This window comes from Coregonus lavaretus, assembly GCF_964263955.1.
Source record: "Coregonus lavaretus genome assembly, chromosome: 28".
NCBI classification, from domain to species: Eukaryota; Metazoa; Chordata; class Actinopteri; order Salmoniformes; family Salmonidae; genus Coregonus; species Coregonus lavaretus.
The window spans coordinates 15,987,255-16,057,908 of NC_140015.1; the positions used below are offsets into that span (position 1 = coordinate 15,987,255).

Sequence of the window (70,654 nt, forward strand, 5' to 3'; positions counted from 1 at the left end):
AGTTAGATGCCCAGGCAGGAGAGGAGCAACGGCAACACGGAGGAGGCCGGTCGAGGAGGAAGCCCGAGAAGCAGCCCCAAGAAAAAAAAATTGGGGGGGGCGGGGGCACACGGGGTGGTTGGCGGAGCGTAGGGTTAGAGCAGAGCCAACTCCCCGTACTCACGCGAAGAGGCGTATGACTGGGCAAGCTCTGTGTTATGCGGAGCTACGTACTGTGTCGCCAGTGCGCCGGCACAGTCCTGTACATCCTGTGCTTGCACCACGCACGTGCCGTGCGAAGATGGGCATCCAGCCAGGATGGGGAGTGCCGGCTCAACGCTCCTGGTCTCCAGTACGCCTCCTCGGTCCCGCATATCCTGCGCCAGTTCTACGAACTGTATCGCCAGTGCGCGTGCACAGCCCAGTGCGTCCTGTGCTGATGCCTCACACATACTGTGCGGAAGTAGGCATCCAGCCAGGACGGGTTGTGCCAGCTCTCCGCTCCAGACCTCCAGTCCGCCTCCACAGCCCGGCCCGGCCTGTTCCTGCTCTTCGCACCAAGCCAGTGGTGCGCGTCGCCAGCCCGGCCCGGCCTGTTCCTGCTCCTCGCACCAAGCCAGTGGTGCGCGTCGCCAGCCCGGCCCGGCCTGTTCCTGCTCCTCGCACCAAGCCAGTGGTGCGCGTCGCCAGCCCGGCCCGGCCTGTTCCTGCTCCTCGCACCAAGTCAGTGGTGCACGTCGCCAGCCCGGCCCGGCCTGTTCCTGCTCCTCGCACCAAGACAGTGGTGCGCGTCGCCAGTCCGGCCCGGCCTGTTCCTGCTCCTCGCACCAAGCCAGTGGTGCGCGGAGCGTAGGTGGTGGCGGAGCGTAGGGTTAGAGCAGAGCCAACTTCCCGTACTCACGCGAAGAGGCGTATGACTGGGCAAGCTCTGTGTTATGCGGAGCTACGTACGCCAGTCCGGCCCGGCCTGTTCCTGCTCCTCGCATCAATCCAGTGGTGTGTGTTCCTAGTCCGGTCCAGCCCGTGCCTGCTCCTCGCACCAGACCAGTGGTGCGTTTGTCCAGTCCGGCACGGCCCGTGCCCGTTTCACCGGTGCCTGGTCCGGCACCGGTCAGCTGCTCCACTCCGGAGTCAGAGCAGTCCGCTCCACCGGTGCCTGGTCCAGCTCCGGTCAGCTGCTCCACTCCGGAGCCAGAGCAGTCCGCTCCACCGGTGCCTGATCCAGCTCCGGTCAGCGGCTCCAGTCCAGACCATGACGTCAGCCCCTCTCCAGGTTCAGGGTCTCCCACACCAGGGTCCAGACAGGACCTGGCGTATCGTGGGAGGAAGGAGAGGGGAAGCAGCGTGCCGAGGTCCAGACCAGACCAGGGGCGCAACAGGGAGGCGGCGAGTGAGAGGTCGTCACGCCCCGAGCCGGATCCGCCTCCGAGGGGGAATGCCCACCCGGCCCCTACCCTGTTATGTTTATGTTGTGCGGTCGGAGTCCGCACCTTTGGGGGGGGGGTACTGTCACGCCCTGATTCAGGGGACTCTTATATGTTGAGTCAGGGTGTGTATATTCTTTGTTGTGTATGTTCTATGTTGTATATTCTAGTATGTGTGGATCTATGTTGGCCGGTGTGGTTCCCAATCAGAGGCAGCTGTCGCTCGTTGTCTCTGATTGGGGACCATACTTAGGCAGCCTATTGGCACTGTCTAGTTGTGGGATCTTGTTCCTGGTAAGGTTAGTTGTGTATTCTACCTTAGGACTTCACGTTTCGTTTCCTTTGTTGTTTTGTCATGTGTTATTAAGTTTAATAAACATATACGTATATCACGCTGCGCCTTGGTCTGACCCGTCATTAAACGAACGTGACAGATCATGTCTTTGTCAGTGGGCAAACTTACAAAATCAGCAGGGGATCAAATACTTTTTTCCCTCACTGTAACTACAATCTAAATACATAGTTTAAGTTTTACTCGACAAAGCTTAAACTATGTATATAAGCCATATAAGCCAAGCTTACCTCCCGCCAGAGAGAGACACAACCTCACCCGACGACGACAAACAGCAAGACAAAAACTACTATTCACCTTCACTATAGTGTGTACTGTTGTTGACTGAAACATACTCAGTAAAGTTTTCCCCAACACCTTTGCCTGTCATGACTGTCTACAACGCAAAGCATATTGACAATGACAAACCTGTGACTTCCAGGATTGTGAGCTGTGAGTGTCAGGCTTGGCAGAGACGAGGAAGACTTTGAATGATGTGCACTGGCAGTAGGACAGGAGGAAGAGCGAGATGGAGGTGTGTAGGGGAACAGAGGGCTGCTCGTTTTGGGAGGATAATTCCAGGTAGAGGCACTCTGGTTGCTGCTCCTGATGTGGGTCTGTCTGCGTCATTGATGGGAGGTGTTGAATGGAGTTGAAGGATGGGACTAATAACAACTAACAACAAAATAATAACAAGATAACTAATAATGTAAGCATACTGTGTCCATAATAAGTATATAGGTTCTATGTTGGGAACTTTTGGGAAAGAGCACAGTTAGAAAGATATGGCATATAGAAGCATGAAAATGATCGGAGAGGTTGAGAGTAGAAGAAGTTCAGGAGAAGAAAAAATATATATATATATATATATATAATTATTGTAAAATCGACTGTGTCCATAAATGTAGATAGTAACTATTAGCTGGAAGTAGAGGCCTAAGCATTGTTGTTCACTAGTTTACCCCAAGTAGGGAAAGGGTGGCGGGGTTGGAAAGTAATAAAGGGGAATATATATATATAAAAAACATGGGGGATTGGAAGTGATGCAGACAATTACAGTGGGGAAAAAAAGTATTTAGTCAGCCACCAATTGTGCAAGTTCTCCCACTTAAAAAGATGAGAGAGGCCTGTAATTTTCATCATGCTGCACCAGGCTGGGAAGACTGAATCTGCAATAGGTAAGCAGCTTGGTTTGAAGAAATCAACTGTGGGAGCAATTATTAGGAAATGGAAGACATACAAGACCACTGATAATCTCCCTCGATCTGGGGCTCCACGCAAGATCTCACCCCGTGGGGTCAAAATGATCACAAGAACGGTGAGCAAAAATCCCAGAACCACACGGGGGGACCTAGTGAATGACCTGCAGAGAGCTGGGACCAAAGTAACAAAGCCTACCATCAGTAACCCACTACGCCGCCAGGGACTCAAATCCTGCAGTGCCAGACGTGTCCCCCTGCTTAAGCCAGTACATGTCCAGACCCGTCTGAAGTTTGTTAGAGTGCATTTGGATGATCCAGAAGAGGATTGGGAGAATGTCATATGGTCAGATGAAACCAAAATAGAACTTTTTGGTAAAAACTCAACTCGTCGTGTTTGGAGGACAAAGAATGCTGAGTTGCATCCAAAGAACACCATACCTACTGTGAAGCATGGGGGTGAAAACATCATGCTTTGGGGCTGTTTTTCTGCAAAGGGACCAGCATTTCAAGGTCCTGGAGTGGCCTAGCCAGTCTCCAGATCTCAACCTCATAGAAAATCTTTGGAGGGAGTTGAAAGTATGTGTTGCCCAGCGACAGCCCCAAAACATCACTGCTCTAGAGGAGATCTGCATGGAGGAATGGGCCAAAATACCAGCAACAGTGTGTGAAAACCTTGTGAAGACTTACAGAAAACGTTTGACCTGTGTCATTGCCAACAAAGGGTATATAACAAAGTATTGAGAAACTTTTGTTACTGACCAAATACTTATTTTCCACCATAATTAGCAAATAAATTCATTAAAAATCCTACAATGTGATTTTCTGGATTTTTTTTTCTCATTTTGTCTGTCATAGTTGACGTGTACCTATGATGAACATTACAGGCCTCTCTCATATTTTTAAGTTTGAGAACTTGCACAATTGGTGGCTGACTAAATACTTACAATCTATCTGCAATATTAAGCTGCTCTACCCCCCCCCCCCCCCCAAAAAAAAAAAAAAAAACAAGTACTGAGTAAAGGGTCTGAATACTTATGTAAATGTGATATTTCTGTTTTTTATTTTTAACAAATTAGCAAAAATGTCTAAAAACATGTTTTTGCTTTCAAATCCAGGCTCTGTCGTAGCCGTCCGCGACCAGGAGACCCATGTGGCAGCGCACAATTGGCCCAGCGTCGTCCAGGGTAGGGGAGGGAATGGCCGGCAGGGATGTAGCTCAGTTGGTAGAGCATGGCGTTTGCAATGCCAGGGTTGTGTGTTCAGTTCCCACGGGGGGGCAGTATGAAAAATAAAAAAATGATGTATGCATTCACTAACTGTAAGTCGATCTGGATAAGAGCATCTGCTAAATGACTAAAATGTAAATGTAAATGTAGATAAGGGAAAAAAACTATTGAATACATTTTTGAATAAGGCTGTAACCTAACAAAATGTGGAAAAAGTAAAGGGGTCTAAATACTTTCCGAAGGCACTGTAAGTGTTTACTCCATACAGTATGCTCTTGTGGAGGCCCTTGACATTGCAACCGCAACACACCACTTTAGTGGGGAGCTCTCATTGGCTAGTGTCTCTGCTTGGTACTCCATCTTGTGCCACTCTCTGTATTGATTGCCACTTTCTTCTTGCTCTGGGCTGCAGACACATTGATCCAATCGCAGGCCAGGTCTGAGCTCCATTAATCCCTCCCCACCAGGGCTCTTTCACCCTCCCTGGGCCCCAGCATGAGATGACACTGTCAGGCACGTCACAGGGAGCATCTGGGGTGTCTGGAGCACTGACTGCATCCTGTCTTTCTTCCTAAGAGGAAGGCCCCTGTAGTGGATTCACCTGCACAACAGGGGCTAGAATCAGGAACAGGACCGGCTCTATAAAGGAGCTTGCTTTCATTTAAGCAGCATCCATAATCCATTTGAACACATGGTACCTGCCAGTCATTTCCTTTCGGGTTTGTAAGTGATCTTTATTATTGTTACTATATGAGTTTGTGTCATTTTATAGTATTGTAAGGTTAACACGTTAATGACGGTTCCCAAGTCGTTCTTGAACATTGACATGGGTGAAATATAACAGGACGAAATGGATTGGAATGGAAATAGAAGCAGCATGCCAGGTCATGGTGGCTGCCCTCTGCCCTTTAACCTGCAGTGTTAGGGAGTAGGGAGGGACACACACATCTGGACTTCAAGCGTATGACTCATACTTCCTGTATGTGAATGCTAACCGGCTGGAAATGACCACCTATTCATCTGTTATCACTCTTCAGTGTTCTTTCATCCCTGTTGTCCCTTTAGAAGTCTCCTCTGGGTGGGTGATATTTCTCTTTGCTGTTATTTGTTCTGGCACACAGAGACCAGATTGATATATGTTCTCCTAGACAAAATTGTGAAGGAGACAGGGTTGAATGCAACCACCCCCCATTTCTAATGTTTACATTTAATCTATTTTAATTGAAATCCGAAATAAAATATTGATTATTTTCCCTTACGTCAATATTAGTCAGCAACAGCTACGGTCAGGTCTACAAAAATGAAAACAGTAGATAAGATTGTAGTAATGTCATGTTTGTGCTTTGAGTGTAGTGTTCTAGTGGAAATAATGACATGAAAAATGATAGCAATAACAAGAATGTGCTAAATGTCAGAAATACACAGTTTAAAACTGGGAAAAGTGACAAAGATAAACATCGATGTCCCAGGGGCATCAGCATGTTTGTTTTAGTCATTTTTATCCAGTGACACAACATGTTATGAAAAACAACTCCTGGCTCGTTTTCTCATGGAGCTTTTCATTCTCTCACTCAAAAGTCACAAATACTCAATGTTTTTGGCCCAAGAAAGACACAAGTAGTCCTTCAGTTCAGTGAGACTTTAGAAGTTAAAGTTAGAATTTCAATACATGCATGTAGTTAGCCTATTTCATGATTTGGTTGAATATTTTACTTACTTTTGTAGACTTTTAGGACAGCGGTTGGTTTGGTCAAAAGGTTGTATTGTTCTCTGTGTTGTTTTGGTGATTAAAGTTGCTTGACTCATTGTATTTAGTTCTAATGAGGCTAGTGTTGAAAGAGCAGAGCACTGAGAGCAGAGTGACCCAGAGAGGGTTAACAGTGGCTGGTCTGTCTGTGTTCCCTCCTCCTCCTGACGCTTACTGGCTGAGCCCAGCCAGAGCATGAGTGAGCGCACACTAGCTCCGCTGAGACCAACACAAAGACAGGCAGACAGAGATTGGAGAGACTGGAGAGCGAGGGAAGGACTGTACGTACCAGACTGTGTGAAACAGTTCTCATATCATACGCTCCTAGCTGGGTGTTTTCCCTCATTACCAAACCCTCATGCTGGTCCTTGTTCCTCACTGCCCTGATCACTCCATGGGACTCCAGACCCGGCCGCTAAGTGACCCGGCTCTCTCCTCCTCTATGGCGTGCCTCGACGTGGAGACCCCCGCCATCTGCAGGGGTAAATTTAAATCAGGTGCCCCTGTCTCTATCGGTCTTTCCTTTTCTCTCTCCTCATTCTTTCTCTCTCTTTCTATCACTTACCTTTTCACTCCCTCTCTTTCTTCCTCTCTCTCGCTCTGTCGCTCCTCTTCACTCTCTCGCTGACTGCTAGGTAGCATCACTACGTTGTTGGCATGAAGCCCAGTATCAACATAAATCAGTATCCATTTTGGTTTCCTCTACGGTTGTCTCCAGAAATGTTGTGTGTTTAGGACTTTTAAACTTTATTCTCACTAGAAGGCAAATAGTTGTTATAGTTGTCAGTAAAATAATGGAGTTACTGTAAAATGTGTATGGCTTTATGGGTTTAGGTTTGCTTTTCAGTCAACTTGATTACCTTGAATGAAATATACAGCTACTTATAGGCCTATTGAACATGACCAACGGCAGTGATGTCAGAGTAATCTGTACTGATTAATTGATGACAACACCTTGACGATGAGCTGGGACAGAGATATAGAGCCCCACCAGGAAATGATAGGGCATTACAGAACAAATAGCCATTACATTATGTCCAGTGTCAGTTTGAGACTAGATTAACAGCATCACAATAGTGTAAAGAGTTGTTGTTCTCTATTAGAAATAAACAAAGTCAAAACAAGGGAGGAGATGAGGCCAGAATGAGGGAGGGGACTGGGGAGGTATAGCTTATCATATTATTAGGATCCTTAAACCCCGGACTGTGTGTTCACTTCTTATGATGAGTCCAGTGTTACCCTCAGGCTATCAGCTAAGCATGATGTCACCATTTAGTTAGTACCTTATCCTGAACGATAGCATTCTACTGTACAGTATGTTGGCTCAGAGGTATAGTCCACAGTGAAATTCTAAACCTGGAAATGCTGTAGCTCCACATTCCGTTTGTGATCTGCATACCTTTACAGGGCAACTCCTGATAGTATAACGTGTTTCAAAGAACAACTTGGTTTGTAAAGAAAAGGTGATATGACTCTTTAATGTAAGTCATATTAAAAAGGTATTGTGTCCCCTCAAGTCATAGATGTAGAATCATGTTTGGATGAGTTGGATGGATCTGTTTTGAATTTATTGCCGATGTTTTATTCCTTATCTTTGAAAATACATTAAACAACAAACTGACTCATCAAGTAAATTAGCATTTGCAAGGTCATGGAGCACAGCTGAGCTGCAAGGAGAATACTGTATATTTCCAGTGGTAATGGCAACATAGCTTATATCAGTGTCAGACTGTTTCTATAACAGTGTAGCCATAACAAAACAGATTCTCTTTTATATGTATGCACAGTGTTTCTAGGAAAAAAGTAAGACCAGGAGATCTAACGGTAGACTTTGTCCAGAGATGAGTTTTGTTGAGACGAACATGGGCAGGGGATTAGAGATAGAATCAGGAGACAGGGATTTAGTAAAGCCTATGTACACTCTGAGGTTTGTGAAGTACCTCTGTTTATACTGTGCTGGAGAGCAGGGGAGTGCAGCAGACTTGCATCACAGAGGTTAGCCAGGGTTCACTGAGAACAGCACTGTTGACATCAGTCAAACAAATGTAAGGAGCACCTCAGGCATGGGCTGTACAGCCACGTTGATGTCAAGAATAACAACTTGAGATGGCACTATTGTTCTCATAAATCGTCAGTTGCCCTTTAGCATTCTTTTCCAGTCGAGTCAGAGTGGATAATATGAATATTGAAACCGACCAATGGTAATTCTCTCCAATCTTGAATGATCTTTCTGGGGCCGTGTCGGCACCCCCTTGGTGTGCAGGTTGACGTGTATTGTCATGAGTCAGCACTGAGCGATTTCCTCTTAGATAGGTGAGCTGCAAAATCAAGAATTTGTAAAAATTAATGAAGACAAACATTAGCTTTTTGGTCTTAATTTAAGGTTAGGGTTAGGCATTAGGGTTAGCAGTGTGGTTAAAGTTAGGATTAAAATCAGATTTTATTTACTTTGTGGCTGTTCCAGCTAGTGACCACTGCAGAGCTTCCTCCAGAACAAGATCCATGACAAAAAACGCTAACCTGACCCTGTTGTGAACGTGTAATGGGAACCATGTATAGGCAGCAGGAGCAGGCACACAGTGTTCTGAGCCCTGGAGGCGCAGTGGGCTTGTAAAGTTTTGGGGGGCTCTGAGAATGGACTCAATTGCTCCCCCGCCTCGGGTCCCTGGGACACTCTGTGCTCCTCTGTCCACCAGTGGGAGCGGGTCCCCCCCTCTGTACAATGCTTTGGGTTCCAGTCCCGGGCCCCACCCCCACGCCACCTCCAGACTCCATGGTTCCCAGGCCTTGTTCTCACAGCTGCCCAGTTTATTTTAGCTGGAGTGAGTCATGTTGGCCTGGTCAGACGCAGTGACTGTCCCAGGGGACTAGAACAGAGCAGACCTGGGTGTGTGTGTAGTATGTAGTGTGTAGTATGTAGTGTGTACAGTCGTGGTCAAAAGTTTAGAGAATGACACAAGTATTAATTTTCACAAAGTCTGCTGCCTCAGTTTTTATGATGGCAATTTGCATATACTCCAGAACGTTATGAAGAGTGATCAGATGAATTGCAATTAATTGAAAAGTCCCTCTTTGCCATGAAAATGAACTTAATCCCAAAAACACATTTCCACTGCATTTCAGCCTTGCCACAAAAGGACCAGCTGACATCATGTCAGTGATTCTCTCGTTAACACAGGTGAGAGTGTTGACGAGGACAAGGCTGGAGATCACTCTGTCATGTTGATTGAGTTAGAATAACAGACTGGAAGCTTTAAAAGGAGGGTGGTGCTTGAAATCATTGTTCTTCCTCTGTTAACCATGGTTACCTGCAAGGAAACACGTGCCGTCATCATTGCTTTGCACAAAAAGGGCTTCACAGGCAAGGATATTGCCGCTAGTAAGATTGCACCTAAATCAACAATTTATCGGATCATCAAGAACTTCAAGGAGAGAGGTTCAATTGTTGTGAAGGCTTCAGGGCGCCCAAGAAAGTACAGCAAGTGCCAGGACCGTCTCCTAAAGTTGATTCAGCTGCGGGATCGGGGCACCACCAGTGCAGAGCTTGCTCAGGAATGGCAGCAGGCAGGTGTGAGTGCATCTGCACGCACAGTGAGGCGAAGACTTTTGGAGGGTGGCCTGGTGTCAAGAAGGGCAGCGAGGAAGCCACTTCTTTCCAGAAAAAACATCAGGGACAGACTGATATTCTGCAAAAGGTACAGGGATTGGACTGCTGAGGACTGGAGTAAAGTCATTTTCTCTGATGAATCCCCTTTCCGATTGTTTGGGGCATCCAGAAAATGCTTGTCCGGAGAAGACAAGGTGAGCGCTACCATCAGTCCTGTGTCATGCCAACAGTAAAGCAACCTGAGACCATTCATGTGTGGGGTTGCTTCTCAGCCAAGGGAGTGGGCTCACTCACAATTTTGCCTAAGAACACAGCCATGAATAAAGAATGGTACCAACACATCCTCCAAGAGCAACTTCTCCCAACCATCCAAGAACAGTTTGGTGACGAACAATGCCTTTTCCAGCATGATGGAGCACCTTGCCATAAGGCAAAAGTGATAACTAAGTGGCTCGGGGAACAAAACATCGACATTTTGGGTCCGTGGCCAGGAAACTCCCCAGACCTTAATCCCATTAAGAACTTGTGGTCAATCCTCAAGAGGCAGGTGGACAAACAAAAACCCACAAAATCTGACAAACTCCAAGCATTGATTATGCAAGAATGGGCTGCCATCAGTCAGGATGTGGCCCAGAAGTTAATTGAAAGCATGCCAGGGCGGATTGCAGAGGTCTTGAATAAGAAGGGTCAACACTGCAAATATTGACTCTTTGCATAAACTTAATGTAATTGTCAATAAAAGCCTTTGACACTTATGGAATGCTTGTAATTATACTTCAGCATACCATAGTAACATCTGACAAAAATATCTCATAACACTGAAGCAGCGAACTTTGTGAAGACCAATACTTGTGTCATTCTCAAACCTTTTGACCACGACTGTAGTGTGTGTGTGTTTAGTGTGTGTGACTGTGCGTAGACCATCTGGCCAGAGCCAATGAGCAGTCTACTCCAGCAGCGTCCGACCTCATTATGAACACAGTGCCTTGGTGACGATAAGGTCCCCACGTTCCTCACAGCGCCGCGTCGTTTGTCACCATCAATCGTCACCTTCCTCTTCAAATATTTTTCCTGATGAGCACTGTTATTCCACTGAAATAACACGTCCACGCTCGCCTGTTTATACATGTTTAAACTTGGCCCGCACTGCAGTTTATTATGATGGTAAAATAATATTGAGTGCCATCCAAGGATTTGGAGCCTCCTGCATAAGACTCAACATTTTTCACTTCTTCTGCACCGAGTCCTTCTTGTCTTTTTAAGTTCCAGCGGCTTAATGGATCAGTGCTTACCCCTCCAAAACAAGACTACGCATCTCACTTTTTATGGAGCGGCACTTACAAACGAGACAGAGTTCGCTCAGCCCTGGGATGACATCATCTCCAACTCGGAGGTGACTCGGATATATGAACATTGCACTGTAATTAGTCTTCAGGGTTTGTTATTTCTACAGTGGTACTCGAGAAAGACTCATCCCTTGCCTGTGTCTATCTATGATTGTATTTCAAGTTGAACATCTATTTAAAGTTACCTCTGCATTTGCATCCCAGTCCGTCCTCAGTATTTCATTGTCTTCACTTTATTTGAAGAGAGCTTGTATATTAATATGTAAAGCCCATGTAATCTCTCTAAAGTAAACTCACAGTGTCAAGAAGAGTGTTATTGCCAGTAGTCTGGTAGGTTAACCATGCAGGAAGTCTATAGGATGTCTCTAGAGGATGTCTTATGTGGAGGAACAGGACTTCCTGTTTTGTTCTGGCTGGGCTGTGACGTGGTGTGTCAACACAAATTCGTGACTGGTCAATTTTTTCATGTCCACTACACGATTTTCTTCTTCATAACGAATCGTGTCCAGTACACGATGTTCTTCATAAGGAATTTCAATTTGTTAGCTAGGTTAGCTCGGTGGTTAACGTTAGCTAGGCTAGGGGTTAAGGTTAGGAGTTAAGGTTAGGGTTAGCTAACATGCTAGCTTAAGTAGTTAAAAGTAGTAAGTATTTACAAAGTCGCTAATTCGCTAAAATGTAAAAGTTGTCCATCATGTGATTCAAACACGCAATGTTTGGGTTGCTAGACCTTCGCGTTATATACACCCACCCATCCTCCCACGACCAACCTCCCTCCTATCGTTTCTGTCTTAAGTAACCTACTGCCTTTATCTGTGGGTTGGGTGTGTAGTAGAACTGGGCATACAAAAATCCATATTGCGATAAATTGGCAGAATTCTGTAACATGAATGTGCACCAGTCACAGGTGCACATTCATATTATAAAATTCTGCCAATTTATCGCAATATGGTGCAGCACCACATATATATATTTTTTTATCCTTTAAACTACTACTACTAGTTTGATGGTTGTAGCCATCAGTTGTTCCATTAACAATCACCCATATCAGCAAACTTATTTCATTTCAAACTTCAGATTTCTCTAGTATAGGCTACTTATCGTAATAAACTATATCAGCAAAATCCCTGCGATAAGTGATTGGTATTGATAATTTTCGGTTCATCGTCCCAGCTCTAGTGTGTAAATGGAAGGTTGTCGTAACCTGGTCCCAGGTATGTTTATGCTGTCTTGCTAACTCCTATGGTCATTGGCGTGGCGGCACAAACAGATCTGGGACCAGGCTAGTTGTGCATAGGTTGACCTCTAACCTATCTCTGCTTCTCTCCCACAGTCCTCCAGCGACGCCTGCAGCAGAGACGCACCCGTGAGCAGCTAGTGGAGCAGGGCATCATGCCACGTGAGTAAAGCCACTGGGCATTGGGCACCGCCACTCTCAAACCACGAAGGATTTAATATACTGTAACTCACTTCTACCAGAGTTAAGGTTAATGGTCTGGCATGTTGGAAAATTATAACTGCACCCACACCACAGTAATTAAAGTGGGTCTTGGTTCCAGAATGCTCTCAGAAAATGTGATATATTTATTACCTCAATGAATACCATACATTGAACTACATGTTGTCTGATTTGATACTATTATGACAACCATACAGGAGTGGAATTCTGCCACCACTGATGTCTTGACCACCCTCCACCACAAACCTCGTCATGATGTTTGTAGAATAAATAAATACTCGGAATGGCCCAAGGTCTTAACCCACAGTGAGGCATATATCGGTGGCCAGTGGCATACCAGAAACCAAAAGGCATACTGAAAACTTCCACACCCGGCTCTCAAAGTCAGCAAAGTGGAGCAGAATCATTCCTCTTGCTGCCCTTACTGGATCAGTCTCTCTGGGAGTGGGTTGTATGTAATAAAAGAGAGCAGACTAGAGCAGACACACTGATAAGAAAGCAGACAGCAGACAGAGAGAGGGAGAACAGTGGTGGGTGTAGCTAAGTGATTTGTGGCTAGAGCTGCAGGAGCCCCAGACCAGATCCCTCTCAGTGCTGGGAGTGTGCACTGTCTTTTCTTGTCCAGCCCTAAGAGGCCTCCTCCATGTGGACTCTAAGCTCTTCTTATTAGGTTCCATAGTCAGCGCTGTATGAGTCAGCGACTGGGCCTGCACTGGAGGTCAGTAACCATCACTGTGGCCCTAGCACAGGCCGCACAGGAACCTCCCAGCCAGCGACACTGGGTGAATCGCTCTGGTTCTCCCACACAGAGGACTTATAATAGGTATGCAGGCCAGGGCTTGGGTGACGCTCAGGAATGCTTAGCTCTGCTCCTCTGAGTTTAACGCACACCCTTTGACTGAGAAGAACCCCTGATCAGTGTGTGTTCAGACCTCAGTGTGTATGTGCTGAGAGCAAACAGTGCTTGTGTTAGCTAGAGGTGACTAATGGGTGTAGCCGTGCCGTGCCAACAGCAGGATAAGTGTGTCTGATGAGATCAAAGTCTCAGCCTGACTGTCTCACTAGTTGGATGAGTGGAACATTCAGAGACATCCTGTCCTACTCCCGTCAGCTATTGTGTAGTATCAAGGCTATCCTCTCTTCCAAAGAAATATCACACATTATTGTCTCTCCCTTATTGTCATCAGCTTGTCATCAACTTTCAGGATGACGAGTTGACGTTTTACCCATTAGAAGTTATGAGTAGTTACAGTGAGCTCCAAAAGTATTGGGACAGTGACACATGTGTAGTTGTTTTGGCTCTGTACTACAGCACTTTGGATTTGAAATCAAACAATGACTATTAAAGTGCAGACTGTCAGCTTTAATTTGAGGGGGTTTTCATCCATATCGGGTGAACCCTTTAGGAATTACAGTACATTTTGTACATAGTCCTCTGTAGCTCAATTGGTAGAGCATGGCGCTTGTAACGCCAGGGTAGTGGGTTCGATCCCCGGGACCACCCATACCTAAAAATGTATGCACACATGACTGTAAGTCGCTTTGGATAAAAGCTTCTGCTAAATGGCATATTATTATTATTATTATTTTAGGGGACCAAAGGTATTGGGACAAATTCACTTATATGTGTATTAAAGTAGTCAAAAGTTTAGTATTTGGTCCCATATTCCTAGCACGCAATGACTACATCAAGCTTGTGACTCTACGAACGTGTTGGATGCATTTGCTATTTGTTTTGGTTGTGGGTTGTGTTTCAGATTATTTTGTGCCCAATAGAAATGAATGGTAAATATTGAATTGTTTCATTTTGCAGTCACTTTTATTGTAAATAAGAATATAATATGTTTCTAAATACTTCTACATTAATGTGGATGCTACCATGATTATGGATCATCCTGAATGAATCATGAATAATGATGAGTGAAAAAGTTAGAGGCATATGACCCCCCCACCCCACCCCCACCCCCCAAATGCTAACCTCCCCTGTTATTGTAATGGTGAGAAGTTAGCATATTTTGGGGGTATGATATTTGTGCGTCTGTAACTTTCTCACTCATCATTACCCACGATTCATTCAGGATTATCCGTAATCATGGTAGCATCCACATGAATGTAGAAGTGTTTAGAAACATATTATATTCTTATTTACTAATAATTTCTATTGGGCACAAAATAATCTGAAACACAACCAAAACAAACAGCAAATGCATCCAACAAGTTTGTAGAGTCACAAGCTTGCTGTTATCATTGCGTGCTAGGAATATGGGACCAAATACTAAACTTTTGACTACTTTAATACACATAAGTGAATTTGTCCCAATACGTTTGGTCCCCTAAAATCAGGGGACTATGTACAAAAACTGCAGTAATTTCTAAACGGTTCACCCGATATGGATGAAAATACCCTCAAATGAAAGCTGACAGTCTGAACTTTAACCTCATAGTCATTGTATCATTTCATACAGAGCCAAAACATTGTCACTGTCCCAATACTTTTGGAGCTCACTGTATATGACGTTGCTCTTCCCTCCCATAGCACTGAAATGCCCTGCTGTCTTCCATGAACAGATCCGCAGCCTGCAGAGGTCCAGGGTAAGACCTCACAAACTCATTTCACTAACACTAGTGTTCATTGTACTTCATTGAGATAAACACACACTATCACATGCATGTGCCGTTCCATATCATCTCAATAAAATAAAAATGTCTGTTGTTTTTTACAGACTGAGAACTTCCTGAAGCACAAAATCCGCAGTAGACCTGAACGTTCAGAGCTGGTTCGCATGCACATCCTGCAAGGTAACCACACTACCATGTACTGTATGCTTTATGATAGGCTGTAGAGAAGACAGATAATACAGAGCATACTCAACTACAGTGAGGGAAAAAAGTATTTGATCCCCTGCTGATTTTGTACGTTTGCCCACTGACAAAGACATGACCAGTCTGTAATTTTAATGGTAGGTTTATTTGAACAGTGAGAGACAGAATAACAACAAAAAGGTTTGCACACATCAAAATCCCTCCTGAGATGTGTGCAAACCTGGTGGCCAACTACAAGAAACGTCTGACCTCTGTGATTGCCAACAAGGAGTTTGCCACCAAGTACTAAATCATGTTTTGCAGAGGGGTCAAATACTTATTTCCCTCATTAAAATGCAAATCAATTTATAACATTTTTGACATGCATTTTTCTGGATTTTTTTGTTGTTATTCTGTCTCTCACTGTTCAAATAAACCTACCATTAAAATTATAGACTGATCATGTCTTTGTCAGTGGGCAAACGTACAAAATCAGCAGGGGATCAAATACTTTTTTCCCTCACTGTACCAACAGAACGTCAATATACGTTTAGCTGGTCAAGTTAGCTCTCAGAAGAGAGATGATGATGGAAGAGGAGGATCCTGTGAAATTGTATCCCTCCCTATTGGATACAATCCATAGGATGTTAAATATTCACAACTTTAGATGTTACAATCAGTTGTCTGATTGATTGTCTTTGACGTATGAGGACATACCACCTTAAACAGTCTCCATTGTGAGACACACAGTAGTAGAACAGTACTGTTGTGAGTTCTAGGTAGACTAGCAGTTACTGATGAGTTGCTGTCTGTCCCACAGAGACCCATGCGGAGGCCTCACTGCAGGCCACTCAGATGATGCTGAAGAGAGCCAGGCTGGCTGATGACCTCAATGAGAAGCTGGCCCAGCGACCCGGCCCCATGGAGCTGGTGGTCAAGAACATTCTGCCTGTGGAACCCAGCCTCGTCAAGGACGCCGTCACCGGTAGAGAACATTATTATCTCCAGGCTAAGGGCGAAGTTAATCATTCAACTCCCACTCCCTAGATATTTTGTATAGTCTAGATTTCTGAAAGTGCCTATTACGACTAACACAGCATTGAGACATTTCCAGTGACTACCATAAGAAACAACTTAGTACAAACCTCTCTCCGTTGGTCTACTTGTAATTAATAAGCTGTGCTTTTGCACGTTACGTTGCAGATCGCACAGATGGTGGGGTGGAGAATGACTTCCCCAAGACAACAACACTGGATGTGTACAACTTTGACGAGGACAGCAGCGACGCCCTGTCCCCAGAGCAGCCGGCCAGCCAGGAGTCCCAGAGCTCCTCTGCCCCCTCACCCTCCCCCAGGACCCCCAGGGAGACAGAGGCCCCTGCTGCTCCCTCCACCTCCCAACCGACCAGCTCCATCACCATGCAGGTAGGTCCCATCGCTATACCTCACCACCTATAAATACCCATCTTAAATTGTGTTATGGTATGACTAACAGCGTAAATATTTTTATTTCTACATTTTGGGCCTGAATAATAGTCTCCCAGTGCACCAAGTTGTATATCAAATTTAGCTTGCTAGAAAATATTATTTGCCTCCTCTGTTTTTTTCTGTATTAGAAGGCATCCATCTTTTGTTAGTCTTTTTCCAGTTGCTCTGCCCTTGTGGCTTAGTGTGGGAGGGGGATTTACAGGCCTCTGTTCCCCTCCTTACTGAACGGGCCATGTGGTTTCTATCTGTCTCTTTATCTCAGCACTGCCCACCTACCTCCCAGTCCACAACAGACTTCCTCAACTTCTCTCAAGTCTCCACCAATGAGCATCAGAACAATCGCCTGGTGACCACGCCTCAGCCAATCACCATTGTTGCCCCTCTAAAGCCGGGGCCCATGTTAGTAAAGGTGAGCCACAAACTTGAAAGAAAGTGATGGAGAGTACTTGAACATTGTGGCAAAGGTATGGTAAATCATGGAAATGTGCAACGATTAAATATACATTTGTTTATAGCATTTAGCTGAGCACATTACAAGCTATAACCAAACTTTTCTTTCTCTTGGCACAGAAAGCTATTTATTTCAGCAATGAAGATATTTTGGTTCCTTTTGGATCCCAGTTAGCTGAGCAAGCTTTTCCTACAAACACTAAATATACCCTGTAAACATGAAAGTCACCTCTGATATTTGACTCTCTCTCTCTGATCTGTTGTGGTTTTCATGCTGCTTCCTTTGGAACTGTAATCAGAGATAAGATGTCAGAGGACAAACACTGGGGCTGTGTTCGGTCACAGTGAAAGAGCCTGTCAGTGCAGGCAGAGACGAGTCGAAAGTGACGGTTCAACCAAGTCAAATGTGGTTCAAAGCACAACAAGGCCTGGAGGAGTTTTTCACAAATCCATTAATTTAAACTGCCAGCCGCTCTCAGTCTTCAATTAAGGTTAAGTGACAGGCTTACTCTTAGCCTTCAGGGCATAAAGGATGGAAGCGAAAGACGGGAGTAAAGCAATAACTTGGGCATTTGTCATAATCCTTTACCCTCAAAGCAAATTAATATTTTCTGAGCTCTGCCCCTCCAGTGTTGAAGAACAGGGAGGAATACATTTGAGGCTGTGTGTTTGCATAAACCAACTTGAATTGGTGTTATGATATTTATATGGCTTGGATCTACCTCCCAAATGCCAAGCCATTTAATGTGTATCCTGTAATTTAGTTACTGAACAATAAGGGTCACCTCACATCCCTTTCCACATTCCATTTCCCCATCCTGTCTTTCTCACTGGGCGTTATCACAACGTCCCACATATTAATTTGATACTACAGTATGAAATGGGCACAATTTCATGTACAAGCCTCACAATACTGGCAAGATGTTTAGACATTATCCATAACAGTCAGAACAGGCTTTAGATCACCAAAAATGTCCACAAACCACTCTATGAGATGAACCTTTGAGGTTTTCAGTGAAAACATTTCACTGCTCCTCCCAGATAGTATTCAGTAGGTTGTAACCGTTCCTCTTTTCCCTGTGCAGCAAAGCCAGCCAAAGACACCCAATGACAAGAGCCGCAGTAAAAAGAATAAGGACGCCAAGCCGCGGGTGAAGAAGCTCAAGTACCACCAGTACATCCCCCCGGACCAGAAACAGGAGCCCAACGAGGCCCCCATGGACTCAGCCTACGCCAGGCTACTGCATCAGCAGCAGCAGTTCCTCCAGCTGCAGATACTGAGCCAGCAGCAGCAGCACTATAATTACCAGGCCATCCTGCCTGCCCCACTTAAGTATGGCCCACTGTAAAAAGGACATTGGAATGTAATGTGTTACCACAGCTTGCATACCGTAGGCCAAGTAATGTGGCTAGCCCTCACATTCTAGTTGTAGTTTTATTGACTGATAGCTTTGTGTTGAGGGAAGTCAGTACATCATAGCTACACCTGGAAGACAAACATTGTTTCCTTTGAACAATGTCATGATTTTTTTATTTACCAAACAATCCTAACAGAATAAGTCCACACCTGGGTAATAGTGATGTAATCTGCCACATCCGTTTCCTGCACAGCTTCTGTTTGTCTTAGATATAGTATTCCTGTCTTCATTGTCCTGGATGGAGACTGTTGAATGTGAATGATGGGACATACAGGAAACTCTTTCTCCCATCCGAACACTAAACACTGAACCCTACTCCTTTTGTCTGTGTTCCTACAGGTCGATGGAGGGTCAGAACAGCTGCTCCAATGTGTCTCTGAGTGGCAGCAGTCTGTCCAGTCCCATCATGGTCTCTCTACCCAGCGCTGCCCCAGCACGGTCTAACCAGACTCTTACAAACCGCAAGCCTGGTGTCCTACCTGCCAACCTGGATGAAATGAAGGTGAAGCTCAAGCCTGCTCCATAAAAACATACAGTAGCTTATTTTACTCAAACATAGATATATTACAGGGCAGAGCACAGCACATCACCTAGGCAGTGACATGTTGTATGGCGATTTATTGAGAGGGCTTGTCTTCTATGATGAAGACTCATAACTGTTCATTATCCCTGGCCCGTAGGTAGCTGAGCTGAAGATGGAGCTGAAACTGCGAGGTCTTCCGGTGTCTGGCACCAAGACTGACCTGATAGAGAGATTAAAGCCTTATCAGGAGAGCCCCAGCAGCCAGGCTGCCACTGCCATGGAGCTGACAGGCCACACAGGGGCCCCACAGCCGGAGAGCATGAGCTCCACACCCCCTGTGTCCCCCGCGCCCTCGGAGGTCTCCAGCCTGGGCATGGAGGAGGCTGGGATGCCAGGAGCTCTTTCCCCAGCTCGGCCCACTCCCTCTGGGTCGTCTCCCCACCAAGGCCCCCTGGAGGACAGCCCCATGGAGACCAGAACCTCAGAGAAGGACCAGCGATTGCACGAGAAGGAGCGTCAGATCGAGGAGCTGATGTGGAAGCTGGAGCAGGAGCAGAGGCTGGTGGAGGAGCTGAAGATGCAGCTAGAGGTGGAGAAGAGGGGTCAGCCCAGCCCTCCAGCCCCCATGGCCCTGGTCAAAGAAGAGGGCAGGGCCGCCTCAAACTGCTCCGCCCCTGCGCATAGCCCACTCGCAGTGGTGAAACAGGAGGAGCCCGGCACAGGCCAGGTGCAGACGTCCCCCCTGCCTCAGTTCTTCATCAGCCACCAGCAGGTGCCTCAGGTCATCAGACAGCCCCAGCCTCAGACCCCGCTGTCTGGCCAGCCTGGAACACAGATCCTGCTGCCTGTCTCCCTGCCCACCAGCACTGCCACCATCCAGCTACCGAACAACAGCATTAAGCTGCAGGTCAGAGACCCGGTCCTGCAGACCACAGTTAGCACTACAGCTCCAGGCCTCATCCAGAAAACAGAGGCCTCAGCACCCCAGCAACAACAACATACCACCCAGACCCAACGTATGGCTCAGGTCAGAATATCTGGTTTACTTTACTCCAATCCCATATTTAGAGTGGGATATTCCCCAAGCTACTGTCAGCAGCCACCATTTTACCCACCTGTATTGTAGTGTCTCTGTGTATTGGGTTATAGTACTCTCCATGGGCTGTGTGCTGCACCAAACCACAACTAAATAAATAGCTGTCTGTGGATGAATTGTTCCGCTGAATAAATTGCACATCCTGTTTTTGTGCCCTTTTTCTGGTATAACACCGTTTCCAGAGCACTTTATAAATTACATTCTATTGTGATGGGCCGGCCTAATCACATTTCTTAGGGCATTAGCCGTGTTTTGAAAGCAGAGAGTCTCTCTCTCCAACTTCTTTAATATGCTCTTCTCTGGGTAATTTATCTAGTGTGTTGCCAAGGTAATAGCAGGCCTGGCCAGGGTGATGAATTCCTCTCCTAGTCACATCAAAAGGAGGGCCGGAGCCTGTCTAAGCTCCGGTTACTGGAGCAGGTGCTGACTGACGGCCAGGCAGTCAGCACAGTAGACTATGTTGTCTGCTGTAGTCTCTATAGGACCAGACCTGGGTTCAAATAGCATGTGTTTTCCTTCAAATACTTAAGCTGTGCTTGACTGGGCTTGTCTGGCATAATTAAACCAATTGGATAGTCCCAAAAGTGCACACCCCATCCATCGGTCACTCAAATGCAAGCTCAAGCAAACACTACTTAATTGAAAGATGTCAAATACTATTTGAACCCAAGTCTGCAGAGCTGCACTGGGCCGAACCGACAGCCAGCCAGAATTAGCAACAGCAACTGCATCACAACACTCATTGAAGAGTGCTCTCACACCCAGAAACACACAGCTTTTAGCACTGCACTGATACCCAACAGCCCATGCCTTTTATTGTGTTCCTAAAGAATGTGTACTACCACATAATACTACATAAACACTTTTTATTCCTCCCAGAGAGAGTGTCTACCCTGTCTAACCACTAGTGTTTACTACTATAGCTGACCAGTATATCTGTCCCAGAGGGAGCGTGTACCACGGGGTTAACCACTGTTCATCATTCCTCTACAGACGACAGTCCCACTGTGCACCACCACCACCTCAGGCTCTGGGTTCCAGTTCAGAGCAGGCCCAGGTCAGACAGAGATCCCCCAGTGTTTCCTAAACACCTCCCCAGGGAGCAGGTCCCCTTCCAGGGCCTCGTCCAACCAAGCAGTCCCCAATGGTCCAACAAACAAGGTATTGTTTAAATACTGTATTACGTATACACATCTTATCTACATGTATTCATTTAGTTGTGTTGAATATGTGAACCGCATAGGTTGTTTACAGCTTATAGGGGTTAGAGCTCATTGTTTTTTCTGTCCATCAGTCCCCCTCTCCCTGCCAGCCCAACTTCTCAAACCACGTCCCAAAGAGTAAGGACCCGCCACGCTACGAAGAGGCGGTTAAACAGACACGCAGAATGCAGACTGCTGCACAGGTAATAGAGCTTGTATAACACTACTAAAACACACTGGACTGACCTGCTAGGTCTGTTAGGCATTAAGGCAGGTTTTGACTGGTCTTTATTGTCTATGCAGGTTCCCACTGCAACCAGCCAGCACATGGACGACCTGTTTGACGTGTTGATCGAGAGTGGAGGTGAGAAAAATACTTGACTATAGTTGGGGTCTCCTTCTCCATTGAGACAGCTTTATCAGTCCCTTCCTGTCCATTAATCCATTATCGCCCATGTTCCTTCTTCTACAGAGATCTCCCCCTTCATCAGACAGGACCCTTCCTTTCCAGACAAGCTGCTTCCTGTGACCGCCAGTGTAACCACCCTGCCCTTCAACACGGTGCTATCCCGCCCCCCGCCCCAGATCCAGGTGGCCCGGCCCATCCCCACCCTGAACCCCCCGGCCCCACCCAGCCTGACAGCCCTGGCCACAGACAACCAGCTGGAGGCCTTCCTGGAGGGCACGCTGGCTGGGGAGACTGAGCCCCGGACACTGAGGCTGATGGAGGAGCTGCACAGCCAGCTGCTGGAGCACTCCCCCCACTCCCCCATGGACATGGAGTCAGACACCACCGGGTTCAACAACATCAGTGCACCCCCCTCCAGCTACCACCTGGACCACACCAACCTGGACAACATGGAGTGGCTGGAACTGACCATGCCCGGGCCGACAGGGGGGCTCAACCCACTGGGCCTTCCCCCGTCTGGGGTCTTCTCCTCTGACTTCCTGGACTCCCATGACCTGCAGCTACACTGGGACTAAGGGGCATCAATGTGACCCCCTGCCCCCAAACAGGCCTGTTCAGACAGAGGGCTGTCAGGGAGAGACACACACATACTGATAAGTGAGACGGAGAGCCCAGTCCTCCTCCAGTGGAGGTGGGGGAGGAGAGTGCAGTGCTGCTGGCCTTGAGTCTCTGTGGGCAGTTCTGTGCAGGGTTACAGCAGCAGTGGTGGTGGATCTCACTGCTCTGAGCAGCTCAGAGTGCTAGAGGCATGGACCCGCCTTCCTCATTGGATATACAATATAGCCCTCTGAGGTATCGGCCCTCATAACAGCCACTCATTCTAAGGAAGGCAAAGCACCCGCTGGGCTGACCGTGGTATAGATCAGTGGTATGATTAGGTTGATCTCCCCCTGTGGTCTCTTTCAGAAGAGGACCTGGTCTGAGGAAGGGTGGTCTCTACTGAAAGGGCGTTACAGTAGATAAGGAGTGGGACCAGGAAATGTGATCCCGGCTCAGGATGAGAACTTGCTAGTGGAAACAGATGTTGACCCAGGTGTTAGAGAACATTTCACGCCTGGTTCTGACTGCGCCACAGTGGCATGGTTACTGACTGACTTTCGTGATAAATTTGACAGACAGCGCAGAGAGATATTATAAGCCTATGTCTACAGTAGCAGGAGTCTGTCTGCTCTGCTGCATACATCACTAAGGCAGCTGTATTACAGTCCTGTGTATGTAAATGACCTATTGGAATGTGGTATTAGCTTAGCATTATGGCTTTGAAATAACTGCCTTTGCTTTACTCAGTGCCCCCATGCGATTCCCATCATAGGAGGAAATGGGACACAGATGCTAAAAGACTGCACATATTGCATTGTGCCTTATTTATAAGACCTTTCGGCAAATATATTGCTATTATCAAGGCATTGCTTTCACTTAATTCAACCAAAGAATTTCCACAGAGTAATGACTGATAGTGTTGTCACTAAAATGAAGCAGACGACTACTTAAAGTGAAGTGTTAACAGTAAGCAGCCTTATATCATGTAAGATAAAACAGTGAGAGCACGAAACCCACATTTAGTGTCATTGGTTGACAATAAGAGAGCTGTCGGCCTGAGAACTCTTGAATTCATCTGAATTAGAAGTTGAGAGGCGTCACATTTCTGGCAGCTGTTGTTCTTACTCTATTCTTGTGTGGGGAGCGTAGGGCCAATGTGAGTTTGTTTACCAAACTGCAACGTGCTTTGCCTTAGTGTCCATGGGGTCACAATAGGTGGCACAGCATCCCACAGCACTGCTGTACCTAGCCAGGTCTAGGCTTATGTCCTTTATAGGATTGACAAAAGAGCCTTTGAAAATGTTCTCTCTCTCAACCCTATTGTCAAGTCTGGAGTGGATCTATCCCAATGTACAGATCAGCTGAATTTTGCTTGTTTATGTGTGGTGTGCAGTGCACATGAGTGAGAGCTGGTGTGTGTCTGTGCACTGCACATCTGTGTTGCATATCGCTTTTGCTTGTTTTGACTTTAGGAACTGCCAGAAATATAGCCAGTAAATTCCCCTCAGCATTTCCATGGCTCTCTTCAATATACCGTCTTAGTTGGCTGATATACTGAGAACAGACAAATTGACATCATTCAGTTTGACAAGCCAGTGAGTCACAGTGAATCAGCAGAGGTGGTTCAAGGCTGTCTTGTGCATTTGTGATCAGCTTAGCAATATTTGTGGCCATAGTCCTGCAGGTTCAGGTGTCTTTGACACTCAAATGTTCATGTAATTTAGTAGAGCCCAAAAAAATGGAAGAAGCTTTAAAACACTATTCAGCATGATAAGTAAGTACCAACGACAGCTTAAGCATTCCTTGGAAATACATTGCAGACGGTGCTAAAGAAATATGTAATCAATGGTTTTGATCAATTATAGCCTACCTGTCTGTCCCCTACCAAAGAAAATTACTTAAAAGGTCCAATACAGCCGTTTTTATCTCAATATCAAATCATTTCTGAGTAACAATTAAGTACCTTACTATGATTGTTTTCACTTAAAATGATCCCCCCAAAAATAAAACCGCTTCTTAGCAAAGAGCAATTTCTCTAGCAATAATGTTGCTAGGACTGTCTGGGAGTGGTCTGAGTAGGGAGGGGGAAACTGAAAATTAGCTGTTATTGGCAGAGCTGTTTGGAACTCTTTCTTATTGGTCTATTAACTAATTTACCGCCAGGTGATGTCACCAGGCAAACCAAAACTCCATCCCACGTAAACAGGCTGACATTTCAGGAGGTATTTTTAAACAGCTCTTAGACTAAAAGGGCATTATCATCATTTTCACAGTATTATTCCAACCTCACTGAGTGTACAAAACACCTGCTCTTTCAAGGTGAATCCAGGTGAAAACTATGATCCCTTATTGATGTCACCTGTTAAATCCACTTCAATCAGTGTAGATGAATGGGAGGAGACAGGATAAATTAGGATTTTTAATCCTTGAGTCAATTGAGACATGGATTGTGTATGTGTGCCATTCAAGAAGGTGAATGGGCAATACAAAAGATTTAAGTGCCTTTGAACGAGGTATGCTAGTAGGTGCCAGGCGCACTGGTTTGAGTGTGTCAATAACTCCAACGCTGCTGGGTTTTTCACGCTCAACAGTTTCCTGTGTGTATCAAGAATTGTCCACCACCCAAAGGACATCCAGCCAACTTGACACAACTGTGAGAAGCAGGCATTGGAGTCAACATTGGTCAGCATCCCTGTGGAACGCTTCGACACCTTGTAGTCCATGCGCTGACGAATTGAGGCTGTTCTGAGGGAAAAAGGGGGTGCAACTCAATATTAGGACGCTGTTCCTAATGTTTTGTACACTCAGTGTATATACAGGAAAATCAAAATGTTTTTGAATGCACTGGGCCTTTAAGAGCCTCAATTTCACACATTGCTGTTAGAAAAACAGACAAAAGCACTTAAATTGCAAAGCAGTTTACACCGAGTGGATAAAAAATGGGTAGCTAATCAAAAAAACATTGTCTTTGTGCACAACTTTGTTTTTGTTTAAGCATCAGTGCCTCATTTTACTACTCAAAGTCTGTCACCCATTGATCACGTGTCCAAACTAAAGAAAGGGAGAATGTGCTGGAACCAGAAGTAATTTAATTTGTACTATACTAGTGTAGCTCCCCCTGCAATGGTGATACATATTTAGTATGCCATACATTTTGCACATTGTGTATATATTTTATGTCATGCATTTTATGCACATCTGAGCTCTTTTGTATTAAGACTGTTTGGTGTATACAGTATGCGTACTACTGTATACCCATTATGTATATATAGCCTTTTGTGTCAATAAAAATGGTAATGTACATTGTGTGAAAATCATTCAGTTGTGTTTAGTAAATAAAATCATGTGACATTTCATTTATCAAGGAGTTCCAAACCCTAACACAGCCACCACTAGGCTTGGATAATTCACATGCAGCTTTAGAGTTCACATACCTTGAAACACTATTTTCCTCTGATGTTTTACAATTCACACAGGGTTTTTGCAGTACAATAAAAAAAATAAAAAATAAAACATTTTAATGCAGTTGTTCTCTAATAAATTGCATTGATGAAGACATTTTATTCTAAGAACAATGCAATAAATACTAACTTAAAATGTACAGTATCCAGCCACAGTTGTCACAGTATGGATACATAATCATCACAGGAGTGATAGGAGTGACACTGACCAACAGTACAGTTGTTGGGAATTTATGATCACTTCTCACTCAGCAGAACCTGTTTCACTATGGCTTGGCTCAATTCAACATCCATTGTCCATTTCCCCCTCATCCACTGCTGTCCTATACCTGCATGATGGGACAGGGTGTCTCCTGAACCCTAAATGGGTCACCTCAGATCCATGGTAGATGCCTTATCATCACAAGGGGAGATCTCCAATCCCAGTCTGAGACCTGTTTATCAGTCTCTGTGTGCATGTGGGCCCTTACCTCAGAGCTTTGTGATGGTGATTATTGAACTTCGACACTTAGGACATCTATGCGTGACATCTTTGAAGTTATCAATGCAGAAAGGGATAAGGCAGCAACCAGCCACACAGCTGAATGAGAAGAGACCAGAAACAACAGTTTCAAACTTTGGATTCCATCAGGTGATGAGATTATCAGACATGACACTAGCCTAAAGGCACTGGCTTTTGTCCAAACTGAAATTTGCATAGTACTGCAGGAAACAAATAACTGGAATGTAGTCTCCGAAGAGCACCTGTTGGCACCTCTACTTAGGTGAGACCTAAGCAGTCCTCCTATTCTTTGTTAACCGAAATATCCTACTAACTCCAACTCTAGATGAAGCATAGAGTTGAAAACACCTCATTGTCGACATCCTGCATTCAAAGATGGCAGACTATTGTTAGTAACACAGCAGTAAGACAATGTAGGTCAACTCACCCAAGTATAGACATTGTGACACAGACTAGACAGGCCACATTGCCAACTGAAGTGACAATCTCTGTGGTGATGAACTGTCGACACTCTGGGCACTGGGTCTGAGATGAGCAGGGAGGAAGTTTCCGGATGTCCAGGATCACCTTCGGAGCTATGGAGGGAGTGTAGGTGTGACCATATGACATCACTCATCTATCGGACTAGCCTCTGATCTAAACAGGCCAGGAAAATAATTGTAGCAAAATGGGGGTACCGCTTGAAATAACCCACAAATGAACAAGTTCAAACCTCATTTGACTCTCAGTCCAAGTGACTCACCTGGTATACAGGGTGGAGCTTCAACAAAGACAACAGAGGGGTCAGGGAGAACAGACAAGCCCCCCTGACTGATGATGCACTCTGCAAAGGACACTAAAGGGAGACAATCATGATCAGAATCTGAGTATTAAGAGAGTGCTGTGTGAGGACTGTATCACGATAAAGTAGGTAGAGTAGACACACCTTTTCTTTGGTCCTTGGAATGGAGAATGTTATCTTGGCTTTCCTGCAGCTCTCTCTTCTTCTCAGACAGCTCCTGTAGTTCTTGGTCGATGCATTGAATCTCAATCTGCTCCTTGGAGCCCTCTGCTGGACACAGAGAGGTAATACAAGTCTCAGAGGGAGTCAGTGATAGAACACATCAGCCCTGCTGGGTTATAGCTAGAGGCCACATCACACAGTACATCCATGCCTGCCATGTGCATTTACTCAATAATAGCGGTTCTAGACAGTGAATTTCCTCTTTACCTGTGCTATTGTGGTTGGAGCGGTTCCTGAACTCCTGCAGGATGGTCAGCATGTTCCTGCGGTCGTTAAACTGCTGCCTCCTTAATGACAGTTGGTTCAACTCCATGGAGATCCTTTCCAGCTTCCTGTGCTCAGTAGACCCAGACATCCTGGGAGCTGAAAATAACCACCAGCATCAGATAAGACATCACAAAGGTGGAACATTTCACAATTATTTGACTTACCACCTGCCACATACACCACCAGTCAATGCCACCAATCAAGAAGCCCAGTCTGAAGCACATGCCAGTCACCCAGAACCTTGCTGAAGCTTGAACTATATAGTGTTAGGCCAACAATTACATTTTTCCAAGCAAGTTCAGATGATTGGGTCATGAAGTTAGATAGAATTGATATGAATGTATCTATTCCTGTTATCCAACACTTGGATGACAAGCCAAAAGAAGACATAGCACTAACTTTATGTATCAATGTAAGCATCAACCATGCACATCTAAAAATATTTCATACCAAGACAAACTAATGTGAGGAGATCACGTTCTAATATGTTTGTACAAGTCAGATAGATTGTGACCAACATTACTAAAAACCAAAATTGCAAAGATAAGAAATAGATTTCACATTTTCTCTTATCCATCTTAGCTGCTGCAAACTAAATGATTACTGTAATGAGACAATATAGATTTTTACCGGGTTTCAATGGTTGCTCCCAGCTTGTGCTGTGGAAAATGTGATGCTCCTCTATGTACTCCAGGAAATAGTGTAATATTTTGTTTTAAACAAGGACTACAGGAGATATTTAAATATTGTGGTTCTACTCTCACGTTGTGAGACCAGGCTGCACAGCCAGCTTTGGTTAAATGATTTCAAGCTAAAACATATTCACTGTATTTAGGTGATATTTCAGGGGCATTTTGGTAGCACTGAAGCCTTTATTCATATTTGAAGTGGCACAATTTTACTGTACAAAATGACAAGAGAATATGTCCAAACAATAAAAAATTGAGACATGCAAAACATTCCACACAATCATATCTACAACATGTAAAAACTTTTGAGATGTCAATTGAAAAACCTTTTAGACATCAACTGAAACATGTCAGTGTATGAATATAGTTGCAGGTTGAAAAATAGAGGTCTGAAGCAACGGGGACAGTGCAGGCAACTGACAGTAGGCAGGACTCCCCACGGTAGTGAGATCTAAGTAAGAAGTGCATAGAGCAGTGTCATTCATTGTTCAACTCAATGTATTATCAATAATATTAGAAACATACAATATTTATTTAAAAAGGTTGCAAGTGTTATACTCCGATTGGGAGTGCAAGAAATACAAATGTTGAGTCCTTTCAAAATGTGCATTATCTTATTATAATGGAAAAATGCCACAGGAACATAAGACAGTGGTCCTTTCCAATAACGTTTCTCTCATTCACACAGCCATAACACGTTATTAGTTACAGTCATGATTATATGGTACCACTTTGCATACCATCAGCCTGTGAACATCTTTCAGAATGAGATCATAATTCAGAAGTCTACTGTACCTGTGTTTCACTTCTTCCTCAGTCTCTTCATGAATGTCACCTCATCTCTGTTTCTGATCCCATAACTGACAAGAAAACAACACAATAAATGTTGTTTTCAGTTAACAAAAGCAGTGCATTATGTAATATAATCACAATGGTGTTTGATTGAAACTTACTCCTTTAGTTTCATTTTGTCATCATCAAGCTTCTCTCCTTGAAATACGAGATGAAAGGTTCTCCATACGTATCTCCTGCACAAGAAAAGCAAAACTCTGTGTGTGTGTGTGTGTAACTATACTTGTGGGGACCAGAAGTCCCCAGAAGAATAGTAAACAAACAAAAATTTGACCAACTGGGGACATTTTGTTAGTACCCACAAGGTGAAATGCTATTTCTAGGGGGGTTAGGGTTAAGGTTATAATTAGTGTTAGGGTTAGGAGCTAGGGTTAGTTTTCGGGTTAGGTTTTCGGGTTAAGGTTAGGGTAAGGGTATGGGTAAATAGGATTTAGAATGGGACTGAATTGTGTGTCCCCACAAGGTTAGTTGTACAAGACTGTGTGTGTGTGTGTGTGTGTGTGTGTGTGTGTGTGTGTGTGTGTGTGTGTGTGTGTGTGTGTGTTACCAGCTGACATGCTTCACCCCTCCCTCCCGTTGCTGTTTAAGCTCCATAAACCTCTGGATGGCTTTCTTCAAATCCAGCACCGTAGCATTCTGCACCACCACTATGGCTGAACAACACACATTGGAATTTCACTTACACACACATTAGTATAATTCATTTGACCTGCTCAAAGAGGGAAAAAAAAGGTATTCTACTTAGAAAGATCAGCCAGAAACTCACGCATTACTTCGCCATCCGCTTTGCATACACGGACAGTCATGGCCTGGCCATACTCCAGGGCAACCTGGGAATTCACCTCCTCCAGAGTCACCTGCAGGAAAGTGACAGAAAGTAGTGAAAAATTGGTTAGGCTGGAGAACTTTACATCATCAAATAGATACATTTCACCAGTATGGATTAGGTCACCAACCTGAATGGGAAGGTCACAGAGTAGAGGGTCCTGTACAAGGCGAGCCAGTCCTTCTTCAAAGATGTCCAGAAATTCAGAGTGTGGCAATGCTTCTTCATCCTCCTCCTCATCTTCCTCTTCAACCTCCTCTGGTTGTGCATCCTCCACTTGGCTCATCTTTCCCTCTGCCTGTCCTAACTCCTCTTCCTTTACAGACAGTCCCTTATCCAGGTGAAGGGACTGGGTCTCCTCCCCCATCATTTCCACTGTGAATAGGAGTTTGTAGCTAAAGTTGCTGACCAGTTTATGTTAGCTAACTAGCTATTTCATGCAAGATTAGCTAGCTAGCTAAACTAAGATTGTCACACGTTATACTCAAAGTGTACAGTAAAATATATATTACGTGATTACTAAAACATACATAAACTGTAGCTTAAAAATAAAAAAGGCTACTTGGTTAAGACTGAAGCTCTGCAATCCATGCTAAAATGTTTAGCTACCGGCATGTACGTCAGCTACAACATACCGGAGTCAAACTAGCCCGAGTGGAGGTTCCGACTAGGGATACTGCTATTTCTATCATAATTGCTCCATTTCTAGGGCTTTTTTGCTAATATAATACAATATGGTTTACTTTAAATATAATTGAAATTATTTTAACAAAGAACCATAAAGAAAGAGCATATTTCTCAACATCAAATTTTGTTTCTTAGGAACATTTTTAGATGTAACCAACGTTTCGCACGAGCGTGGATGTCAACAACGTTGTCAGGAATTTCGTCATTTAGCTAAATGATTGAAATATATGTATCAATTTAGCTACATTGTGAGAGTGATTGTGCTGACGAATTTAGTGAAGAGAATATGCTTCTGTTTTGTCCAACATGTGGGAATGTGTTGATTGTAGAGGAAGGACAGAAATGCTATCGATTCGCCTGCAACACATGTCCGTACGTGCATAACATAACTAGGAAGGTAAAACTAACTTTTACTTAATTCCTAGACTTATAGCCAAGTAACTGATATCTGTCATGTGTTATCTCTTACAATGTATCATTTTAAAATGTATTGATACATCAACATGTCCATCTTTCCCATAGGTAAACAACAGGAAGTATCCCAAACTGAAAGAGGTTGATGATGTGCTTGGTGGAGCTGCAGCCTGGGAAAATGTGGATTCCACGCCAGGTAAGTTACCAAATCACCTGCATAATTTAGCTAACATTTCAATCATTCTGTGGTCACCCATGCCTAAAATGATAGAACACTGGCTGGATTGTAGCCCAAAGGCCGGCAGATGGCATAGCTGGATTGGATTTGCCCCACCTCTTCTGTCCTGTGTCCACCACCAGACCTATAGAGGACAGGTGGTCCTAATGGGCAATATTCACTCTTACTTATAGCCAAGTATGTATTTACTGTAACCCTCGTGTTTGTGTTCTTTAGAAAAATGTCCCAAGTGTGAGCACCCCCGAGCATTCTTCATGCAGATTCAGACCAGATCTGCTGATGAACCGATGACAACCTTCTACAAATGCTGCAATTATGAGTGTGGACATCGCTGGAGAGACTAAACTGGTGTTCAATTGGATCTCTACCTGAGAACACTAGTTGAGTCAGCTAGCCTGGTTTTCTAGTGTATGTGCTGTAGCCAACTCTTCTGTTGTCATGCCAGACAGCTTTGGTATAACAGTGAATAAACAGAGAGGAGTTTGCTAATCGCACAAACAGACTGGACCACATGGCTACTAGTTGACCACAACTCTGGTGCCGAGCGTGTTGGGGAAAAAGTAGCAAGAGTTGATGTAATATACACTTCTACCAAATGTGCTTTATACACAAGAGTATGTCCATGCTTTGTTTAGCATTGTGATTCGTTTTTAACTTCCCTGGGTTGTGTTTCCTATGAATACATTCTGAAGTCAATTGCACTTCCAATTTATAGCTGAAGATACATAATGTGTTTCAGGAGTTGCCAAATGGCCAGAATCCATTATTGGTCATTCTTTTATTTCTCCTATATTTGTTTCACATACTATAAAAAATAAAAAGGACTGTTTTTGAATTGAAAAAGTATGACTATCTGACAAATGACTAATACAATTTAAAAAATCACAAATACTGGTTTGTTTTGTTAAAATAACTGCACTGTATGCAACAGTAATGACCCAACTCATCATTTAGATGTACATGTACATTATACAATTCTTTATTTTTTTGAGGGGGCAACAGACCAAACTAGCTACCAACAAAAGGCATTAATTGTGTTCAAAGTCAAATGCAATCCTTAAACTCTGGTTTTACTACATGTTCTAACACAGCTTCAAGCCACTTCACACTGCAAGTAGAAGATTCAAGAGCGTACAAAGTTGGAGACCAGCCTGTGAAACGTATCCATAAGAATGCATGTACATGCAGACATACTCCACTTGTCGTCGGTGTTTACTGTATATAATCATGCTGGTTATTGTCAGTATTGAGAGGAGACGAGAGATCCTACAGATGAGACTCAAATGTGGCAGACATACATTGGTGTACTTGGACTGGATCTAACACGTTAATATGAAGCAGATGATAACATCACTTGAATCTGCATTAGAGATTACACTATTTCAGCCAAGACTTGGTGACGAACTTGCTTTTGTACACCTGTATCGATGGCATATCAGACTAACATGCATCAGAGCAAGAGTGATCAAACCTAGACAAGGAACACTAAAGAGAAAGAGCAGATTGTGGCTTTGAGACCTTAACTTTGCTTGAACAGATTATGTAGCAGGTTTATGCACAGAAATGCTAAATATGAATGTACATTTTTGAGATGAGGTTGAATGTGAAGGACATTGTTTATCATTAAAGAAGTTATGTAACCCATCAAAAAAAGTAGTAAAACACTGATGCGGGAAAATAAACTGGATGCACTCTACTTTAATTATTCCCTCTGAACATCAGCCGACAGCCATGACCAGGGAAAGGATTGGGCAGGACAGAGCAGTATGTGGGCAAGCAGCACAGCTTGACACAGACTGGACATATGGCCTGAGAGAGGACGAGTGCACAAGATTACAGTGGTAATATGCAGAGCGCTTCATCATTCTAATGAGCCCCTCCAGCAGAGCAGATTGGACTCCGCCAGCCAGGTCGGCTTCGCTGTATACAAGGAAACCTGTTTATCACTGTGGACTGATAGATCAACTAGGAAATCTCAGCCTCTGACATGTACATGGTCATGCTCAGTGACTGCATGAATATTGAAGCTCAATGTAGCCCTACATCAGAGTGACAGATGTGATTGTGGAAAGTACAGGATTATGAGTAAAGATCAGGTTCACGCCGACACTTCATTTGACACAAAGCCAAATGTAAAGTATCCTTAATATGACATATAGTCCAAGTTGACAAAAGTCTTACAAAAACTAGCTAGTCTCATTTCCAGTTGTGTCTTAATGATAAGCAAGGCTATAAAGTAGTTAACTGAATGAAAGCCCAAACCGCTTAAATAAATAAAAACTGTACAGTAAAGTCATGGCAATTATGGTTTTATGAATGTATGACATTTCACATGGTAACGTGCGTATTCGCAATACCATTATGCAAGCAAACATTTGCTTCATTATCAAAATTGAATACATTAATATGGACATGAATGGCATTATTGTGTAACAGCTCTAGCAAAAATCCCTGGACATCGAGTGACTATCTAAAGCACAGAGAGGATTAAAAAAACAGATACTTCTCTCACTTAACCACTCCCAGGTGAGCAAAACAAACGAAATAAATTAACAAACTCAGTCTTACCGACTCGAGTTTGTCAGGACAAATCTGATACATGGTTATTTACTTGTAACATTTAAAAAGGGATATACATTATTTAGGTTGTAGGACAAACAGGGTGATTAGAACATAAACATAAAGTAGGTCTCAGACATGGACGTAACCTTAATTGTCTTCAATATTAACATATTAAAATAGATTAAATAATTATAAAAACAAAAAATACTGACCCTGCAATTGCTGAGGATTTTGATTAAAGTAAAGTGACACATTTTTACAGCTTGCCCAAAGTGTGAGCTTCCTCTCTACCCCTCCATTTCTCTCCTAAAAATGTCAAATTCCAAGCCTTCCCGTAACCAAATACATTTTTCTAAAGTATGCAAGATGTTCCATATCTGCAACTCATCTTCTCAACTGTTCTAGGTTTCTGTTTTTAGATTAGGTTCAGTCCTGTGTGACGTGTCTATCTAGCACTTATCTAAATGCCTGTACATAGCTAGGTAAGCGAGTTTGAAAATATATATATAGCAGAGGAGGCTGGTGGGAGGAGCTATAGGAGGACAGGCTCATTGTAATGGCTGGAATCAATGGAATAGTACCAAACAAATCGAACACATGGACAACGTGTTGGACTCTGTTCCATGGATTCCATTCCAGCCATTACAATGAGCCTGTCCTCTTACCGCTCCTCCCACCAGCCTACTCTGATATAGAGTAAATACATTAGAAAGTGAAGGTACAGTTAGGAGGGCTAAATGAAGCACGACACAGTGAGCAAATGTTGGAGAAAGAACATAGGCTGCAACTACCACCATGAGGGGCTGTGAGTTAATGTGTGCATAATATATATATATATATATATATATATATATATATATATATATATATATATATATATATATATATATATATATATATACACACATACACACACACGTGTCTGTCTGTTGGTGGTTAGCAGATACGCTTGTATGTGTAGATGTAGCCCTTGCAGTAGGGGCAGGTGTGTATCACATCCTTGAGATCATCGATCAGACAGGGAATCAAGCAGCAGCCCAGATCACACCTGTGGTAGAGGAGAGAGAGAAAGAATGATGAAACATAAACCACCAGAGAAAGCAGAACAAAATCAATAGTCGTATTATAGCTAACAACCCGCTGCTCTACTTCATTTCATTCTGTGGTGTTTGGCCTGAAATCAAATATTTCCTGCCGTAATATATTACGCTGTGTTTATACCATGGCATTGTTGAATACTCATTTCTGATTGGCTTGAAGGGCATTCTAGAGCATGCATTATTTCCCTATGGTGCACGGTAGAATTCAATGGCTACTTCTTTTTAACATGTTCTATGTTTGAGCTGCTTTTGAAAGCAAAAGTTTAATTGAAAACATTATTGGCATTGTTGCATTCGATTTTCATAATAGCAAGCAGGACTGATGGTTTGGTTAGCTAAACTAGCAAGTATGTGTGGTTACCAAGGCAACTACTGTAGCTACAGTGTCTTCAGAAAGTATTCACACCCCTCGACTTTTTCATTTTTAGTCATTTAGCAGACACTCTTATCCAGAGCGACTTACAGTTAGTGAGTGCATACATTTTCATACTGGCCCCCCGTGGGAAACGAACCCACAACCTTGGCGTTGCAAGCGCCATGCTCTACCAACTGAGCCGGAATTTAAAATGGATTCAATTGGAGATTTTTGTGTCACTGACCTACACACACACACACACACACACACACACACACACACACACACACACACACAATACCCCATAATGTCAAAGTGGAATTATGTTTTTTGAAATGTTTAGTAATTAAGAAAAAATTAAAAGCTGAGTCAATAAATATTCAACCCCTTTGTCTTGGCTAGACTAAATAATTTAAAGAGTAAAATATTTCTTAACAAGTCACATAAAAAGTTGCATGGACTCACTGTGTGCAATAATAGTGTTTAACGTGATTTTTGAATGACTACCTCATCTTTATACCCCACACATACAGATAATTGTAAGGTCCCTCAGTCAAGCCGTGAATTTCAAACACAGGTTCAACCAAAGACCAGGGAGGTTTTCCAATGCCTCTCAAAGAAGGGCACCTATTTGTATATGGGTAAAAAAAATAAAAACTGCCATTGAATATCCCTTAGAGCATGGTGAATTTATTAATTACACTTTGGATAGTGTATCAATACACCCAGTCACTACAAAGATACAGGTGTCCTTCCTAACTCAGTTGCCGGAGAGGAAGGAAACCGCTCAGCGATTTCACCATGAAGCCAATGGTGACATTAAAACAGTTACAGAGTTGAATGGCTGTGATAGGAGAAAACTGAGGATGGATCAACAACATTGTACTTACTTCACAATACTAACCTAATTGACAGAGTGAAAAGGAGGAAGCCTGTACAGAATATAAAGGCAAGGCTAAAGTAATTCTGCAAAAAATGTGGCAAAACAATTAACTTTCTTTCTTGAATACAAAATGTTATGTTTGGGGCAAATCCAATACAACACATTACTGAGTACCACTCTCCATATTTTCAAGCATAGTGGTGGCTGCATCATGTTATGGGTATTCTTGTAATCGTTAAGGTCTGGGGGAGCTAAGCACTGGCAAAATCCTAGAGGAAAACCTGGTTCAGTCTGCTTTCCACCAGACAGTAGGAGATGAATTCACTTTTCAGCAGGACAATAACCTAAAACAAAAGGCAAATCTACACTGGAGTTGCTAACCAAGAAAACAGTGAATGTTTTTGAGTGGTTGAGTTACAGTTTTGACTTAAATGTACTTGAAGATCAATGGCAAGACCTGAAAATGGTTGTCTCGCAATGATCAACAACCAATTTGACAGACCTTGAAGAATTTTGAAAATGTCTGTATTTTATTTTCAATAAATCTGCTAACATTTCTAAAAACATGTTTTCACTTTGTTATTATGGGGCATTATGTGTAGATGTGAAAAAAATAACACATTTAATCAATTTTGAATTCAGGCTGTAACAACAACATGTTGAATAAGTCAAGGGGTAAGAATATCTTCTGAAGGCACTGTATCTAGTAAACTTGCTAGCTACTTCAGTGGATGTTGAACAAATTTCTACCTGCCAATGAACACATTTCTAGCGGCAAATGTGTTAAATTATAGCCATGGTATAAAAGAGATAATCAACTCGGGGCTCAATGCGTTCTCTGGAAAATAATGGAACTCCTGGAAGGTTAGTTCCACTCCGCTAGATCGTCATGGAACACACCTTCCACATCGTTCATTCTTTTCCATAGAACGCATAGCCACTCGTTGATTATCCCTTACATAACCTCTATCCAATGTAGTCCACCGATTCCTCCTCTTACCCAACAAAGAAGCAGAAGAGACAGAAGACCGCGTTCATGAGGCCCACGCTGTGGTTGATGCGAGTGACGATGGGCAGCTGGCAGTGGTGACACACAGTCTGTACGGGTGCTGACTGGAACATCTCCCCCTGTAGCACGGTCACTGTGGTAGCTGTCCCCGGGGGTGCCAGCACCGTGTGAGCCGTCTGACCTGCCACAGGCCCAAATTGAATGGGCCCAGGGCCAAACTGCCCCGTGCCAAACTGCCCTGGCATGGCATGGGCAAAGTGACCCGGCGGAGGGTAGAAGCCACCTGTAGGGTAAAAAAACGCAAGGAGGTATGTACTGTTTATGTTCTGTATGCAGGTGCTATGCCAAACGACATGGGTATGCATTTAGATTTGCCCATCTTATTTCATTCTCCTCTGTAGACCAGTGTCTGCCTACCATGTGGCATGGGCATATCTCCTGGGACGTGTGGTGGCAGGAAGCCTGGCTGTAGCGTGGCCTCGTAGGGTGGAGGGCCATAGTCTGGAGGCAGGGGGTGCCCCTGAGGAGGACCCGTCATTACAGCGTCCGCCGAGCCTGGGAGAGAAAACACAGACAAACAACAAGGATTTATTAGTGAGCTTTCACACCAATTATTGATTGAAGCAACATTATTTATGTTGGGCTTAAATCAAGTATTATTATTGAGGACATGCATCATCATCTGTTACTGAGGCCAGAATAGCCACACTAGTGCTTTTTCATAGCTCTACAATTCTCAAGGATTTGTTACGCAGTGTGTAACAAATACACTTTGTTGATCGCATTCATTTGGCTGGTCAAAAAAGTATTTTGTTGTAAGGAAACCTGGGGTGGGGGTGGAGGGCGAGCCCAGACAAAGAAAGATTTGTTTACAGACAGGGCCTACTTTCAAAGTTTCCCTGGTGATGTTTCTCTTTCCCTTTCTCTAACCAGCCACACAAGAGCTGATATGGGAAGCATTTAGAGGCAATTATGCAAATTCACACCAGTTACCCTACAGCTAGTCAGCTACAGTGCAAATACTAAAGCAGCAGACCAGTCAAACACACCAGATGGTATTTTGAAGTTCACAGGCATGCCTGTGAATGGTTCCTACCCTGGACTTCTGTCCATTCTTAAAATAGTATCTTAAAATGTATCTGTTTTTGTAGTCTTGTCCCAAACTAACGTTTTTTCCCCACAGCATACACATTAAGAGACAGAGAATAACTGTACCCGGAACGACTGGCTGTCCATTCTTCTCCTCGATAAGAGGGGCACTGGGACCTCCGGGGTAGGGAGGAGGGGGGTCGCTGGACATGCTGGCTGGACCTTTGGATGGGGGGCCTGGGGTAGGAGCTCCACTCACCACGGGCCTTGGACTCACTCAGCCACTCTGTGGGAAGAACACACACAGGCCTATCAGTTCACTGACAGTCAGTTCAATACCCACACACTGCAACATGATACAGCAGCTGCCTCGCACTTCAGCTGCTGATGCATTCAAGTAAATTAATTTATCCTAAAAAAAACTCAGTATTGACTTGTCTTGGTAGACACTAGATCTTTTCAATGAAGTGAATTTGTATGATAAATATGACGGATGCAGACAGCATTCAACAGCATAGCTGGATAACGCTGAGTTTAAGCTAAGGCTACTGCCTCTGAGGCTACAATAATATTACATTTACAGGGATTTAAGACAAAAACAATGGCATTTGCTTTCAAACCACCCTTCACCTAAATGTGTGTTAGATGATAAACATTTCTAATGTTTATTATCCTAACACACAACAGTAAACATTAGGGAGTTTAGCAATGAGTTGGCGGTCTGACAAACAGAAATTACCTCTAAAAGCCACCAATATTTACAGAAAAACAGAACCTATGGCAGCAGGGTGAAGAGTAGGGACATTAGTCATGATTACCTGCTGATGACAGTGGGGAGGTTCCACCTACAGAGAGCTCTTCTGTCAGGTCCAGCGGTCTACAAGAAAAAGGGAACAGAAAAGATGACAAGCGTATCTTGCATGTGGTCCTACTTGGAAATTGCTACTTTCTCAGCGAACGAAAAAACACTAACAGTGTGACAGTGTGTAGCCATTAACAAGTGCTAGGTTAATTATAGACAGCCTGCTTCACTCAAACATTGACGCATTAGGAGTAAAAACAAACAAAATATAATTATTGTAGAATTTGACTGTGTCCATAAAATGTATATAGTATGTATGGGCTGGAAGTAGAGGCCAAACGTTGTTGTTCACTAGTTTACTCCAATTGCGGAAGGGGTGGTGGGGTTGGAAAGTAATGAAGGGAAATATAATTTTTTAAAGGATATGTGTGTGTGTGTATGGATGTATGTGTATATATATATATATATTTGCGAGAGAAAAAACATATGGGGGATTGGAAGTGATGCAGACAATTACATTGATGGAAGTTACAATCTATCTGAAATATTAAAGCTGATCTACCCCCTACATTTATTTTTTATTTTATTTTTTTATAATAATAATAATTATACATTGACGCATTAACATTTAGCCTCCAACATCATAATTATAAGATATAAACACAAACATGCACATTAATCACAGTCGATTGCATCATGGCATTTCTATGGCTTCAATTCATTCACCTGACAACACAAGCGCTTACCCAAGCTAATCTCAGTAGCTTATAAATAAAACAAGCACATTGCCACAAAAATGGAGCAGCAAAGCTGTCTGGTGTAACCAACTTAGTCTATGTCAATGAGAAATTAAACTATAGTCTGCCTTACTACAATTAACTTCAGCATAAAGGAGATTGACTGGCCAAATGACACAAGAGGAGCTGACATTATTGGCACAGTTAAAAGGCCTGTAAAACGAGATATGTCATGTCAGCAATGCAGCGCAATTAACTTGGCTACAGATTAGCCAAACACTTTCCCTAACGGACTCTACAACAACATAAACCTCACCTGACTACTACACGTGCCTCTGGAACGGAGTCTGAAAACAAACAAACCTAGGGAGCAGGACTGCTATGCCACCAGCTGTCCAGACCTGCCATCCATACTTCAGCCTACTAGGCTTCACTTTCCCAGGTCAGCTGACCAGGCCTGTGTGAGATCAGCATGCATGTCAGGGCGTCTCTAATTTGAACATAAGATGATTAGGAGGCTGGCCCACATGCTCCAAAACCAACAGGCCAGATAGGCTTATCTTTATTGCACTGTCATATGACTGGGTAATCTAAGGCAGAGGAGAGCTATCCAACTAGTTATTGAGTGTGATGTGAAGACTGATTAAACTGGGGAAATGACAGGAATGTCCAGGGTATGATAGAAATAAGAATGTACAAATGCATGGCATCTGAATGTAGGCCACAATTCTATAAGAGCTAGGCTAAGTTAATACCCGTATTTTGCCCAAGGCAACCTAGATGAGGCCATGAGTTTGAACTTACTTTACAGTTTAATCAAACAGAACAAGCATTATGCCTCGTACATTTGAACAGCATCAGAAATTCAGAATCAGACTACAGAACACTTAGGCTTGAGGGACATCCAGAGAAGCTTCAGTCATGCACTTAATGTCTGTATGAGTTTGATTTGATCACAAACAGTTGAAACAAGCCTACATTTGTTATAACATTACCCTGATGTCCAATTAGTGAGCAACAAAGTAATTGAGGATCAATGATGGTGATGTTACAAAAATAGTGCCATTGCCAATTTATGTTGAAGTAGGATATGAATGAGCCGTCATCATTTTCAATAACTTAACTTAAAATAAAAAAGACAAGCTACACTATTTTGTTAATGTGGAACTGAATCAGGGGGGATGACTTATACAACACCAGCATAGTTATCTCTAGTTAGAGGCAACTTTCTAGAAAGCTTCATCCATCCTTTTGCTGAATCCTCTCGCTACCGATCTGCTATATTTACATAGATGATCCGCTCAACCCACCTGACAAACATTGTCTTTACGTAATGTTGCTAGCTATCTAGGCATCCACACAGCTTCTATCAAACATAAATGGCTAGCTTAGTTAGCTAGCTCGTCGTTCCTGCATTTATGACTTGTTGACGTGAGAGAAGCCTCGATTTGACAGGATGTTTACATCAGCTAGATATCGTTATACAACTGTCTGCCTAGCTAGTCAGTAGTTGCTAGCTAGTTCAACTAGCTCGTTAGCTATCTAGCTAGATATGTTATTTCCATCAGTGAACATGGAACACATTTCAAAAGAACAGTCAAGTAACATGTAGCTAGCTATCTCACATTGAGTAACATCAGTTTAAAACTAAAGGGAGAATAGCTAACTACGCCAACGTTACGTTAGCTAGCTGATAATGTCTCTCAAGTATTATTTCCTACTATCTCCACACGGGATTTACCTGATGCGTTGTTGTCTCTTCCACACAATTGGAATTAGGTAATAATGATGATAGCTATACCACAAGCTTGGCCGTAGGGAAGTCAATTGATGGCAGCCAAATTAGATAGCACACGTTAGCTACTCTGTTTATCATGAATCTACTCAACATCCGCCTCTTGTGGTGCTTTCAAGACAACTGGGAACTCGGGAAGAAACGAAGTCAAATCATGACGTCAGTGATCTTCAGGTCGGATAGACGAAAGCTTTACAAAGATGCAGCGTTCAAAACTAGGAAATCAATTATCAGAAATCAATTCAATTCAAACGTGCTTTATTGTCATGGGAAACGTGTTTGCATTTCTAAAGCAAGTGAAATGCTATTTACAATGTTGTTTGTGCTCCACTGGTTGCCCTTTTCCAATGGCAATGGGCCACAAATCTTTTTACTTTAATTTTAATTTATTTAACCTTTATTTAACTAGGCAAGTCAGTTAAGAACAAATTCTTATTTACATTGACCGCCTACCAAAAGGCAAAAGGCCTCCTGCGGGGACGGGGGATAAAAGAATATATATACAGTTGAAGTCGGAAGTTTACATAGACCTTAGCCAAATACATTTAAACTCAGTTTTTCACAATTCCTGACATTTAATCCTAGTAAAAATTCCCTGTCTTAGGTCAGTTAGGATCACCACTTTATTTTAAGAATGTGAAATGTCCGAATAATAGTAGAGATAATTATTTCTTTCAGCTTTTAGTTCTTTCATCACATTCCCAGTGGGTCAGAAGTTTACATACACTCAATTAGTATTTGGTAGCATTGCCTTTAAATTGTTTAACTTGGGTCAAACATTTCAGGTAGCCTTCCACAAGCTTCCCACAATAAGTTGGATGAATTCTGGCCCATTCCTCCTGACAGAGCTGGTGTAACTGAGTCAGGTTGTTAGGCCTCCTTGCTCGCACACGCTTTTTCAGTTTTGCCCACAAATGTTCTATAGGATTGAGGTCAGGGCTTTGTGATGGCCACTCCAATACCTTGACTTTGTTGTCCTTAAGCCATTTTGCCACAACTTTGGAAGTATGCTTGGGGTCATTGTCCATTTGGAAGACCCATTTGCGACCAAGCTTTAACTTCCTGACTGATGTCTTGAGATGTTGCTTCAATATATCCACATAATTTTCAGAAGAACACCGTCCCAACTGTCAAACACAGGTGCTTTGCTGCAGGAGGGACTGGTGCGCTTCACAAAACAGATGGCATCATGAGGAAGGACCTTTAACAGAATGTGACTGGCAGAACGGGTGTTGTATGTGGAGGATGAGGGCTGCAGTAGGTATCTCAGATAGGGGGGAGTGAGGCCTAAGAGGGTTTTGTAAATAAGCATCAACCAGTGGGTCTTGCGACAGGTATACAGAGATGACCAGTTTACAGAGGAGTATAGAGTGCAGTGATGTGTCCTAAAAGGAGCATTGGTAGAAAATCTGATGGCCGAATGGTAAAGAACATCTAGCCGCTCGAGGGCACCCTTACCTGCCGATCTATAGATTACGTCTCCGTAATCTAGCATGGGTAGGATGGTAATCTGAATCACGGTTAGTTTGGCAGCTGGGGTGAAAGAGGAGCGATTACGATAGAGGAAACCAAGTCTAGATTTAACCTTAGCCTGCAGCTTTGATATGTGCTGAGAGAAGGACAGTGTACAGTCTACCCATACTCCCAAGTACTTGTATGAGGTGACTACCTCAAGCTCTAAACCCTCAGCGGTAGTAATCACACCGGTGGGGAGAGGGGGATTCTTCTTACCAAACCACATGACCTTTGTTTTGGAGGTGTTCAGAACAAGGTTAAGGGCAGAGAAAGCTTGTTGGACACTAAGAAAGCTTTGTTGTAGAGCGTTTAGCACAAAACCTGGGTTTTGATAACTAGAGGGTATAGACAGTTGGTTAATCAGCACAACAGTTTTCAGCTGTGCTAACATTATTGCAAAAGGGTTTTCTAATGATCAATTAGCTTTTTAAAATGATAAACTTGGATTACCAAACACAACGTGCCATTGGAACACAGGACTGATGGTTGCTGATAATGGGCCTCTGTACGCCTATATACAGTGAGGGAAAAAAGTATTTGATCCCCTGCTGATTTTGTACGTTTGCCCACTGACAAAGAAATTATCAGTCTATAATTTTAATGGTAGGTTTATTTGAACAGTGAGAGACAGAATAACAACAAAAAAATCCAGAAAAACGCATGTCAAAAATGTTATAAATTGATTTGCATTTTAATGAGGGAAATAAGTATTTGACCCCCTCTCAATCAGAAAGATTACTGGCTCCCAGGTGTCTTTTATATAGGTAACGAGCTGAGATTAGAAGCACACTCTTAAAGGGAGTGCTCCTAATCTCAGTTTGTTACCTGTATAAAAGACACCTGTCCACAGAAGCAATCAATCAATCAGATTCTAAACTCTCCACCATGGCCAAGACCAAAGAGCTCTCCAAGGATGTCAGGGACAAGATTGTAGACCTACACAAGGCTGGAATGGGCTACAAGACCATCGCCAAGCAGCTTGGTGAGAAGGTGACAACAGTTGGTGCGATTATTCGCCAATGGAAGAAACACAAAAGGACTGTCAATCTCCCTCGGCCTGGGGCTCCATGCAAGATCTCACCTAGTGGAGTTGCAATGATCATGAGAACGGTGAGGAATCAGCTCAGAACTATACGGGAGGATCTTGTCAATGATCTCAAGGCTGGGACCATAGTCACCAAGAAAACAATTGGTAACACAAAGTAAGATTGGAATTTTGGCATTTATAGCAATGGTTATCAACTGTACTGCAGGGATGGAATGTAAGTCGCAGAAAATTGAGGTTGTGGTGGCAGCTGCAGAGAGGTATTTGGGTGTGCGAGACTTGACATCAGGAGAGTTACAGGGTGTGTTAAGTGGTGGTGTGCCATCCTTTCAGGCTGTTGGCCTGAAGTAGGACTAAATAGATTGAAATAATGGAGTAGGTTATTTTTATTTTTTTGTGAGTGTAGTGTTAGATGGTAGGGTATTTGTTGTATATGTTTTTGTTTGTTTTTTTTAAGCAAAGTATAAGGGAGTTATACACCAGTCTAGTAGGTGGCGGTAATGCAACATTTATTGGATGCCAACCGCCGTTAAACCTCATCGAAGAAGAAGACATCCAGAGAAGCTTCAGTCATGCACTTCATTATGTCTGGATGAGTTTGATTTGATCACAAACAGTTGAAACAGGCCTACAGTTGCTATAACTTTGACACCATTTTCCACCACAATTTTTGTATTTTCTGACAATTTAGGATGTTGGATACCCGTGGCTGAATGGTGGTGGAAAATTGTGTTTCATAAAGAATGTATGCATCATTTCCCCGTGTATTCCGCCTTCTTTTCCGCTCCACTCTCACTCCATTATCACATTGCATCAATTAGTGATAGTTTGCACTTAAAATGTGTCACATTCACCAGGTTGACATATAGGCCTCTTCAGACCTTATATTGACCTTATGTTCTGGGGAGTTTGAAGTATCAAACAGAGAAGACAGCGTTGAAGATGTTGATACTCTTGTGATACAGGCCTACCCACTACCCACTACCCAGAGCATGTAGGGATGCCTCCTGCTGGCTGGCATTTGAAAACCACTTGGGGACCAAGGCCCTTGCCCAATTCCATTTCTCACCCTTCTCCCTGTGTGCACTCGCAACACAGTCTGTTCTCTGATATGAAAATCAGTCTGTAGAACTTGATCTTCTGAGGCTAATCATTGTATGTGTGTTCCATGCACATTTCTGATGATTTTTATCATTGCTGCTTTTTGAATTAGTTTATCCCTGGGCTTTTCTCCCATACAAACACACTGAAACTTAACATAGGCCCCTGCCCTGTGGCAATGATACAAAGTACAAACAGAATCAGCCTGAATGTAAATACACACAAGAGAAAAAGTATTTGAGTTATACCAATGACTGCCTGGGTCGTTCCATGAATGGAGTGCCTTTTTGCGTCACTTTGATATTTTAAGTAGAAATGTTGCACCAATAAGGAATTCTAAAAGCCTGTTATATTAAATGAAGTGCCCTTTAATATAGACCACATGGAAAATTCAATAAATCTGATTTCTATATGTATAAAGACTGGCTAAAGTACCAGAAATCTGCATGTCCAATGTCATGCTTTACTGAGTTCTAGGACGATTTTAATGCACTTAACCCCCACATTTTCCACGATCATTGTAAAGCCCTAGTTATTTTATTGCTTTGATAGATATTTCTGAAGGTTATTATTTATTTCATGTGATTAATGATTAATTTATGTTTGTCCCTCATTTTAAGATCAACCCTGTTACGTGAACTGAACACTTGTGTTAATGTGGTTAAACCATTCCTTTTGAAATTATTTTTTCAAAAGAAACATTGAGCATCTAATAGTCAAATCATAGTGTAAGAAGCAGGTGAGCTGGTTGTACTATTTTTTGGGTGTAATTTTCTGGTGTTATGTGTTGGAAAACTGAGCGCGTTGACTCAAATATAACTTGTCAACCCTGTTATCCATAGATGTAGGCTAGAAATGTTTACACAACAAGCTTCCATTTACTCTGTATGTCACAAGGGGCGTTATGGCTGATTAAAAATGAAATTGTTAAACCTGTTACGATCAACCCTGTTACTTAAATAGGCACTTAATTGGCACTTACTATAGTCATGTTTCTTAATTTAACCTCTTGAGATGGGAAAACATGTTTTTTATGAAGTTGAACATGTGCTCTTTATGTCAGAATGTTAACATTTGGTGAAATAAAAATGTTTTCTTTAACCAAATTGCACAACCCAAATGGCACTCTATTGGTGGATTGACTCGCCTATTACATTTCATGTTTGGTTTTGCACTCACATAGACACTCTCCCTCGGTCCTCCACACATTGCTGGCCAGTAACTGAACTTACAAATTGCTCCTGTAAGGAAAGGCTTACTATATGTTTTATTACAGGGTATGTCAGAAGTCTGTTGATACTGATCATGATATTTTCATGAATAAACTGAACTCTTTCCTTGCAGAGTTCTACATCTAACTGTTGAAGGGTCTGGAAAAGAGAGGCCAGTTTGGATTTGGCTTCACATCAATCAAATCACATCCTGAGCAAAACGTCACCATTGTCAGAAAAACGTGTCTGTTTCTGGTCTGTTTGTGTTGATGTCCTGCAGTAGCTAGCTTGCTAAATCATCCCTTTCCTAAGCCATGGATGGAGATGGGGATTTGAACTTGTGGTGTTCACTTAATTCTCTGTACAGGCCAATGATTATGATGGCTATTCTGATCTAACCATAAATTCATATATTGTGCCACTGGCGATTGAAGTTCAATATGTAGGCTCATGTTAACTAGCTAGCTAACTTAGCTGGTTTATAGAGCCTCACAGTGGAGGTGTCGTAATACCTATAAAACCTAGCGGTCAAACAGGGAAATGGTTCCAATCGTTTTTCCACCATTCATTTTTCCCATAGGGGATTTTAGAAACACCTAAAATAAGGGCTGTGTTTTGTGTAGGTTTTAATAAGCATGTAAATCAAATAAAAAATCTAATTTTATTGGTCGCATACACATGTTTAGCAGATGGTTGTCCTTCTGGAAGGTTCTCCCATCTCCACAGTGGAACTCTGGAGCTGTGCCAGTGACCATCGGGTTCTTGGTCACCTCCCTGACCAAGGCACTTCTCTAGAATAAGGCTGTAAAGTAACAAAATGTGGGGAAAAGTATATATACAGTGCATTCAGAAAGTATTCAGACCTCTTGACTTTTTCCACATTTTGTTACGCTACAGCCTTATTCTAAAATGGATTAAATTGTTTTTTTTCTTCTCATCAATCTATACACTATACCCCATAATGACAAAGCAAAAACAGGTTTTTAGAAATGTGTGCAAATGTATATAAAAATTTAAAACTGAAATATCACATTTACATAAGTATTCAGAGCCTTTACTCAGTACTTTGTTGAAGCACCTTTGGCAGCGATTACAGCCTCGAGTCTTCTTGGGTATGACGCTACAAGTTTGGCACACCTGTATTTGGGGAGTTTCTCCCATTCTTCTCTCCTCATCAATCTACACACAATAACCCATAATGACAAAGCAAAAACAGGTTTTTAGAAATCTGAAATACCTTATTTACATAAGTATTCAGACCCTTTGTTATGAGACTCGAAATTGAGCTCAGGTGCATCCTGTTTCCATTGACCATCCTTGAGATGTTTCTATAACTTGATTGGAGTCCACCTGTGATAAATTCAATTGATTGGACATGATTTGGAAAGGCACACACCTGTCTATATAAGGTCCCACAGTTAACAGTGCATTTCAGAGCAAAAACCAAGCCATGAGGTCGAAGGAATTGTCCGTAGAGCTCCGAGACAGGATTGTGTCGAGGCACGGATCAGGGGAAGGGTACCAAAAAATTTCTGCAGCATTGAAGGTCCCCAAGAACACAGTGGCCTCCATCATTCTTAAATGGAAGAAGTTTGGAACCACCAAGACTCTTCCTAGAGCTGGCTGCCCGGCCAAACTGAGCAACCGGGGGAGAAGGGCCTTTGTCAGGGATGTGACCAAGAACCCGATGGTCACTCTGAAGAGCTCCAGAGTTCCTTTGTGGAGATGGGAGTACGTTCCAGAAGGACAACCATCTCTGCAGCACTCCACCAATCAGGCCTTTATGGTAGAGTGGCCAGACGGAAGCCACTCCTCAGTAAAAGGCACATGACAGCCCGCTTGGAGTTTGCCAAAAGGCACCTACAGACTCTCAGACCATGAGAAACAAGATTCTCTGGTCTGATGAAACCAAGATTGAACTCTTTGACCTGAATGCCAAGCGTCACATCTGGAGGAAATCTGCCACCATCCCTACGGTGAAGCATGGTGGTGGCAGCATCATGCTCTGGGGATGTTTTTCAGCGGCAGGGACTGGTCAGCGGCAGGGACTGGGAGACTAGTCAGGATCGAGGGAAAGATGAATGGAGCAAAGTACAGAGAGATCCTTGATAGAAACCTGCTCCAGAGCGCTCAGGACCTCAGACTGGGGTGAAGGTTCACCTTCCAACAGGACAACGACCCTAAGCACCCAGCCAAGACAGGAGTGGCTTCGGGACAAGTCTCTGAATGTCCTTGAGTGGCCCAGCCAGAGTCCGGACTTGAATCCGATCTAACATCTCTGGAGAGACCTGAAAATAGCTGTGCAGCGACACTCCCCATCCAACCTGACAGAGCTTGAGAGGATCTGCAGAGAAGAATGGGAGAAACTCCCCAAATACAGGTGTGCCAAACTTGTAGCGTCATACCCAAGAAGACTCAAGGCTGTAATCGCTGCCAAAGGTGCTTCAACAAAGTACTGAGTAAAGGCTCTGAATACTTATGTAAATGTGATATTTCAGTTTTAAATTTTTTATATAAATTTGCACACATTTCTAAAAACCCGTTTTTGCTTTATCATTATGGGGTATAGTGTATAGATTGATGAGAAGAAAAAAAACGATTTAATCAATTTTAGAATAAGGCTGTAGCGTAACAAAATGTTCAAAAAGTCAAGAGGTCTGAATACTTTCTGAATGCACTATATGATGGGACGTATAGACATTATGGACAGTATGTGGATAGAATATAGAGTATATCTGAAGAATACGTGGATAGAATAGTATATGTACAGCAATAGTTGAATAGAATGGACTTGAGTAGGATACAGCATATACAGTTGAAGATGGACGTTTACATACACTTAGGTTGGAGTCATTAAAACTTGTTTTTCAACCACTCCACAAATTTCTTGTTAGCAAACTATAGTTTTGGCAAGTCGGTTAGGACATCTACTTTGTGCATGACAAGTAATTTTTCCAACAATTGTTTACAGACAGATTATTTCACTTATAATTCACTGTATCACAATTCCAGTGGGTCAGAAGTTTACATACACTAAGTTGACGGTGCCTTTAAACAGCTTGGAAAATTCCAGAAAATGATGTCATGGCTTTAGAAGCTTCTGATAGGCTAATTTACATCATTTGAGTCAATTGGAGTTGTACCTGTGGATGTATTTCAAGGCCTACCTTCAAACTCAGTGCCTCTTTGCTTGACATCATGGGAAGATCAAAAGATATCAGCCAAGACCTCAGAAAAACAATTGTCGACCTCCACAAGTCTGGTTCATTCTTGGGAGCAATTTCCAAATGCCTGAAGGTACCACGTTCTTCTGTACAAACAATAGTATGCAAGCATAAACACCATGGGACCACGCAGCTGTCATACCGCTCAGGAAGGAGACGTGTTCTGTCTCCTAGAGATGAACGTACTTTGGTGAGAAAAGTGCAAATCAATCCCAGAACAACAGCAAAGGACCTTGTGAAGATGCTGGAGGAAACAGGTACAAAAGTATCTATATCCACAGTAAAACGAGTCCTATATCGACATAACCTGAAAGGCCGCTCAGCAAAGAAGAAGCCACTGCTCCAAAACCGCCATAAAAAAGCCAGAATACGGTTTGCAACTACAAATGGGGACAAAGATCATACTTTTTGGAGAAATGTCCTCTGGTCTGATTAAATAAAAATATAACTGTTTGGCCATAATGACCATCGTTATGTTCGGAGGAAAAAGGGGGTTGCTTGCAAGCTGAAGAACACCATCCCAACCGTGAAGCACGGGGTGGCAACATCATGCTGTGGGGGTGCTTTGCTGCAGGAGGGACTGGTGCACTTCACAAAATAGATGGCATCATGAGGAAGGAAAATTATGTGGATATATTGAAGCAACATCTCAAGATATCAGTCAGGAAGCTAAAGCTTGGTCGCAAATGGGTCTTCCAAATGGACAATGACTCCAAGCATACTTCCAAAGTTGTGGCAAAATGGCTGAAGGACAACAAAGTCAAGGTATTGGAGTGGCCATTACAAAGCCCTGACCTCAATCCTATAAACCATTTGTGGGCAGAACTGAAAAAGCGTGTGCTAGCAAGGAGGCCTACAAACCTGACTCAGTTACACCAGCTCTGTCAGGAGGAATGGGCCAAAATTCCCCCAACTTATTGTGGGAAGCTTGTGGAAGGCTACCCGAAACATTTGACCGAAGTTAAACAATTTAAAGGCAATGCTACCAAATACTAATTGAGTGTATGTAAACTTCTGACCCACTGGGAATGTGATGAAAGAACAGAATAATAATAATAATAATATGCCATTCAGCAGACGCAGAAAGCTTAAATAAATCCCTCTCTACTATTATTCTGACATTTCACATTCTTAAAATAAAGTGGTGATCCTAACTGACCTAAGACAGGGAATTGTTACTAGGATTAAATGTCAGGAATTGTGAAAAACTGAGTTTAAATGTATTTGGCTAAGGTGTATGTAAACTTCCGACTTCAACTGTGCATATGAAATGGTTAAAACAGTATGTAAACATTATTAAGGTGACCAGTGTTCCATGTCTATGCACAGTGAGGGAAAAAAATGGTGTTCTTGGGGTCATAGGCAGCATTCCTCCTCCTCCAAACACGGCGAGTTGAGTTGATGCCAAAGAGCTCGATTTTGGTCTCATCTGACCACAACACTTTCACCTAGTTCTCCTCTGAATCATTCAGATGTTCATTGGCAAACTTCAGACGGACCTGTATATGTGCTTTCTTGAGCAGGGGGACCTTGCGGGCGCTGCAGGATTTCAGTCCTTCACGGCGTAGTGTGTTACCAATTGTTTTCTTGGTGACTATGGTCCCAGCTGCCTTGAGATCATTGACAAGATCCTCCCGTGTAGTTCTGGGCTGATTCCTCACCGTTATCATGATCATTGCAACTCCACGAGGTGAGATCTTGCATGGAGCCCCAAGCCAAGGGAGATTGACAGTTATTTTGTGTTTCTTCCATTTGCGAATAATTGCACCAACTGTTGTCACCTTCTCACCAAGCTGCTTGGCAATGGTCTTGTAGCCCATTCCAGCCTTGTGTAGGTCTACAATCTTGTCCCTGACATCCTTGGAGAGCTCTTTGGTCTTGGCCATGGTGGAGAGTTTGGAATCTGATTGATTGATTGCTTCTGTGGACAGGTGTCTTTTATACAGGTAACAAGCTGAGATTAGGAGCACTCCCTTTAAGAGTGTGCTCCTAATCTCAGCTCATTACCTGTATAAAAGACACCTGGGAGCCAGAAATCTATCTGATTGAGAGGGGGTCAAATACTTATTTCCCTCATTAAAATGCAAATCAATTTATAACATTTTTGACATGCGTTTTTCTGGATTTTTGTTGTTGTTATTCTGTCTCTCACTGTTCAAATAAACCTACCATTAAAATTATAGACTGATCATTTCTTTGTCAGTGGGCAAACGTACAAAATCAGCAGGGGATCAAATACATTTTTCCCTCACTGTACATAGGGCAGCAGCCTCTAAGGTGCAGGGATGAGTAACCGGCTAGTGACAGTGACTAAGTTCAGGGCAGGGTACTGGGTGGAGGCCGGCTAATGATGGCTATTTAACAGTCTGATGGCCTTGAGATAGAAGCTGTTTTTCAGTCTCTCTGTCCCAGCTTTGATGCACCTGTACTGACCTCGCCTTCTGGATGATAGCGGGGTGAACAGGCCATGGCTTGGGTGGATGATTTTCTTAATCTTCCTGTGACACCAGGTGCTTTAGATGTCCTGAAGGGCAGGCAGTGTGCTCCCGGTGATGCGTTTGGCTGACCGCACCACCCTCTGGAGAGCCCTGCTGTTGCGGAAGGTGGAGTTGCCGTACCAGGCGATGATACAGCCTGACAGGATGCTCTCAATGGTGCATCTGTAAAAGTTTGTGAGGGTCTTAGGGGCCAAGCCGATTGCGCTGTTGCGCCTTCTTCACCACACTGTCTGTGTGGGTGGACCATTTTAGATTGTCAGTGACGTGTACGCAGAGGAACTTGAAGCTTTTAACCTTCTCCACTGCGGCCCTGTCGATGTGGATGGGGGCGTGCTTCCTCTGCTGTCTCCTGAAGTCCACGATCAGCTCCTTTGTTTTGTTGACGTTGAGGGAGAGGTTATTTTCCTAGCACCACTCCGCTAGGACCCTCACCTTCTTCCTGTAGGCTGTCTCGTCGTTGTTGGTAATCAGGCATACCACTGTTGTGTCATCTGCAAACATCATGATTGAGTTGGAGGTGTGCGTGGCCATGCAGTCATGGGTAAACACACAGGAGGGGTCTGAGTACGCACCCTTGTGGGGCCCCTGTGTTGAGGATCAGCGTAGTGGAGGTGTTGTTGCCTACCTTCACCACCTGGGGAAGTCCGTCAGGAAGTCCAGAACCCAGCTGCACAGGGTTGGGTTCAGACCCAGGGCCCTGAGTTTAATGATGAGATTGGAGGGTACTATTGTGTTGAAGGCTGAGCTGTAGTCAATGAACAGCATTCTTGCATAGGTATTCCTCTGGTCCATAAGGGATAGGGCAGTGTGCAGTGCGATGGCGATTGCATCATCCGTGGATCTATTGGGGCGGTATGCAAATTGCAGTGGTTCTAGGGTGTTGGATAAGGTGGAGGTGATATGCTCCTTAACTAGCCTCTCAAAGCACTTCATGATGACAGAAGTGAGTGCTACGGGGCGATAGTCATTTAGTTCAGTTACCTTCGCTTTCTTGGGTACAGGAACAATGGTGGATCTAAGGGCTGTGCTTCGTGTAGGCTTACACTAGCATGACATTTTGACGCTTGTAAATCTCTCTCAATATATTCTATTTACTCTCAGATTTGAAAATGCTAATTATCATAAAAGTAAACATCATGCAAGACTACAAATCACTGCAAGCTCCTTAAACATCTCTACCTGGCACCTTTGCGAACAGGTACATTTAAAGACATTTTATGGAATTTTAATAATTTTTTCATTACCACATTGAGCTAACATTAGAAGGTTAATTCAGAGATTCGTAAGTCTCGTCCAGATCATCATGACATTTGTTGTTCTTTATGATAGCCACATGAGCAGCTATTTAGCGTTTCATTTTTGGGGGGTAAATACAGGCAAATGTATTGATAAAAGTCACCTTGTCCTAGAGAGATTTACACGGTTATCAAAACGTCACGCCAGGGTAAGCCTACATGAAACACAGCCCTTATTTTAAGTGTTTTAAAATAATAATAATAATAATAATAATAATAATAATAATAATAATAATAATAATAATAATAAAATCCCCTATGGGAAAAATGAATGGTGGAAAAACAATTGGAACCATTTCCCTGTTTGACCACTAGTTTTATGGGTATTATGACTTATACTGTGGTACTTATTAGAGCCCCACAGTGGAGGTGTCATAATACCCATAAAACCTAGCGGTCAAACAAGGAAATGGTTCCAATCGTTTTTCCACCATTCATTTTTCCCACAGGGGATTTTAGAAACACTTAAAATAAGGGCTGTGTTTTGTGTAAGTTTTGATAACCATGTAAATCTCTCTCGGACAAGGTGACTTTTATCAATATATTCGGCTCTATTTACTCTCAGATTCTAAAATGCTAATTTGCATCAAAGTAGACATCATGCAAAACTACAAATCCCTGCAAGCTCCTGCACGTCATCTCTCGCTGACACCTTTGCTAACAGTTATTGTGTCAATTTAAAACTTGCCCAAGACAGTTCACAGAATTGTCAATTTAAAGAAATGTAGCCAATTTATTCAATACTACATTTAGCTAACATTAGATAGTTCATCCAGAGATTCTTAGCTTTGCTTCGATTCGACAGTCTCGTCCAGATCATCATGGCATTTGTAGTTCTTTATGATAGCCACATTAGCAGCTAAGTAGCATTTCATTTTTGGGGGTTAAATACATGCGAATATATTGATAAAAGTCACCTTGTCCTAGAGAGATTTACACGGTTATCAAAACGTCACGCCAGGGTAAGCCTACGCGAAACACAGCCTTTATTCTAAGTGTTTCTAAAATCCCCTTGGGAAAAATGAATGATGAAAAAATGATTGGAACCATTTCCCTGTTTGACCGCTAGGTTTTATGGGTATTATAACTCATACTGTGGTACTCTATGGACATATAGCAATGGACCACAATTATTTGTCATTCTTAACATATATAAATGTGCCTCGGTGTGTTTTGTTTGTAAGCTCAAGTAGACAGTGATGTCCAAAGGGCCTTCGAAAAACAAAATACTTTTTCTGTCTGTTATCATATGGGGTCATCCTGCAGGTGGTTTCTGAAACTAATTAAATATTTTTAAGAATCTATTGAGTCTAAGTTAGGGAGGGTTTCCTCCCAAGGTCAAGCGAGAAGGCCCTGCCCTGTTGTACACTCCAGCCGCTAACAAGCTACTTGTATCTGTGGTCTCATGTCAACAACATTGATGTAATGGTTAAGCTCATCACCTGGACGCTTAGTCAAATATGGTCTACCTATCGGTTTATTGAAACTCTACACTTAAGCTGTTTAGGTATTTTGAATTTGATTACTGTAACCAATTATTGCAAGGCACATTATGACGCAAAACCAGGTATAAACACAGATGAACAAGGAAGTAAGGCTTTGAGAACATTTACCTGAGATCTGTACTAGAGTTTTCTCCCAGGCACCCTGTCATGTCTGCTTGCTTCGACGCATGTTATGTCTCTGCTTGTCTTTGTCAATAAAACATCTAATACTCTGGAAACCATCTTGATCTTTCTTCATTATTGATTACCCCGAGACCTTCACTGTCATTGAAAGTAACATGATAATTTATGTTTGTACAGAACTGAAAAAGTGATATGTAGCCTCATATCTTTCTTAGAATGTTCCATTTGCTTCAATAATAAGTGTGCTGAGTCATAGATGTCCTTCCTGTTCCTAGGGAGATGTAGGCATATTTTCAGTCCTAATAAACAGGCAGTTATGAACCACCAGCTCCCTTTCCTTGCACAGCATGAGAGGAAGTAGTGGGTGGGTGCAAGCCAAAGAATACCTCCTGATATAGTACAACTCTGAAGCAGACTATCCACTGAGTCTTGTCTCTGGCTCAGAGCACTCTCAGACTCATTACCCCCAGATGGCCTCTCACAGTCTTTCTCAGGCAGCTACTGTTAAGAGTACAGCTAAGGTTAGAATACTCAGTAGACACTTGAGAGCAGCTGAGCCCACAACCCTGTACCAGAACAGTGCCATGTTCTTTTAAAGCTTGGATCTCTGTTTGTTAAACATTCATTGGAGACTTAAACATTCATTGGAGACTTGTGCATGTAAAAGGAACAAATTACAGAAAAACAGTAAGCTGCTAGGTAAAGAGAGGATTACGCTATTGTTGCCGTTGGCCCTAGGATTTCCCAGACTCCCACTGTTTCCTGAGAGAGAATAAACTTGACTTCATTCCGCCCTCTGTTGAAGATACAATAATGATATACATCCTGCTAGGGGGCAAAACTACAAAAACATTAACTTCAATACACAGACATAAACAAAAGAAAGAAATGGGTTGAAATAGGTATCTCACTGGAGGTTTGCCATTATTTTTATAGCCCAAATTTGTATAATATTGCGAAGCAATGGCTCCACGCCTGAAATGTCCACTAGAGAGCACTGTCCACAATGTACGACGATAGCCAGAAGTCTCCTCCTCAGAAGACACGTTTAGTCTACCACTCTGCACTCAAATGCAACTATGTCCCCCGCATCTTAGGTGTAGATAATATGGAACATTTGATGCTGTTTTACCTCTAATGAGATATTTGTTTTTAGAGCATTCTGTATGTTTTTGTTTCACATGTTGCATTTTACTCAGTAGGCCTACTGTACGTTTTCCCATGCATTCAAACTAAAACAATAGTGAAGTTCCAGGCACACAAGTTATAACAACAAAGCACTACTGTTGGCAGAGTAGACCCTCCCTTGTTCTCTGGCAAGTTTTACATCCCATTGTCTGAGCCAAGTTTAGAGGCCAACCAACCCAATCTCTCCTTTTCCATCACACTCCCTGTGATTGGTGAACTTGATCGCAGTTTCCATGTGTTTATTGGCAGATAGATTTGATGTTGCTATATTAAGAAGGTTGTTACATTTTACATTTTAGTCATTTAGCAGACGCTCTTATCCAGAGCAAAGTTAGTGAGTGCATACATTCTTTTTATTTTTTTCATACTGGCCCCCCGTGGGAATGGAAACCCACAACCCTGGCGTTGCAAGTGCCGTTGCAAGCGCCATGCTCTACCAACCGAGCTACACAACGGGTATGAATACTTTCTGAAGACAATGTTGGTATAGGTGGAAGGAGGGGTGATATGTCATAATGGGTTACAATTCTCAGACAACAAAATAGGAGTAGAACAATCGCTCTCTACAGCAGAGAGCAGCATTGACTACTCGTAGCAGACTCCAGCAATATGGGAGACACCACACAAACGTCTCCCATTTCAGATGCTCCAACAGCTTCTAGCTTTTTGGTGCTTTTTTCATTAATACATTTGTCTTTTCGCAAGGAAAGAAATGTAGTTAAGTATAAATTAAAAACAAAAAGGCACAATGAATTTCAACTCACTCTCGTCTTTAATATGCACAAGAGATGAAAGCATCAGCGAGCCACCTTAAAGAGAATAAATCCATCTAAAATGTCTGGTTTTGCTGTAGGATACATATTGACACACTACCCATAAATAACTTGTTAAATAGACTACAGTAGGCTACTAATTAATGTTTTAGTACTAATAAGAAGAGGATGCTGTAACATGCTGAACCAGCAAAACCAGCAGTAAAGTACCCTCCCTGTCCTGACTCTCCCAAACCCACATGCCGCTGCTACAACTACTACAGCTACTACACTGAAGCATGACTGGTGTTCAGAGTGAGATTGTTTCAGCAGACAAGGGGGGTGAGGGGTCAGTCACATGCATGAATGGAATGAATGAAAGGGAGTGTTGTCTGTCCAACCAGGGCGTTATGAAAGCACATTTCTCTCTACCTGTGTTCCTGTGTCAGTTTTGTTTCACTGGAACACTACGTTTCTGCGGAGCCTGTTCTCACATCAGTCTGTGTGATGAGAGACGGCGCACACTGCTGTGATGCAGCAGAGCTGCTCTTGTGTACCAATGAGGGGGGGGGGGGGGGGTTAATGCTCAGCAGGCTCTGCTCACACTTACTGGTCTGAAGCCAAACCACACGACTAACAACATAGGACACTTTCTGGAACACAAAGCCTTCACTATCTCATCCTGGAATATCGAAGGCTTGAGGTCATCTGCATTTGGTCTAAAGAGCAGGAACCTGGACTTCACCAAAGAAATCAGAAATACATACATTGTCATCCTACAAGAAACATGGTATAGAGGAGATGGACCCACTGGTTGCCCTCTAGGTTACAGAGAGCTGGTAGTCCCATCCACCAAGCTACCAGGTGTGAAACAGGGAAGGGACTCAGGGGGTATGCTCATTTGGTATAGAGCAGACCTAACTCACTCTATTAAATTAATCAAAACAGGAACATTTGACATTTGACTAGAAATCCAAATGGAAATTATCTCAACAGAGAAAGATGTCCTCCTGTGTGCTACCTATATCCCCCCACTAGAATCCCCATACTTTAATGAAGACAGCTTCTCCATCCTGAAGGGGGAAGTCAATCATTTCCAGGCCCAGGGACATGTACTAGTCTGTGGCAACCTAAATGCCAGAACTGGACAAGAACCTGACACCCTCAGCACACAGGGGGACAAACACATACCTGGAGGTGACAGCATTCCCTCCCCCATATGTCCCCCTAGGCACAACCTCGACAACATAACCAACAAAAACGGGTCACAACTCCTGCAGCTCTGTCGCACGCTGGGTAAGTACATAGTCAATGGTAGGCTTCGAGGGGACTCCTATGGTAGGTACACCTATAGCTCATCTCTTGGCAGTAGTACTGTAGACTACTTTATCACTGACCTCAACCCAGAGTCTCTCAGAGCGTTCACAGTCAGCCCACTGACACCACTATCAGATGACAGCAAAATCACAGTCTACTTGAACAGAGCAATACTCAATCATGAGGCATCAAAGCCAAAGGAACTGAATAATATTAAGATATGCTATAGATGGAAGGAAAGTAGTGTGGAAACCTACCAAAAAACAATTAGGCAACAACAAATTCAATCCCTTTTAGACAACTTTCTGGACAAAACGTTTCACTGTAATGGTGATGTTGTAAATTTGGCAGTAGAAAACCTAAACAGTATATTTGACCTCTCAGCTTCACTATCAAATCTACACATTTCAAACAGAAAACCGAAGAAAATTAACAACAATGACAAATGGTTTGATGAAGAATGCAAAAACCTAAGAAAGAAATTGAGAAACCTATCCAACCAAAAACATAGAGACACAGAAAACCTGAGCCTTCACTATGATGAATCACTCAAACAATACAGAAATACACTACAGAAAAAGAAGGAACAGCACGTCAGAAATCAGCTCAATGTAATTGAAGAATCCATAGACTAACCACTTCTGAGAAAATTGGAAAACACTAAACAAACAACAACACGAAGAGTTATCTATCCAAAACTGAGATACATGGGTACACCACTTCTCCAATCTTTTTGGCCCTATAACAAAGAACAAACAGCAAAAACATATACATGATCAAAAACAAATCTTAGAATCAACTATTAAAGACTGCCAGAATGCACTGGATTCTCCAATTACATTGAATGAACAACAGGAAAAAATACAAACCCTCCAACCCAAAAAGGCCTGTGGTGTTGATGGTATCCTCAATGAAATGATAAAATATACAGACCACAAATTCCAATTGGCTATACTTAAACTCTTTAACATCATCCTTAGCTCTGGCATCTTCCCCAATATTTGGAACCAAGGACTGATCACCCCAATCCACAAAAGTGGAGACAAATTTGACCCCAATAACTACCGTGGGATATGTGTCAAAAGCAACCTTGGAAAAATCCTCTGCATTATCATTAACAGCAGACTCGTACATTTCCTCAGTGAAAACGATGTACTGAGCAAATGTCAAATTGGCTTTCTACCAAATTACCGTACGAAAGACCACGTATTCACCCTGCACACCCTAACTGACAAACAAACAAACCAAAACAAAGGCAAAGTCTTCTAAAAAAATACACACATTTCTTTTGACTCAATTTGGCATGAGGGCCTGCTATACAAATTGATGGAAAGTGGTGTTGGGGGAAAAACATACGACATTATAAATCCATGTACATAAACAACAAGTGTGCAGTAAAAAATGGTAAAAAACACACACATTTCTTTCCACGGGGCCGTGGGGTGAGACAGGGATGCAGCTTAAGCCCCACCCTCTTCAACATATATATCAACGAATTGGCGAGGGCACTAGAACAGTCTGCAGCACTCGGCCTCACCCTGCTAGAATTTGAAGTCAAATGTCTACTGTTTGCTGATGATCTGGTGCTTCTGTCCCCAACCAAGCAGGGCCTACTGAAGCACTTAGATCTTCTGCACAGATTCTGTCAGACCTGGGCCCTGACAGTAAATCTCAGTAAGACAAAAATAATGGTGTTCCAAAAAAGGTCCAGTTGCCAGGACCACAAATACAAATTCCATCTAGACACCGTTGCCCTAGAGCACAAAACACTATACATAATTTACCTCGGCCTAAACATCAGCACCATAGGTAACTTCCACAAAGCTGTGAACGATCTGAGAGACAAGGCAAGAAGGGCCTTCTATGCCATCAAACGGAACATAAAATTCGACATACCAATTAGGATCTGGCTAAAAATACTTGAATCAGTTGTAGAACCCATTGCCCTTTATGGTTGTGAGGTCTGGGGTCCGCTCACCAACCAAGAATTCACAAAATGGGACAAACACCAAATTGAGACTCTGCATGCACAATTCTGCTAAAATATCCTCAGTGTACAACGTAAAACACAAAATAATGCATGCAGAGCAGAATTAGGCCGTTACCCGATAATTATCAAAATCCAGAAAAGAGCCGTTCAATTCTACAACCACTTAAAAGGAAGCGATTCCCAAACCTTCCATAACAAAGCCATCACCTATAGAGAGATGAACTTGGAGAAGAGTCCCCTGAGCAAGCTGGTCCTGGGGCTCTGTTCACAAACACAGACAGACCCCACAGAGCCCCAGGACAGCAACACAATTAGACCCAACCAAATCATGATACAACTAAAAGATAATTACTTGACACATTGGAAAGTATTAACAAAAAAAACTGAGCAAACTAGAATGCTATTTTGCCCTAAACAGAGAGTACACAGTGGCACCTGAGCACTGTGACTGACCCAAACTTAAGGAAAGCTTTGACTATGTACAGACTCAGTGAGCATAGCCTTGCTATTGAGAAAGGCTGCAGTAGGCAGACCTGGCTCTCAAGAGAAGACAGGCTATGTGCACACTGCCCACAAAATGAGGTGGAAACTGAGCTGCACTTCCTAACCTCCTGCCAAATGTATGACCATATTAGAGACACATATTTCCCTCAGATTACACAGATCCACAAAGAATTAGAAAACAAACCCAATTTTGATAAACTCCCATATCTATTGGTTGAAATACCACACTGTGCCATCACAGCAGCAAGATTTGTGACCTGTTGCCACAAGAAAAGGGCAACCAGTGAAGAACAAACACTATTGTAAATACAACCCATATTTATGTTTATTTATTTTCCCTTTTGTACTTTAAGTATTTGCACATGATATGACATTTGAAATGTCTTTATTCTTTTGGAACTTTTGTGAGTGTAATGTTTACTGTTAATCTTTATTTTTTATTTCACTTTTGTTTATTTTCTATTTCACTTGTTAACATGTGTTTCCCATGCCAATAAAGCCCTTAAATTGAATTGAATTGAGAGAGAGGGAGGGAGGGAGAGCAAGAGAGAAAGAGAGAGAGGGAGGGAGGGAGGGAGGGAGGGAGGGAGGGAGGGAGGGAGGGAGGGAGGGAGGGTGGGAGTCATGGTGGAAAGAATAGTGTCTCCTCCCCATCCTTTGAGAGTTGTACAGTCCTATTCCTCCATTTGCTTGAGCAAATTTGAGATGTAATCAGCATTCTGACAGCAGATACGATAGATGCTCATGGTGTGTGTGTACGCGTCAATATGATCATTCCCTTTAGGCAGTAGGCTAAATGCGACATGTTAATGCCATAGTATCAGAGGGGCTTATGCGTGACAAACATTGCTATTTTCTTCCTCTTCTTTGCTGTAATCCCTACCTCCCTCTCCCTGTCTTCTATCATGTGCTGCAGTGTCCACATTGTCCCCATGACCTTTCACCCACTTCCTGCTTTTGAGGGTTCACTCCATACTTACTCTCAAGTAGGTTTTTATTTCAGCAATCACATCAGCTTTTCACAAGTTGTCCACAAACATGTCTTATCTGAGATTGCATACTGCGACAGTCTGTCCAAACAATGGCCCTGACATAAACAATAGCTATCTTGTTATTGTATAGGTTAGCCTACAATGTTCTGGAGATGGAATGTATCATTTCTGTATATTTGAACTATTTTCCATCAGTACAATAGCTGGAGCACTTCTATTGTGGTATGTCTTTAACACACCTATAATGCATGAGCTTCATGAACATTGCATGAAAAGTCAGCCTAATGGTCATGGATGTGGTGAGTTGGAATGTGAGCAGTACAGAGTAACAGAGTGGGGCAGTGTATTGTAGGAATTTCAGCCATGTAGCTCTGCTCCTCCATCTCGTCTTGTGTTCCTGGCAGCTCCACTATCATCCTGGCCAACCTGGCAGCTGCCTGGTATTCATGTCACGCCCTGCAAGAACAGAAACACACACAGCCAGCGAGGTGACGGGGACAGGGAGGTGGACTGGGTCCAGCAGGATGGGGACTGCAGGAGACTCAAAAATATTTTATGCACTGCTGCTGCCAGAGAAGTGGAGGGCTGCAGGAGACTCAAAAGTATATTATGCACTGCTGCTGCCAGGGAAGTGGAGGTGAGACAAGGATAGTCATAGTCAGAAGAGACACACAACCCACCTCTCATTACTGCTGGTTATGTGGGGGGACAGAGAGAACAGGAGGGGGTTCTGCATTATGAGAGCAGCCGTTGTTAAGTAAAAATATATAAGTAAAAAATATATATTATAATAATTAAAGAGCAGCAGTAAAATAACAGTAGCGAGGCTATACAGTGGGGGAAAAAAGTATTTAGTCAGCCACCAATTGTGCAAGTTCTCCCACTTAAAAAGATGAGAGAGGCCTGTAATTTTCATCATAGGTACACGTCAACTATGACAGACAAAATGAGAAAAAAAACCCCAGAAAATCACATTGTATTATTTTAATGAATTTATTTGCAAATTATGGTGGAAAATAAGTATTTGGTCAATAACAAAAGTTTCTCAATACTTTGTTATATACCCTTTGTTGGCAATGACACAGGTCAAACGTTTTCTGTAAGTCTTCACAAGGTTTTCACACACTGTTGCTGGTATTTTGGCCCATTCCTCCATGCAGATCTCCTCTAGAGCAGTGATGTTTTGGGGCTGTCGCTGGGCAACACAGACTTTCAACTCCCTCCAAAGATTTTCTATGGGGTTGAGATCTGGAGATTGGCTAGGCCACTCCAGGACCTTGAAATGCTTCTTACGAAGCCACTCCTTCGTTGCCCGGGCGGTGTGTTTGGGATCATTGTCATGCTGAAAGACCCAGCCATGTTTCATCTTCAATGCCATTGCTGATGGAAGGAGGTTTTCACTCAAAATCTCACCATACATGGCCCCATTCATTCTTTCCTTTACACGGATCAGTCGTCCTGGTCCCTTTGCAGAAAAACAGACCTAAGCATGATGTTTCCACCCCCATAATTCACAGTAGGTATGGTGTTCTTTGGATGCAACTCAGCATTCTTTGTCCTCCAAACACGACGAGTTGAGTTTTTACCAAAAAGTTATATTTTGGTTTCATCTGACCATATGACATTCTCCCAATCCTCTTCTGGATCATCCAAATGCACTCTAGCAAACTTCAGATGGGCCTGGCCATGTACTGGCTTAAGCAGGGGGACACGTCTGGCACTGCAGGATTTGAGTCCCTGGCGGCGTAGTGAGTTACTGATGGTAGGCTTTGTTACTTTGGTCCCAGCTCTCTGCAGGTCATTCCTTAGGTCCCCCTGTGTTGTTCTGGGATTTTTGCTCACCGTTCTTGTGATCATTTTGACCCCAACGGGGTGAGATCTTGCGTGGAGCCCCAGATTGAGGGAGATTATCAGTGGTCTTGTATGTCTTCCATTTCCTAATAATTGCTCCCACAGTTGATTTCTTCAAACCAAGCTGCTTACCTATTGCAGATTCAGTCTTCCCAGCCTGGTGCAGGACTACAATTTTGTTTCTGGTGTCCTTTGACAGCTCTTTGGTCTTGGCCATAGTGGAGTTTGGAGTGTGACTGTTTGAGGTTGTGGACAGGTGTCTTTTATACTGATAACAAGTTCAAACAGGTGCCATTAATACAGGTAACGAGTGGAGGACAGAGGAGCCTCTTAAAGAAGAAGTTACAGGTCTGTGAGAGCCAGAAATCTTGCTTGTTTGTAGGTGACCAAATACTTATTTTCCACCATAATTTGCAAATAAATTCATTAAAAATCCTACAATGTGATTTTCTGGAGAAAAAAAATTCTCAATTTGTCTGTCATAGTTGACGTGTACCTATGATGAAAATTACAGGCCTCTCTCATCTTTTTAAGTGGGAGAACTTGCACAATTGGTGGCTGACCAAATACTTTTTTTCCCCACTGTATACAGGGGGTACCGGTACAGCGTCAATGTGCAGGGGCACAGGTTAGTCGAGGTAATTGAGGTAATATGTACATGTAGGAAAGAGGTAAAGTGACTATGCATAGATAATAAACAGAGAGTAGCCCGGGTAGCCATTTGATTAGCTGTTCAGGAGTCTTATGGCTTGGGGGTAGAAGCTGTTAAGAAGCCTTTTGGACCTAGACTTGGCGCTCCGGTACCACTTGCCGTGCGGTAGCAGAGAGAATAGTCTATGACTAGGGTGACTGGAGTCTTTAGCGATTTTATGGGCCTTCCTTTGACACACCCCCTGGTATAGAGGTCCTGGATGGCAGGAAGCTTGGCCCCAGTGATGTACTGGGCTGTACGCACTACCGTCTGTAGTGCCTTGCGGTCGGAAGCCGAGCAATTGCCATAGCAGGCAGTGATGCAAGCAGTCAGGATGCTTTCGATGGTGCAGCTGTATAACTTTTTGAGGATCTGAGGACCCATGCCAAAACGTTTCAGTCTCCTGAGGGGGAATAGGCTTTATCGTGCACTCTTCACAACTGTCTTTGGACCATGATAGTTTGTTGGTGATGTGGACACCAAGGAACTTGAAGCTCTCAACCTGTTCCACTACAACCCCGTCGATGAGAATGGGGCGTGCTCGGTCCTCCTTTTCCTGTAGTCCACAATCATCTCCTTTGTCTTGATCACGTTGAGGGAGAGGTTGTTATCCTGGCACCACATGGCCAGGTCTCTGACCTCCTCCCTATAGGCTGTCTCATCGTTGTCGGTGATCAGGCCTACCACTGTTGTGTCGTCGGCAAACTTAATGATGGTGTTGGGAGTCGTGCTTGGCCATGCAGTCATGGGTGAACAGGGAGTACAGGAGGGGACTGAGCACGCACCCCTGAGGGGCCCCCGTGATGAGGATCAGTGTGGCAGATGTGTTGTTACCTACTCTTACGACATGGGGGCAGCCCATCAGGAAGTCCATGATCCAGTTGCAGAAGGAGGTGTTTGGTCCCAGGGTCCTTAGCTTAGTGATGAGCTTTGAGGCACGATGGTGTTGAACGCTGAGCTGTAGTCAATGAATAGCATTCTCACGTAGGTGTTCCTCTTGTCCAGGTGGGAAAGGGCAGTGTGGAGTGCAATAGAGATTGTATCATCTGTGGATCTGTTGGGGTGGTATGCAAATTGGAGTGGGTCTAGGGTTTCTGGGATAATGGTGTTGATGTGAGCCATGACCAGCCTTTCAAAGCACTTCATGGCTACAGACGTGAGTGCTACGGGTCGGTAGTCATTTAGGCAGGTTACCTTAGTGTTCTTGGGCACAGGGACTACGGTGGTCTGCTTGAAACATGTTAGTATTACAGAATCAGTCAGGGACAGGTTGAAAATGTCAGTGAAGACACTTGCCAGTTGGTCAGCGCATGCTCGGAGTACACGTCCTGGTAATCCATCTGGCCCTGCAGCCTTGTGAATGTTGACCTGTTTAAAGGTCTTACTCACATCGGCTATGGAGAGCGTGATCACACAGTCGTCTGGAACAGCTGATGCTCTCATGCATGCTTCAGTGTTGCTTGCCTCGAAGCGACCATAGAAGTCATTTAGCTTGTCTGGTAGGCTCGTGTCACTGGGCAGCTCACAGCTGTGCTTCCCTTTGTAGTCCGTAATAGTTTGCAAGCCCTGCCACATCTAATTAATCGGAGGGCATAGCGGGATTTCTTATAAGCATCCGGGTTAGAGTCCTGCTCCTTGAAAGCAGCAGCTCTACCCTTTAGCTCAGTGTGGATGTTGCCTGTAATCCATGGCTTCTGGTTGGATTAAAGGTGGTCTAGTTTTTTTTTGCTCTGGTTGCAAATTTAACATGCTGGTAGAAATTAGGGAAACAGTTTCCCTGCATTAAAGTCCCCGGCCACTAGGAGCGCCGCCTCTGGATGAGCATTTTCTTGTTTGCTTATGGCCCTATACAGCTCGTTGAGTGCGTTCTTAGTGCCAGCATCGGTTTGTGGTGGTTAATAGACAGCTACGAAAAATATACAGTGGGGGAAAAAAGTATTTAGTCAGCCACCAATTGTGCAAGTTCTCCCACTTAAAAAGATGAGAGAGGCCTGTAATTTTCAGCATAGGTACACGTCAACTATGACAGACAAATTGAGGGAAAAAAGTCCAGAAAATCACATTGTAGGATTTTTTATGAATTTATTTGCAAATTATGGTGGAAAATAAGTCTTTGGTCACCTACAAACAAGCAAGATTTCTGGCTCTCACAGACCTGTAACTTCTTCTTTAAGAGGCTCCTCTGTCCTCCACTCGTTACCTGTATTAATGGCACCTGTTTGAACTTGTTATCAGTATAAAAGACACATGTCCACAACCTCAAACAGTCACACTCCAAACTCCACTATGGCCAAGACCAAAGAGCTGTCAAAGGACACCAGAAACAAAATTGTAGTCCTGCACCAGGCTGGGAAGACTGAATCTGCAATAGGTAAGCAGCTTGGTTTGAAGAAATCAACTGTGGGAGCAATTATTAGGAAATGGAAGACATACAAGACCACTGTAGCTCAGCTGGGAGAGCACGGCGCTTGTTATGCCAAGGTAGTGGGTTCGATCCCCGGGACCACCCATACACAAAAAAAAATTTATGCACGCATGTCGCTTTGGATAAAAGTGTCTGCTAAATGGCATATTATTATTATTATTATTATAATCTCCCTCGATCTGGGGCTCCACGCAAGATCTCACCCCGTGGGGTCAAAATGATCACAAGAACGGTGAGCAAAAATCCCAGAACCACACGGGGGGACCTAGTGAATGACCTGCAGAGAGCTGGGACCAAAGTAACAAAGCCTACCATCAGTAACACACTACGCCGCCAGGGACTCAAATCCTGCAGTGCCAGACGTGTCCCCCTGCTTAAGCCAGTACATGTCCAGGCCCGTCTGAAGTTTGCCAGAGTGCATTTGGATGATCCAGAAGAGGATTGGGAGAATGTCATATGGTCAGATGAAACCAAAATATAACTTTTTGGTAAATCTCAACTCGTCGTGTTTGGAGGACAAAGAATGCTGAGTTGCATCCAAAGAACACCATACCTACTGTGAAGCATGGGGGTGGAAACATCATGCTTTGGGGCTGTTTTTCTGCAAAGGGACCAGGACGACTGATCCGTGTAAAGGAAAGAATGAATGGGGCCATGTATCGTGAGATTTTGAGTGAAAACCTCCTTCCATCAGCAAGGGCATTGAAGATGAAACGTGGCTGGGTCTTTCAGCATGACAATGATCCCAAACACACCGCCCGGGCAACGAAGGAGTGGCTTCGTAAGAAGCATTTCAAGGTCCTGGAGTGGCCTAGCCAGTCTCCAGATCTCAACCCCATAGAAAATCTTTGGAGGGAGTTGAAAGTCTGTGTTGCCCAGCGACAGCCCCAAAACATCACTGCTCTAGAGGAGATCTGCATGGAGGAATGGGCCAAAATACCAGCAACAGTGTGTGAAAACCTTGTAAAGACTTACAGAAAACGTTTGACCTGTGTCATTGCCAACAAAGGGTATATAACAAAGTATTGAGAAACTTTTGTTATTGACCAAATACTTATTTTCCACCATAATTTGCAAATAAATTCATTAAAAATCATACAATGTGATTTTCTGGACTTCTGGACTTCTGTGACTTCCTTAATATTAGATTTTGTGAACCAGCTGTTATTTACAAATATACACAGACCGCCACCCCTTGTCTTACTGGAGGCAGCTGTTCTATCTTGCCGATGCTGGTTTATGTTTGCATACCTGAGTGTTCTCCACTTACATTTTCGGGCAAATGTGAGTCACATTGCTGATATCCCCTGGCCCATGCTCTCACCATTTCCTCTATTCTATTTCAGGCTAAAAGTAAATCTCCAGTATGTATACCCAAACCATCATGTCTTATTTCGGCTCCAACTAGCTAGTGCTTACAGTACTTCAAGGCTCTGTGCAGCAGGGAAACCTTGTGCTAACATGCTTACAGTTTTACAGTGCACCAACCTGCAGTGTAAACAAACACCAACTCAACTCACCAATCCAATGAGTTTTGAGGAGTTATGAGGATGGGTGGACTGCTCGAGGCACTCACCTTTCATTGTCAACTCAGTACAGATCAGATCGATCAGTCTGATGTCAGCATGACATTCTACAATGTACCAGACTAAGGACTGTCCATCTACAGAATACAGGGAGGTTCACCATATGAGCAGAATAACAATAATTGTCTGAGGTTGGTAAAGTACACAGTCCAACTACATTCTGGTTAATGTTTGAATCCATGTCGCTAGGGTTATGACTGTTGGAACATTAACCACGCTCACAGAACTGATGACGACCTTCAAGAGTTAAGTGGAGATTTTGCAAGGATACAAAAACACTCAAGTCAAAATAGAGAGAAGTTGAACAGCATACACAGGGGATGATATGAATGAAAACAACGTCTATCAAACGGGGAGAGCTGATTTCCTAAGCAGATGGGGGAAAGTACAGTGGGGTGAAAAGGTTTGTCATACAAAAACAAATATGTACCACATAGACAAGGAAGTGGCCATAACATAGCACTGTTTGGTCTCTGCTTGTCCCTGTTCTTGTAGTGTGGGATAAACAGTCTCTGACTCAACATCTCCTCCTCAGTCTGCTCTGATGTTTTTCATCAATCCAAGGATGGAGAGAGAAGGCCAAACATCCATCTGTTTAGACCATTTCACATTTCCCCTGGTTTTTAAACAGTGTCTCTCTCCCTGATGTGATGTGTGTGACTGAAGATTGCGTCATACCAACTCATTGGATTCAACATCCGCTGAGAAATAAACTGCCATCTGGAAAATACTAAAAGAGCACAGGATGTTATGGGTAATAGTTTCATTAGAACCCCATGTCCATTTGATAAATAGAGTCAGACTCCAAGATCTAATGCAGTGTAATACATACAATATTTATTCAGAAACACAAAATAATTAAGTTAATTTTCTGGTAATCCACAAAATTGTTGTGGTAGCTGTCTCATGGAAAACATTGAGGAACAGGCGTGTGTTCAGATTAACCAATGTGCCGAACAAAACTAGAGTGTGATTATCAGATTAACAGATCATAGAATAGAAAACGTTTGGATGGGGCCTTCTCTGAATTTGTCAGTTTCTTTCATTTACAATATTCATTCCATTGTACACAATAAAAAAGATTATCAGTTGCCTAGACTAAACATTTTTAAGCTGAGAGTTCCTGAGACAGCATCACAAAATATGCTGTTTATTTTTAGTTTTTTTTATATATATATATATACTTTTTAATATATTTTCCATCTTTATTATTTTCCCCTAATATGCTGATTTCCATCTTAAGCAACAACAACACTGTATCATGAAATAGCTGTATGCTACTTAGAGAGGGTGCACAGCTGGAATATCAAGCAAGAAGTCTAGCTCTGACAGAAACCTTAATCTCACTGTTCCTCCGAACACTAGTGGCTAAAAACAAAATCACACATAAAACACTGAACCATGATTGAAGTATAACATCCTTTAGCATTCAATGCAGACAGACACACTGTCTATAAAGAGGAGCAGTTTGTAAAGTTGCTTAAACATAGTTGGAGAGCTGGTGTTCCTTGATTGTGTGAGTGGGACAGTCAAAGTCATTATCTAATGTTTGAAAAAGCAGATCCAAGTTGGTTTCTATGCACATTAGAATACTAGAACACATGATATTCACACACTTACACTGGTTAAAAACTAAAGAAGAATGATGTCATTTATGCAGTGCACCCCCAGTAGCAAAGGCATCCAGTTCATTGACACAACTCCAGAAAGACAAAGGAAAGATGATGACACTGTCATACACATCGGTGTGTACAACAAGAAGATCCTTCTTCGCAACTAGTCATACAACTCCATCTTTGTCTCTGGTTTCAGATCAATGAAAAAAAAATGAACATATGCCTAACTAAAATTGTCTGCAGATTTTACAATGTGGGGTCATGTGAATCTTCATCAGCTGTATGCTCATAATTCCTCCTTTTTGTCCTCAGTGCATGTCCACAACATTGCTTGGTTTTCTGCTTTCCCTTGCAGCCAATTCATTTCTCACTTTGTCAAAGAGGACTGCCCAATATTGGTTCCTCTTGTTATTGCGAGGCCCCTGCAGTGCTCTCATCTCTCTGCCTCCATGGCGACGCTGGCCTGTTCACTGGAGGCCTGCTGAGTGACGGCTTGGGGCCACCCAGGGAGAGGCACCTGAGAGGACAGCTGCCCAGGAGTCCACAGCCCCTGCTGGGTCTGACCTGGGGCAGAAGGGCCCATGGCCCAGTTGACCTGAGGAGGAGAGGTCGCCATGGAGGCTATGGGACTGCTGCCGTTGAAGCT

The 70,654-nt window shown here is 43.2% G+C and overlaps 6 protein-coding genes across 8 annotated transcripts in view; 2 read left to right on the top strand and 4 right to left on the bottom strand.

Moving 5' to 3' along the window:
* The first annotated feature begins 6,227 nt into the window (after positions 1-6,227).
* LOC311104514 (myocardin-related transcription factor B-like) lies at positions 6,228-25,604 on the top strand. The gene is made up of 14 exons (XM_084146373.1): positions 6,228-6,391; positions 12,196-12,261; positions 14,858-14,913; positions 15,045-15,120; positions 15,944-16,108; positions 16,327-16,547; positions 16,873-17,019; positions 18,146-18,393; positions 18,818-18,980; positions 19,159-20,028; positions 21,091-21,258; positions 21,392-21,502; positions 21,603-21,663; positions 21,772-25,604. Exons 1-14 carry the CDS (start codon positions 6,268-6,270, stop codon positions 22,281-22,283), a joined length of 2,988 nt encoding a protein of 995 aa, XP_084002499.1. The 5' UTR covers positions 6,228-6,267; the 3' UTR covers positions 22,284-25,604.
* A 474-nt stretch (positions 25,605-26,078) lies between these two features.
* On the bottom strand, positions 26,079-28,646 carry LOC311103977 (uncharacterized protein). The gene is made up of 6 exons (XM_084145614.1): positions 28,557-28,646; positions 27,482-27,637; positions 27,197-27,319; positions 27,014-27,106; positions 26,699-26,846; positions 26,079-26,349 (listed from the first exon to the last, which is right to left on the bottom strand). The coding sequence occupies exons 2-6, from the start codon at positions 27,627-27,629 to the stop codon at positions 26,241-26,243; spliced, it is 621 nt and encodes a 206-aa protein (XP_084001740.1). The 5' UTR covers positions 27,630-27,637; positions 28,557-28,646; the 3' UTR covers positions 26,079-26,240.
* LOC311103978 (U11/U12 small nuclear ribonucleoprotein 25 kDa protein-like) lies at positions 28,363-30,541 on the bottom strand. The gene is made up of 6 exons (XM_084145615.1): positions 30,039-30,541; positions 29,849-29,939; positions 29,630-29,735; positions 29,184-29,258; positions 29,026-29,090; positions 28,363-28,681 (listed from the first exon to the last, which is right to left on the bottom strand). Exons 1-5 carry the CDS (start codon positions 30,276-30,278, stop codon positions 29,033-29,035), a joined length of 570 nt encoding a protein of 189 aa, XP_084001741.1. The 5' UTR covers positions 30,279-30,541; the 3' UTR covers positions 28,363-28,681; positions 29,026-29,032.
* Positions 30,542-30,755: 214 nt separating this feature from the next.
* Positions 30,756-34,646, top strand: LOC311103979 (DNA-directed RNA polymerase III subunit RPC10). Its single transcript, XM_084145616.1, has 3 exons — positions 30,756-30,992; positions 31,118-31,205; positions 31,464-34,646. The coding sequence occupies exons 1-3, from the start codon at positions 30,882-30,884 to the stop codon at positions 31,589-31,591; spliced, it is 327 nt and encodes a 108-aa protein (XP_084001742.1). The 5' UTR covers positions 30,756-30,881; the 3' UTR covers positions 31,592-34,646.
* A 43-nt stretch (positions 34,647-34,689) lies between these two features.
* Positions 34,690-41,689, bottom strand: LOC311104491 (cell death-inducing p53-target protein 1-like). Of its 2 annotated transcripts, XM_084146345.1 has the most exons (7): positions 41,526-41,682; positions 40,148-40,274; positions 39,064-39,122; positions 38,372-38,531; positions 37,574-37,711; positions 37,148-37,439; positions 34,690-34,857 (listed from the first exon to the last, which is right to left on the bottom strand). In XM_084146345.1, exons 4-7 carry the CDS (start codon positions 38,454-38,456, stop codon positions 34,746-34,748), a joined length of 627 nt encoding a protein of 208 aa, XP_084002471.1. In that variant the 5' UTR covers positions 38,457-38,531; positions 39,064-39,122; positions 40,148-40,274; positions 41,526-41,682; the 3' UTR covers positions 34,690-34,745. The 2 variants fall into 2 exon arrangements, with proteins under 2 accessions (XP_084002471.1, XP_084002470.1); XM_084146344.1 differs by lacking the exon at positions 40,148-40,274 and having other exon boundaries at positions 41,526-41,689.
* A 27,513-nt stretch (positions 41,690-69,202) lies between these two features.
* The window catches only part of LOC311103453 (UBA-like domain-containing protein 1), a 5,752-nt gene continuing 4,300 nt past the window's right edge, over positions 69,203-70,654 (bottom strand). Inside the window, exons 3-4 of one of the 2 annotated variants that reach the window (XR_014610090.1) lie at positions 69,810-70,654; positions 69,203-69,760 (exon numbers count right to left, since the gene is read on the bottom strand). The exon at positions 69,810-70,654 is cut by the window's right edge and continues 84 nt beyond it. Coding sequence is in view for 1 of the 2 variants with exons in the window: in XM_084145022.1 (XP_084001148.1) it covers positions 70,442-70,654 (213 nt within the window). In the remaining variant the exon portion in view is untranslated. The other variant, XM_084145022.1, reaches the window with a different exon arrangement.

Coding starts and splice junctions, on each gene's coding strand:
- LOC311103978 (XM_084145615.1), bottom strand. CDS start 30,278: ATGATGGGGGAGGAGACCCAGTCCCTTCACCTGGATAAGGGACTGTCT. Junction 29,940..30,038: donor TCTGTGACCTTCCCATTCAG/GTTGGTGACCTA, acceptor ACTTTCCTGCAG/GTGACTCTGGAGGAGGTGAA. Junction 29,091..29,183: donor GACAAAATGAAACTAAAGGA/GTAAGTTTCAAT, acceptor TTTTCTTGTCAG/TTATGGGATCAGAAACAGAG.
- LOC311104491 (XM_084146344.1), bottom strand. CDS start 38,456: ATGTCCAGCGACCCCCCTCCTCCCTACCCCGGAGGTCCCAGTGCCCCT. Junction 37,712..38,371: donor TGGACAGCCAGTCGTTCCGG/GTACAGTTATTC, acceptor TTTCTCTCCCAG/GCTCGGCGGACGCTGTAATG. Junction 37,440..37,573: donor AGATATGCCCATGCCACATG/GTAGGCAGACAC, acceptor TTTACCCTACAG/GTGGCTTCTACCCTCCGCCG.
- LOC311104514 (XM_084146373.1), top strand. CDS start 6,268: ATGCTGGTCCTTGTTCCTCACTGCCCTGATCACTCCATGGGACTCCAG. Junction 16,109..16,326: donor CGTCAAGGACGCCGTCACCG/GTAGAGAACATT, acceptor GTTACGTTGCAG/ATCGCACAGATGGTGGGGTG. Junction 18,981..19,158: donor CCAACCTGGATGAAATGAAG/GTGAAGCTCAAG, acceptor CCTGGCCCGTAG/GTAGCTGAGCTGAAGATGGA.
- LOC311103977 (XM_084145614.1), bottom strand. CDS start 27,629: ATGTCTGGGTCTACTGAGCACAGGAAGCTGGAAAGGATCTCCATGGAG. Junction 27,107..27,196: donor TTCCAAGGACCAAAGAAAAG/GTGTGTCTACTC, acceptor GTCTCCCTTTAG/TGTCCTTTGCAGAGTGCATC. Junction 26,847..27,013: donor AGCTCCACCCTGTATACCAG/GTGAGTCACTTG, acceptor CTCCCTCCATAG/CTCCGAAGGTGATCCTGGAC.
- LOC311103979 (XM_084145616.1), top strand. CDS start 30,882: ATGCTTCTGTTTTGTCCAACATGTGGGAATGTGTTGATTGTAGAGGAA. Junction 30,993..31,117: donor TGCATAACATAACTAGGAAG/GTAAAACTAACT, acceptor TCTTTCCCATAG/GTAAACAACAGGAAGTATCC. Junction 31,206..31,463: donor AAATGTGGATTCCACGCCAG/GTAAGTTACCAA, acceptor TGTGTTCTTTAG/AAAAATGTCCCAAGTGTGAG.